The 67,500-nt window shown below is 35.4% G+C and overlaps 4 protein-coding genes across 5 annotated transcripts; all 4 read right to left on the bottom strand.

Moving 5' to 3' along the window:
- Nucleotides 1–2,145: 2,145 nt before the first annotated feature.
- On the bottom strand, nucleotides 2,146–9,491 carry LOC128247321 (uncharacterized). The gene is made up of 5 exons (XM_089349215.1): nucleotides 9,377–9,491; nucleotides 7,353–7,700; nucleotides 6,305–6,417; nucleotides 4,206–5,776; nucleotides 2,146–3,248 (listed from the first exon to the last, which is right to left on the bottom strand). The coding sequence occupies exons 2-5, from the start codon at nucleotides 7,689–7,691 to the stop codon at nucleotides 3,037–3,039; spliced, it is 2,235 nt and encodes a 744-aa protein (XP_089205341.1). The 5' UTR covers nucleotides 7,692–7,700; nucleotides 9,377–9,491; the 3' UTR covers nucleotides 2,146–3,036.
- Nucleotides 9,492–17,775: 8,284 nt separating this feature from the next.
- On the bottom strand, nucleotides 17,776–24,753 carry LOC106883990 (uncharacterized). The gene is made up of 5 exons (XM_089349214.1): nucleotides 24,619–24,753; nucleotides 23,637–23,984; nucleotides 22,778–22,890; nucleotides 20,357–21,888; nucleotides 17,776–19,327 (listed from the first exon to the last, which is right to left on the bottom strand). Exons 2-5 carry the CDS (start codon nucleotides 23,973–23,975, stop codon nucleotides 19,131–19,133), a joined length of 2,181 nt encoding a protein of 726 aa, XP_089205340.1. The 5' UTR covers nucleotides 23,976–23,984; nucleotides 24,619–24,753; the 3' UTR covers nucleotides 17,776–19,130.
- Nucleotides 24,754–41,576: 16,823 nt separating this feature from the next.
- LOC106883992 (uncharacterized) lies at nucleotides 41,577–55,485 on the bottom strand. Of its 2 annotated transcripts, none has more exons than XM_089349213.1 (5): nucleotides 55,265–55,485; nucleotides 46,339–46,688; nucleotides 45,294–45,406; nucleotides 43,337–44,871; nucleotides 41,577–42,119 (listed from the first exon to the last, which is right to left on the bottom strand). In XM_089349213.1, exons 2-5 carry the CDS (start codon nucleotides 46,684–46,686, stop codon nucleotides 41,926–41,928), a joined length of 2,190 nt encoding a protein of 729 aa, XP_089205339.1. In that variant the 5' UTR covers nucleotides 46,687–46,688; nucleotides 55,265–55,485; the 3' UTR covers nucleotides 41,577–41,925. The 2 variants fall into 2 exon arrangements, with proteins under 2 accessions (XP_089205339.1, XP_014790641.2); XM_014935155.3 differs by lacking the exon at nucleotides 55,265–55,485 and adding an exon at nucleotides 53,298–53,493.
- LOC149136588 (protein CFDP2-like) lies at nucleotides 48,914–49,630 on the bottom strand. The gene has a single exon (XM_089348380.1). It carries the CDS (start codon nucleotides 49,628–49,630, stop codon nucleotides 48,914–48,916), a length of 717 nt encoding a protein of 238 aa, XP_089204506.1.
- Nucleotides 55,486–67,500: the final 12,015 nt, after the last annotated feature.

Here is a 67,500-nt window from a genome sequence, read left to right as displayed (position 1 = left end):
TGTGACTGTTTATTTTTAAATTGACATTGTAGGGTAGCTGTGAGAGCCCATATCTGGCCGATTTGAACATAAATCACGTAAAAAATTAAGGCAGATATTGGCAGTTTAAATGCTGAAGAGTTAAGAAGGTGTTGAGTACAGGTATGTTAGCCTGAATAGTTGAGATTATTCATAGACGGTGATGTATCTGTATGATACAACTCTTGTTAAGTTTTTTGTTAAGCTTTAAAACTGAGATGATGGGATCAAGTTTTCATATTCTGGGGTTGTTGGAGATGCTCTTCTTGAAAACGTGTAAGAATTGTAGTTTGTTGCATTACATAACAGTCTTGTACTGCTTATTAGTTGTATGTATGTATGTATGTATGTATGTATGTATGTATGTATGTATGTATGTGTGTATGTATGTATGTATGTATGTGTAATGTACACACACACACACACACACAATTATTTCACGAGAACGTGAAATAATTGTTTTTGGAACGGTGAATCTCGAAATAAAGCTATGAATAATAGCTTGTAAATATTGGGTTAAAAAAGCCTGGAGATAGAAATAATCAACGGCTGTCTGTGGAACTCGAACCTACATCTGTAAACACGAGACCGTTCCACAAATATGATATGTTTATTCGATAAGTGTACGATGCATCTAACTCTCACATCCACACATGGAATAGTAACTTGTATGTCATCTCCATCTTTTTTTTTGTTACTACAACAACTTCTCACATTCTCACTCGTCCATGGAGAATGGTCAACATCGATGACTTGTACATTTTATGTCTCTTCTGTTGCTACTACAAAGACGTCTTCTACTTTGAACTTACAGAATACATTTTCCATTTAAACTCAGCCACTTTACATGCTTGCTTTCGTTCCCTCATCCCTACTGCGTATTAAAAATACGTTTACTGGGTATGTGAGTCAGCGTCCTGGATCTTGCAGGCCCTCCCATAATCATAAGTTAATAACTTTGAGGCCAATAGGAAAAACCTAGATAGTGAGTGAAATCCGAGGGATGCTGTTTTCGAGAAAAGTGATAGCGTGCCACATACAGAGTTTTGGGAGGTGAGCAGAAAGAAATAAGAATGCTGAGAGATGGAAAGGCGAGTATATTAGTTTATTCCAGAGGTAGGCTGTATGTAGCTTGCTAGTTCAAAAGAGAAGAAGGTACAGAAGAAATGGGGAGAAGAAACCTTTTGCGAGTGAATCTTTATAAATCAATTGAAAGTCATTTTAGATATTGCCAGACCTTGCGTTAAGTAATCATTATTCACAATTTACTTTTTTCCTCAAATCGAGCATTAACCATATCCAAATTTGGATACTAGCCATATCCATATTTCCAAACCATGTCCAAACTTCCAAAATATAATGACCAGGGAAATTTAATTTATGGTGGATATATCTAAAAGAAGTATGTTTTAAAACCATTGTTTTAACGATTTTAGATCTGAATAATACTATTGCATTTGAAATGATTTCCCTTCTCTTTCTCACTGTCTGTCTAGTGAAAATGTTTCCTGGGTACTAACTGCTATTACAAAAAACAAAACAAAAAAAAAAGCCTAGTAAAAACAATAGATTTTTATTAATATCGTACGTCTATACCGCTTTTAAAAATATAATAATGAATATCTAGATTTCAGAATCACTGTTTTCCATAATTAAGGAATTCTGATTGAATAGAAGTTTATAATGTGTTTCTTTCCCTGTGGACATGATATCGTAAAAATCATTTGTTGTCTGTTGTGTTGCGCTTTCTAAGCAGCTGCATACCCGAGTGAGACTAGTATGCACCCTCGAGTTACTCATGCAATCATTTCAATTGCTCTTCGAGTTTTGCTACTGAGCTGGTTGCCTGAACAGTTTAACATCAATTCGGAATTTGTTGCAAGTTTTTTATGTGATGATTCAATTAGTAATATACAGTGCTTGTTATTGTTTAATCCCTGATCAGTTTGATCAAGACTGATATGGGATTAAATAAAGCCTTCTAGGCGCAATAACCACGTCGTTAACTATTAGGAATGTTATCCTATTCAGTAACTTCTCTTACACGCGAACAATAACATTTGTTACATCGGCGCAAAGTCTGCTTTATGAGTTTCGGTGAAATAAGTATAAACAACAAAGCAAATAATTCGTGAAATAAATAATTTATTATTTAACAAAAATCACATATGACATTTACAACAAAGGGATATCGTTTATAACAAGTACAATTATCATCGTTTGTAACATAAGGTTATATCGTTTAAATATATAGCTCTTATGGTCAATGAAAAAAAGGCCTGATGCCTCAATATTTCTGTGGTGGCGGTGGTGTGATATTTTTGGTAAATATGAAGATGCATCTTTAATGTCTTTCTCAAAGAAATGGATGAATTTTAAAGATATGCAGCTACATCGACAGAAAGAAAAATGGGTGAAATATGTATCGATGTAATGTTAATATAATTTTCGAAGATCAGCATCAGTGATCTTGTGTTACAGATCACAGCATTTCGTCATAAAAATAATGACAATTTAGAAATAAACTATGATCATCGTCGACATCAAGGAGAATTTCGGAATTTGGTTGATTAAACAGATATTTATGTACCACATGTGAGTATGCATATGTATGTATGTATGTATGTATGTATGTATGTATGTATGTATGTATGTATGTATGTATGTATGTATATGCATGTGTGTGTGTATATATATATATATATATATATATATATATAGACACATACAAAGTATGTGTGTATGTGTAATGCAGTCATTAACCTCACTTAAACCGGATGTGGTGACAGCTGGACATAAATATTAAATAATATATCATTTTGGGGTTATGGTGATTATAAGGCAGTTTAGCACAGCTAAACTAATGTATTTGTTGTTGGTTACTTTGTACAAAAACACAACTAATTTAAATAATAGACGGTAGGTTTAGTATAAATAAGACTAACAACATCTCTGATATTAACAGCAAATGTTGGATGTAAAAGTGACAATATTATTAAGGGTAATTTTGTGTGAAAACTATATCTTTGATAAGTATCTGTGGGAACAGTATCCTCGAACACACTGTTTCAGTTGGTGGTTGTATCTAAATCCAGAACCGCAATTTAAAACGAAATATTGTCCGTAAATACATATGGCATATCGGGAGCACATTTGCATGCAAGGTTTCTTTTCCATGTATGTACAGCTACATCTTGATGGGATTACACAAGTGTTATCGACTTTACAGACTGGAATGAAAAAAAAAAATGAAATGCAAAAATGTTATATCTTGTATGAATTTGTCAGATATAATTTAAGGAAACATTATAGAGTGATTTAATGGCACAAAAAAGATGGGTGAGTGGGGTATATTTTAGTATTTTTCCTAATATATATTAAAATGCACATGTAATACATTTTGAAGTGAGCCTATAGCCGAATAAACGATGTTTCAAATTTTAGCTTCATCATCCATAGTGAAGAATTCTTACAAACTAGTTTGGAAGGTTCATATAATATCATATGGAGCATAAATATATTAATCATTGGTTTTTTCGTGGATAATAGTATGCATTTCAAGCACGAAAATATTGAGGTCCATGAAACTAATTTCAGGAACTTCGTAAATAAGATTATAGGGATGTTGCAAATTAGAATGTGATAATGCTATGAATCAGAAACATATTATAGACAAGAAAAGTAGGGGAAACGTGTTCCTTAGTTTTGTTTTTAGGATATGCGTAACTGTAATATTTAGATGTTGGTTACATATTGATTTCTAGCATCGGCACACATTTTTCACTGCCATATTTGATTTAACATTTCCTCTTTTCTATGACTTTACCTTATAAATGAAACTTTGGACACGTGGCACAGGTCTTATTTTATCTGCACCGGAATGGTGAAACCAAAGTGGATCCAAATAGAATTTGAATTTAGAAAGTAAAGATACATTATTAAATACAAGACATTTAATCTCTCGTTCTACTGCCTCTACCTCTCAGCCACTTGGTTATTTGTTGAAATTATTGATGAAAAATACTTGGAAGGAAAATGGGAAGAGGTGTGGGCTCTTGTTGAGAAGAAAAAATAAGTGAATCAACAGATTTTGTAATAAATTATATAAAATCCTGTTTTTTATATGATACATATATATCGTAAACAGACATGCATTCATTAAAGGAGTGGATAAATGAAATACTTACAGATATTACTATCACCATTAGTTGTCGTTGTTTTCCACTCCCATCTTGTTGTTGGTTTTGTTGTTGTTCTCCATGCCCAACTTGTTGTTGGTGTAGTTGTAGTTGTAGTTGTTGGTGTAGTTGTAGTTGTTGGTGTTGGAGTGGTAGTAGTGGTAGTGGTAGTTGTAGTAGTCGTGGTTTGTGTACGTGTTGACTCTCTTGTCCAAGTTGATGGTGTCGTTGTAGATATATAGTTGCTGATGTTAAAAGGCCACAGGCTATCATCACAATGGAATACGATTGGTATATTCTCGTGTCTTATTTTCGGTCGTATCTGGTTTTTATAATCCCACACTCTCATGTAAGCTTCTGCCAGAGTTTTGCCGTAGAAATGAGCATCATTGTGAGTTAAGTTCAACAAACCTATACATTCTGTGTACCTCGGTGGATTTGAACCCGGCACTAAGCAAGAAGGACGACATATTCTTCCACATTGTTCTGAGACTGTCATAAATACCAGACTGCTGTTTATTGCAGGTCTTTTGATACCAATGTAGGCTATATCCGATGATACAGCTAATCTACGATCAACTATCACCATTTCTTCATAGTTACCAAAATAATTGATGCCACTGGCTTGCACACTGAGTCTTCCTGCGGGACCACAACACTTTTTACTTCGGCAAGTAGAGTTACCAGACGAGATATTTTGGGGTATATTATTGTCGTATAGATCAGTTAGTAAATCTGGTATGCCATTTTTGATCGGGAAATTTCCAAATTTCATCGTTTCGAAAGGTCGTTCGTAAATTATTTCAACTGGAATAAATGCCCATTCTTGTAGATCACATTTACGGTTAATACAAAACATATTCTGATAGGGAATAAGAGCATTGCAGCCAACTGATTCTCTAGTTTTCGTCTGATATCTTCCATTGTGGCAAGTTAGATACGGAGAAGGAAGAAACTTTGAATTTTCGTAACATGGCATATCCAGTATAGTGTAGTCATATAAAGGAACGTATTTATAAGATTGAGCTTCTTTTAATGCTTCTCTGATTGTTATATTCTTCAGAACAATTTTTTGATCGGGAGCATAAACTGGTAAACCATACTTTATAGGATAATCTGTTGCAGGATCGACATTGTGCTTCTTTTGGTTCTCATTGAAACGATTCATAAGAAGATCTATATAGCTGTGGATTAGCCAGAAAACTGGATCCATAGGAGAAGTTTCTGGTTGACCTAAATGACCTCCAATAAAATTGTGCATAGAATTGTGGTGAAATTCCAAATTGTATTTACCAATCGCATTTGGTTCGGTGATATCTGCAAGTCTCCATCGGCTCAAAATATTATTTATGTCTTCAGTAGTTGGTAAGTTACTAATAAAACCACCATTCCTCATCAGGGGACCAGCTGGTGTGCTCCAGTTAGCAAACGGACCACAATCGACAATTCCATTAATATTTCCCAAGAATTTATCCGTCCAGATAATGGAATCTCGAGGATCATCAAGAGAGCTGTCAAGTGTTGGATCCCAATACGGAATTGTTATTCCTGGCACCTTTTTATTAAGAGCTTCTTCCATTCTGAGGAAATAAAAAAAGAAAAATTATACAATAAATAAAGTGAAAATGATGAGGATGCTGCTGCTGCTGCTGATGATGATGATGGTGATGATGATGGTGGTGGTGGTGGTGGTGGTGGTGGTGGTGGTGATGATGATGATGATGATGATGGTGGTGGTGGTGGTGGTGTAAGATGAAGAAAAAGCTCTGTGATTGACATAATCTAGAAACTTAATTTGAAGTCTTCCGGGCTCTTTGGGTCTCTAAACACTAGAAGTTAATCCTAAATCTGTGAAGACGCGTGGCTTAGTCGTTAGGGTGTTGGACTCATGTCCTATTGTACTTACATACGTGCATGCATGCATACATACATACATATATAAATACATACAAATATGTGTGTGCGTGTGTGTGCGTGTGTACATATATAAACATATATATTATCGATCTAGGATTTATGAAGTATTAAAATATTCGAAGAATACAGTATAAAAACAAATATAAATAATGTTAAAAAAATAATTCTTACATCTAGAAGAAAATACTTACATGTTAAGGTAGATTCTGTGCCAAGCTAAGAAAGAAGGGCCAGCGTGAGCGTTTATAACCGTGGGACCAGAATGGAGGAAGGCGATCGCATCGTAGACGTTTGGTGCCAAACTCTAAATAAAAAAAGTGACCATTATTAGTAATTTTAAAGTTACACACAAACACACTTCAGCTACAAAATCCTTTTCTACTCTAGGCAGAAGGCCCAATTTTTTGGGGGAGGAGGCCAATCGATTAGATCGACTCCAGTACGTAACTGGTACTTAATTTATCGACCCCGAATGACGAAAGGCAAAGTCGACCACGGCGGAATTTGAACTCAGAACGTAAAGATATACGAAATACCGCTAAGCATTTCGCCCGGCGTGCTAACGTTTTGCCAGCTCGCCGCCTTATTTTAGCTACAATATCCTTTTCTTCTCTAGGCACAAGGCCCGAAATTTGGGGAGAGGGGAAAGTCGATTAGATTGACCCCAGTACGCAACTGGTGCTTAATTTATCGACCCCGAGAGGATGAAAGGGAGGGAAAGTCGACCTCGGCGGAATTTGAACTCTGAACGTAAAGACAGACGAAATACCTATTTCGTTATTGCCCACAAGGGGCTAAACATAGAGGGAACAAACAAGAACAGACGAACGGATTAAGTCGATTACATCTACCCCAGTGCGTAACTGGTACTTAATTTATCGACCCCGAAAGGATGAAAGGCAAAGTCGACATCGGCGGAATTTGAACTCAGAACGTAACGGTAGACGAAATACCGCTAAGCATTTCGCCCGGCGTGCTAACGATTCTGCCAGCTCGCCGCCTTACTTTAGCTACAATATCGTCGGCTGTAACAACAATTAAACTCTATAACTGATTACCATTTTATTATAAATGTTGCACTTTACTTAGGTTACCAACACCATTGGGACAAGGCTTGAGGTCACACACTCTCGAATTTCATGTGTAAGAAAATTAATAAATATGCTGAATTTGTAATAAAGTACAGTAAAAATTGTTGATTAAATTTGCTAGTTAACTGATATCAACTAAAGAACTTACCGTATCTTGTTTTAATAGATTAATGGCTTGATGGAAATCATGTCTCTCTTTTGTAGTGAGCATTCTATATTCCTTTCTGGCCCGCTTTGACGTAAGAGGCTTTGGTAGATTTCCCATATTATTATAGTCATGAATATTTGGAATATGGTTAACCCAACCTCCAAAACGTTGCCGAACATAAGGGTTGTTATCTAAACAGTATTTCTGCCACACCTGCCTCTTGTTCGATTCAAAAACATTGTCTTGGAAATTCTTGTAACATTTTGTGAATGACTTTATTATGCTAAAATCATCTGCACAAACAACGGACAGCGTTAAAATTAAGGTTAAATACTTCATTATGGTTTTCTGCAAATAGAAATTAGAAATATAAATAGATACACACACACACATTTCTTTTGAGATTTAACGTTTTGGAATTATGAAAGGAACCAGACTAAGCCTTGAAAAAAGGAAATTTACTCTAAAGTGCGACTGGAAGTTTTTAAAACTCAATCCAATATGCAAAGACAGTTTAGTAGAGAGTTTCAAACGTGATGTACCGTCCCTCGAATTAGAGATAAGTCTGAAGCAGATAAAACTGCTCAGAATGTCCACAAGAAACGTTCCGGAAGACAGCGGACATTGATGAACCACACAAAGCACGATAGGGTACTCAAAATGTATTGTTAGAGTTCAATAGAAATTTCGAAAACGAGCATTCATCGCATTTTGAAGCGCTGTCATTGGAAAAGTTACACTCTATGCTCTCATTGAAGACGATTCGGGCCGAAAAGTGTTGTTTTGTGAGTGACACTTGCCAAGATGTGTAGAAGATGAACACTTTCCTACAAAATTGTCCTGAGTGATGATGTTACATTTAAATTAATTGGCGTAATTAATTAAGTGTCACGACTGCACCTACTGCGGATCTGAGAATCTACATTTTACAGAAAAGCATTTTATAGAAAAGCATGTTATTTATAGAAAAGCATGTTAATTTATGACATGACCTGTCATTAAAAGCATTAATTTGACCTTTTTTGTTTTATGGTACTGTGAGTGGTCCAATTTACTTGAACTTGCTGCCACAATTTGTCATGCTAAGCATTCAGAAGTATTTTGAAAGTGTGAAATTCCATTTCCAGTAAGATGGCGGGTATCCCCACACTAACAGTAATGTAAGGACCTATCTTGATGCGATTTTGCCAGGGAGGTGGTTTAGACGAAGAGGTTCAGAAGAAAGCTTTCACCGGACCTCGTAGCACTGGAATTTATTTTATTGGGATACTTAAAAGATAATGGTTATGGTACAAGATCAACAACAATCAAGGAACTGAGAGTGTTTAATGTTTCTTGATGTTTGCGATTCCATAGCCTTGCGTTGTCAACTGTGTCTCAACCAGAATAGTCAACAATTTGAAAACATGCACACATAAAACTATTAAATTCTGCTTGTAAATTTTAGGCATATATATATATATAAAGAGAGAGAGAGAGAGAGAGAGAGAGATAGAGAGAGAGAGATAGATAGATAGATAGAGAGAGAGAGAGAGAGAGAGAGAGAGAGAGACGATGTAACGAAACAAGGAAATTGCAGATGTTCAGTCAATGGACTGGCTATTCGTATACTGTCAGCACTGGTCAACTGTTAGATGTCTCAAAAAGAAGTAAATCGTTAAGTTCGACTTAACGCAAAGAATGTGAAATCTAATGCTCTGGGATCTTGACTATCCACGAAGAATAGAGAAAGATAATCACTCCATTGTAAAATTTAGATGTAAGTCGTTTGCTATTTCAATTTCTCTTGAGGCTCTAGAAAAGTCACGTAGGTACCATGTTTCAAACTAGAGTTCTCCGTTCATAGCGGTTCACTTCACTGCAGTTTGTAAATTGTGATTTTGATTAATGAAAATTATAAGCTTCCAGGTAAAACAAGAAAAGAAACAATAAAAAAAGCAAAAAGCGAAATGATCTTTATCCCCCACCCCCCGAAAAAAAAATCAATTTAAAGGAAATATAACTAGAAACTGTTCTTCACTCACCTCTGATTAATTTGTTTCAAGTCAAACTTCGTTTCTCGAATGAAGTTTCTGTAAAAACCAATGGTATTTATATGGAACTCGATTTTACCTTTCCTTTAGTCTTTCTTCTTATTTATTAATTTATTTATTGCTTATTTTATTATAAATTGCAAATTAGCTTTGCTTTTGAAACGTGCGAATCACGTGAATAAGTTTAGGAAGAAGCAAATTTCAAAACAATAGTTCTTTTTTTAGACAGAAGCCATAAGTTTGACATAGTTTATGAGCCAAATGTGGATTTCTCGCTTTTGTTTTGTTTTTCTCACGCTATTTATGTATTTCCTTTGAGTTATTTTTTCCTGTTGTATTTTCTAACTTTAGCTTTTCCACACGTGTATCTTGTGTTTTGCCTCATGACTGAAATTGCATTGTCTATCCACCTGGCCAAACACGTGCTACTTTATTGCGACACTGATCATCTTAATTTGTCCAGAGTGTGCTAACAATATTAGTAAGGGATTATATGGGGACCACGAATATTTCCGAAAGCCGAAAAAGGTGCAGCGGCAACATGCTTAGGAGAAAGTCACCGACACCTTAACTTAATTATTAGATATAAAAATCAACTTCTGCCAACTTCTCAGATGCAACTATGAACTTTAACCTCTAGTTAGTACAAATCCTTTATAAATCTACAACAAATCTTTGTATACACACCTAGAATCCAACATTCCATCGCGTTATAAAGCAAATAACTAGAGAAATAAGCATTCTCTTCTCCGATGAAACAATTTTCCTCAGAGCCGAATACATTTACAATCTAGCACAGGCCCTCAAAAATACAATGCCATATAACTTATCCAATGCACACACACACACACACACACACACACACACACACACACACACACACACACACACACACACACACACCTAGAAGAGTAATATGATGAACATTAAAACCTGCGTGTAAAAACAATTTTTCGTGTTAATGAACAGACACTTCCACAGTGACAACAAATATAATTTATTCACCAGATTAATGTAAAGCCCATTTAATACACAACCTCTTCATTCTGATGCATAACCATAGATTCCTTCAATACAATGTAAACAGAATTAACCAAAGAATAACAGCAATTATCGAAATAGTGAGCCATGTCCCTTGGGAGACTAATGCACGAGTAACTGTCTTATAACAAGCCACTGCAATTGAAAAACAACGGCGAAACTGTATTCTTATATCGGCTCAATAGAGAACTCAATTAAAAGCCAACCATATCAACACAGGAACTCTTTCAAACAAGTCACAAAGAAAACACTACATTGCTTTTGCTGAACATCTGACAAAAAGAAAAATATGTTGTATGTACGAGTACTATGTAGACTTCAGTTATACAGAAACATTGTATAAACAGGGAAGATGGGTCTGTTGATCACATTTCGTCGTTCGCCCGACTACATAAGACTACTGAATCAAGCCTGACTCGGCGTCACACACAAAAAAGTAATTACCCCTCTCTCAAAGTATCTCAGACCACACCCACTCTCCAACAAGAGTCTCACAACAACGTCTCTCTCTCACACACACTAACATCTCACTGCTTAAATCCCTCAAGGAGAACACTGCCATTACTTGCTCATCAAATCCCTATCCACACCTTTTATCATGCTTCTTTTTCTAACGTTCACTGATTATTATTTGAAAACCGCCTAATGAATTGAACCCCCAGACGTCATACCTATTCAATCCTCATGTCAACTAAGCCTATTAAGATCTTTTAACTATTCCAGTGGCCAGAGTAAACAGCAGAACAAGTTGCATTTCCAACATCACAGTTGGATAATAAATAATAGTTTCAAATTTTGGCATAAGGTCAGCAATGTCAAAGGGGAGGGTAAGTCGATTGCATCGACCCTAGTATTCAATTAGTACTTATTTTGTCGACCTCGAAAGGATGAAAAGCAAAGTTGACCTCGGCCAAAATGCTTAACGACATTTCGTCCGTCTTCATGTTCTGAGTTCAAATTCTGCCGAGGTCGACTTTGCCTTTCATCGATTCTAGGTACACACACACACACACACACACACACACACACACACACACACACACACACATGCTGATTGCTTCATCCTCACAGATGATTGCTATCTTTCTGAGTGTCTTCGTTGTCAATAGCATTTCTGATCCTGTCCATGACCTCTCAGATGGTTATTCAGTCCCGCTGTAGATCTGCATGATTTGAAGAATAGATAACAGACGAAAGAAATTATAAGTTCTGCTGGATTGATTGAGTCAGTTTGTGAGATAATATCTCTATAAAGAGCCGTATGTCTTTTCTAACCTGATATCGACTTACAAAACTTTCCACACACTACACACATCGAATCACCCGGTCAAGGAAGAAAGACGTTTTATACAGTTGTAACATACAGTTGATCTTACATGGAACTTGATATTGTTGACATATCCAGCTTTAGAAAGGAGTATAGAGCTACTTGTTTCACACCTCCAGCGCGTTAGGTTATCATGGAGGTTCTGGTGAAAACCTTTTAGAAGCCAACGCTTGAGCTTGTCGTGATCAAAGCAACTCTCTTCAAAAGTTTCACAACGTTCTTTTATACGTTTCCTTCACTCAGCTCCTTCCAAAGATAGCTCTTCTCAGTTGCTTTTTATGCAGTCTTTTTCGTGGTTTGTTCAGAGGACGCTTTCTAGCGCACAGCTCACAAAAGAACAATTGCATTGGAATCCTAGTATATTCCATACGCACAACGTAGCCTTCCCAATACATCCAAATAAATATGATGAGTGACTGGGTGCTTGTGCATCCAACCTTTGCAAGTGTTTCTGTGTGAGGTGTTTTACTTTGCCACTTGATGTTAAATATGTTACTCAAACATTTCTGACAAAAACACTCAAGCACCATAAGATGCCTACGGTGTGCTGTCCGTGTTTCAGAAGAGTACAATAGAGTCGTTGGCACACTAGCCTTGTATATGTATGTATGTATGTATGTATGTATGTATGTATGTATGTATGTATGTATGTATGTATGTGTGTGTAAGGTCACACTAAGTGCTATTGGTAACATGTACCCCTGTCGCATGTTCGATCCATCGCCGACTAAACCGGTAACCCTACCACGTCTGCTTGGCAAGGAGGGTGGTTTTTCTTTGGTAATCCTGCCGGGTGAAACAAAACTTGTCAAAGGACGGATGAACTCAGTAGAGTCAATGGCCTTTGAAGAGATGGGCATTTTGGCCGGCGTGCTAACAATTCTGCCAGCTTGACTCCTTAGTTGGATAATAAAAAATAAAAAGAACATATCTAGTTGCAAAAAAGAACATCTCCAATAAATAAACTAGGCGTGTAGATACATAGTTCAGAGAAAAATATTTTAGAGAAGTCATCCACATTCAAAATATCAAACGCGCGCGCACGCACACACACACACACACACACACACACACACAGAGAGGCATCTCTCTAGACAAAGAAATTCCGAAATTACATCCACCTCATTATAAAGACGGAGGTCTTGCACTTGTTTGTTTCTAGACCACCTGGATTTGTGAGTCTTGTGTTGTTGCAAGATGTTGATTTTTAATCTCAGCACGGCCTTAGACGACAGCCGTTATTTTTAACATACAGGATAGAATAATTTGTCTGTGACGGTCATAATCGTCTACGGGTTCATAATTCTTTTTTTGAAATGATTATCTATATCTACATTTATGAGAGTATGTAAAAATTCACATTCTCTATACAGTTAACGAAATTCTTATGACGTCAGCAACATCCAATTCTCCCTGGGAAGAATAAAGTTTCTAAAATGGAGATAGACATTCGAAGATTTACTTTGGTCCAATAATAGAACGTCTGTCATGTGTACAGGAAATGTGGATCCAAGTCCTTCAGACAGCCTTCGACTTTTCTATCTGATAGGAGTTATTCAGTGCAATATTTACGTGCTGTTATTCATAACTTTGTGTATGCCTCGAGATGTATTATTCTATGTACACATACACACACGCACGTACTCTCTCTCTCTTTCTCGCACACGCACGCACACACACACACACACACACACACACACACACACACACACACACACACACACACACACACACACATGACAGAAGTAAATATACACCCTTATAATCATTAAAATTTATTTAAATCTGAAATTATACATTCAAATTATTTGTCAATTATTATAATGTGAATATCTAATATTTAGTAGATATGCCCTTTGTAGTTTTTAGTGCAAGGATTCTATAAGGCATGCTACTGATCAGATAACGAATATTCTCTTGGGGAATTTCTTGTCAAGTTTCATGTAGTAATCTCAAAAGGTCTGGCTTTGAGAATGCTTTCTTGTTCTTTTTATGAAGTGTCCTGTCTATTATGTTCCAGAGGTGTTCATTGAGGTTCCTCTCTGGTGACTGGCTTGGTCATGGAGGTTTTTTAATGCCGTTCTTTTCCAACTAATCTTGGGTCTTTTTAGCCATGTGACAAGGAGCCCCATCTTCCATAAATAATCTTCTTTAATCATTTCACCATTGGAAAAGATTGGAAGGAGTCCTTTCTGCAACATGGACATATATTTATCAGAGTTTGTGTTTCCATCACACTCAACCAGCTCTAATTGACCATTGCTCCAAATTCCTCCCTAGTCCATCACAAAATAGCTGCCTTGTTTCAATGTTGGCAGCAATCTTTTCATGTCGAATTTTTATCACACAGTCTCCAGACCCACACTCGACCACTGTCAGAAAATAAAGCAAATATGGACTCATCAGAGAATATGATAGTGCCTCAAAATGCTAGTGGCTACTCTATCATCTCACTGGCCCAATCTTTTCTCCACTTTATATTGGCTTGGCTGGTTGAAGAAGGAGCTTTCTTCTTGCTGTTCTGCCATAGTAGCCAAGTTTGTGGTAATACCTGACAGCTGTTCTGGGGCTGACATCAACTTGTTCTGCTATGTCAGTAACTGCTAGAAGGGGAGCTGTGAGTTTTGAATAAATATGGTGTTCAGAATGAATAACAATAATAATAAATTTTTTAAAAATTAGAATATATGAAAATAGTGTTTTCTTGGAGTATCTAAATGCTATGGTAACTATTCATTTCACCAACTGTTGTTGAAATACTGACAATTGCTGATTAGCCACAGAGTAAGTCGTAGTTGTTCACGTCACGAGCAGGTTGTATATAATTCGCCAAGAAACGGGGGCAAGAACAAAGTGGAAATTTTTTATATTACCGTGAATAAACAACTGTTTTCTTGGAGAAAGATAGTGAAAAATACATTTGTAGTGTTGTGCGTACGTGTATAGGTGAAATACACGTTGAGGCGCTTAAATATATGCTCGGAGACAGACACATGAGAACTTAGGCAGTACAATTTCAGGTGGAATTCTGCTTTAAGCACGCCATATAACCCCTCATAACTTTTTTATTTTTTGGAATTTTCAGAGAAGTTTTGCGAATTTGTTTTCTACACATGAGGTATCATATCATTATGCAAAAAAAGAAAGTTGTTTTGGTGTGTGATTGAAGGGCTGATAACCTCCTCTTATCCTAGCCTTACCATGTTCGACACTTTATTATAATTTTTTTTTAATGAAATAATTATGCAAAACTTAAAAGATAGATAATATTCTGTCATAAAATCATTGTTCTAAACACTACTCTGACACGCTGGAATTTCTTCTGGTATAGTGTTGAATTGACTTCCAATTTTTTATTTGAATTATTTGTCAGTAGAAAGGTTAATGTATTAGAAAATCTACTTATATGTTGTGAATTCACTTCCACTGCAAAGTGTTGCTGTATTTCTATATTGAGCTTAAATATGTATGTATGTATGTATGTATGTATGTATGTATGTATGTATGTATGTATGTATGTATGTATGTAGTATGTATGTATGTATGTATGTATGTGTGTGTGTGTGTGTGTGTGTGTGCGTATGTATGTATGTATGTATGTATGTATGTATGTATGTATGTATCTTGAAACCCTCTTTCATAAATTAAGATTTTCATAAAGCCAGATCTAATGATGATTTTCTCTTCTATGTCACTTACTGGTTAGTGAGATAGGATCGCCCTTTCTCGAAAAAATTGGTAAAAACTTTATTGTTACACTTAACAAAAGCAAAGTGTATACTACGAATCTCCTCAATGAACTACTTGCCTATCTTCTCCATCTATTTCTCTTGTCATGAACCAGAAGCTTCTTGAGAGATTCCATCACACTCTATCAACTCCGGTCTTCCCAAAGTTCAGGCTTATCATCTTCCTATGCATCAATAATGTACATAACAACGCCTTCAATGCAGATGATCAAACAACTAGAATAATCAAACTCGCTACAAATATTTAGCACTACTATCACTGAAGATCTTTTCTGGTGATATCATATTCTCAACATAGAAAAAGCTGCCTGCTAAATACTCTTATTCACTTTTGGGGTCAGAAAATATATCAGCCCTATACAAAACTCACAGGAAATTCATATGGAAGCAGCTTCATTCCATTAGGATGAGCTGTTACTACACATTCAGATATTGTAGATTGCATCTCTTAAAAAGCCATTTGACTGAGTGACATGGTGTCATTCACCGACACACCTCAACTGGCTCACAACCTTGCTGTCGTCTCTCTCAACATTTTATTTTTAACAATACTAAAGTGACCTCTGCTCGTCTGAGCTGGCTGGTCACGTGACACCTCCAGTTGAGCCTACTGAACATACTCGTCTCTCTTTTCATGACTAATACTAAGTGATCTTTCAGTCTTTCATCCCCAGAATGTTTTCCGTCTGGAATTCCTTCTCTGCTAATATTTTCTCTGTAGCCGTTAACTTGTAGCTGTTTATGAAGATCATCAACCTTGTCGATCTCACTAATTTCGGTGAGCCAATGAATGTTATGAGTCAAGCCTTTTCTATCATACTAAACTGCATACACAAACTGCTATGTCCGCTAATTTCGTAGATCAAATCCATAAGATGGCTGTTTAGCTAATTGGAAACAATTCACGACCAAGATTCCAAAATCACTAGATCACAGACACACCGTTTCTTCTCATTGCCTCTTCTTCATCTACTACAACATCTTCTGCTTTGAATTAATCAGCTGTGTATCTCCTTCGTTCACGTTCAACCTGTCTTTTTCTCGTTATCTTTGCTACATTTCACCTCCCGAATTTCACACCAAACATTTTAATCAGTCCTTCCTTATCAGAACTGCAGAAGAACGTATACATAATAGCTTCACTAGCTAAAAGTAACAATTAAATATCTCTCTCGCACAGCAATTCCACTGTCTCATTCTGTAAAACCGTCTGAAGAAAAGTTGGAGTTGAGAATTAGACGTGGTTGAGGATTAGACGGGGCTAAACAACAGTCCAAAGGAATGGAATTGAATTCTCTCTCCAGTGTAGATAATTTCAGGATATCGATCTCACCAATTTGGGAGCATCTGCAAAAACGCTTTGGGCACATCACCTTTTCATCTGAGCAGCTAACAAAAATATCCTTCTCATAGCTATCAGGAGGAAAAAGCAACAAATAACAGTGAAACAAACTTTTTTATTATTTTCTTTTGTCTTTGGCCAGTGAATGCTGTTTCTTATTGGCTTCTATCTAGAAACCGAAGGAAATGACTACTATTCTCTTCAAACTTTGCATTTGTGACTTGGGACATCAATGTTTTGAAATTGACCTGTTTTCCATTATATTTCTGATGGATTCGGTGCTGAGTTGCCGAAGCAGAAATATCGTTATAGCAAATATTCTGCTCAATACCACAGATTTGCTTGACTTTAATCACTTGAGCTTGTTCCTTGGTGGCTGACAATATATGCATCGCTGATCATGAGCAGGAGTTGTGGGGGAGCATCATAGCCATGTGTTGCGAGGAATTCTTAGGGGTTTGAATAAATGTAACAAAAGTAATGTTTGAAGAAAATAGCCATTTTTCATATTTTCTATGGGTAAGCAAAGATGAAATAACAGTTGCTACTCAAGGACAAAAATGGTGTTACAGTGTAATATGAAAATGTAAGTTGTAAAAAACTGGCATTCTATCTAAAGTAAGATTGATCTCACATCTACTTTCTACCGCCAATCTACCAAAACACATTGGCACACTGGTTTTCAAACTCCTAAATATTTAATCGGCATTTGCATTTACACTGAAGCTTCTATCACTTCCAAGAGGGTTTCAACACTGAGAATTCAATGCATATTTTCTTCTGCCCTTTTTGCATACGAATAACATAATTTTGTTACGCAGCATAACCCTCCTTCCCTAAATATACTGGAGAAAAGCTCATTGAATGAAATTGACTCCAGTACATAACTGATACTTTTTCGAAGAAGTAGATATAAACAATAACACAAACATTTTGTTTAATAAATAATTTTATTATTCAATATCATGGCATATAATTTTTATAACGCATAGGTACATTGTTTATATGAAGGTTATATCGCTTATAATATAGAGGTATATTTTTTATAACAAAAGTGAGTATGCACATACATTTAAAAATATTTTTGCATAAATACGTATGTATTAGTATAAATATAGTTATGTTTGTGTGTTAGCATGTGTGTGTGTGTGTGTGTGTGTGTGTTGTATACATGTACTTGAAAGTTCAGTTGATTAGTAGATTAATATTTTCGCTGATTTTTCAGAATAATAATTAATATGGATATAAACGCGGTGCTCGAATCCCGCAGGCAATGCTACAGCATTAACGTTTATATTATGTACACGCACACACTCATACATGCACACACACATACACATACACTCTGTAAAAGAGGAGGAGAAGGTGTAAATAACATCGGTTGCGGGAATCGAACACACATACATAGATACACACGCATATATATACATATACATACCAGCATATGTATACATACATTCATACGTACATGCATACATACATATATACATATGTACATCTATGTATATATATATATACATATATATATATAGATAGATATATACGCATATACATACACATATGTACACACATATACATGTTCATTTACTCATGCATATTCATATATATTCATTATATATACATACATATAATATATATATATATATATATATATATATATATATATATGTATATACATATACATATATATATATATATAATATATATATATGCATACATACATATATATAATATATACATATATATAATATACATATATATAACATATATATATAATATATATATATGCTTATATATATATGCATACATACACATATATATATACACGTATATATACATAATTTACATACATACATGCATGCATACATACATACATACATACATACATACATACATACATACATAAATGCATATATACACGTACAGGTGTACACAGACTTTATAGATATGTACATATGTATGCATACATGTATAGACACAAACGTTGATTCAATGATTAACTCTTACTCCGGATTTGGCAGCAACTGACCGTGAATATTAAATAATTTAGTATCATGTGTGAATAAGTGATTATGAGAGCGTTTAGCCACTCAGCAGAACCAAGGTCCATCTTGATAAATTTTTATGTATTGCTTATGATTTATGTATTGCTTATAAATCGCACTGAACCGAATCGATGAATTGCAGAGGAGTTCAGTATAAAAGTACACAAGAAACCGTTGATTTTTAACAGCAAATGTTGAATGTTGAAGTGGTTATTAAGTATGATGTTATAGCGTTTGCTTACTATCTGTGTACGCAGTATCCACGGACGCATCTTTGCAGTTGTTTGTCGAATCTAAAACCGTAACCACATTTCACAACATGATAATAACCTCCAAAACATACAGCATATTTAGAGCACATTTGCATACAAGGTTGTTTTTCGAAGAATTTACAGCTACATCCCGATGGCACTATACAGGAATCATCAACTTTGCAGACTGGAAAGAGAGAAAAGAGAGAGAAAGTGAAATTAGTCACGTTATATCTAGTATTGTATTTTTTCAGGAATTTATTACGTATATTGCTAAGAAATATCATGAAGTGAACGCAAGGCACAAACAAGAAAAGTGAGAGTGGGGTGTACATTTGGTTGTTCTTAATACATATGAAAATGTTTATTGCAGAACAGTTAGAAAGACGGGCGAACTGCTTAGCAGCATTTCGTCCGTCTATACTTTCAGACGAAAACTAGACTTTGCCTTTTATCCTTTTGAAGTGGTTTAAATATTTTTTTCTTTTCGATAAAATAAATATCATTGGAACACTGGGGTCGATGTAATCGACTTATCCACTCCCCCGAAATTGCTGGCCTTGAGTCAAAATTTCAAATTACTTTATTTCAAAATGAATCCCTAAAGGAGTAAACGACGTTTCACGCTTTGGATTATTATAGTTTCATAATCCATAGTGCAAAATTCTCGAATAAACCAGATTGCAAAGATCACATAAAGCATTAATATATATATATATATATATATATATATATATATATATATATATATATATATATATGGGAGAATATACAAAAAATAACAACAGACGAGGACAGGTGGTGTAAATAACAAAAGTATATATTAGTATGACGCTCGGGAATACGGAAAGTCTTTGACGTTTCGAGCTACGCTCTTCAACAGAAAGAATACGGAGACAAGGAGAAAAACACGGAGAAAAAAAATTGAATAGTGTTCAGTCAACGGTCAATCATAATAATGTATATATATATATATATATATATATAAAATGATCGTTTCTACTATGGAAACAAGGCTTTAAATTGTGTAGAAAAAGACTAATCATTAACATCGACCCCAGATTAAAGGCAAAGTCGACTATGGCTTCTCTTGTTGAGTAGAAAAAATAAGTGACCCTACTGATCTAGTAATAAGTTATAGGTACTTCTGCTTTTTATAATATAATCCGTACAAAGACATGTGTTTACTAAAGGAGTGGATAAATGAAATACTTACAGACATTACTATTTCTACTAGTTGTTGTTGTTGTTGGTGCTGTAGTTGTTGTTGGTGTTGTAGTTGTTGTTGTAGTTGTTGGTGTAGTTGTAGTTGTTGGAGTTGTAGTAGTGGTAGTGGTAGTAGTAGTAGTAGTAGTAGTTGTGGTACGTGTTGACGCTGTTGTCCAAATTGATGGTGTTGTTGTTGTATAGTTGGTGGTGCTAAATGGCCACAGGCTGTCATCACAATGGAATACGATTGGTATATTCTCGTGTTTTAGTTTCGGTCGTATCTGGTTTTTATAATCCCACACTCTCATGTAAGCTTCTGCCAGAGTTTTGCCGTAGAAATGAGCATCATTGTGAGTTAAGTTCAACAAACCTATACATTCTGTGTACCTCGGTGGATTTGAACCCGGCACTAAGCAAGAAGGACGACATATTCTTCCACATTGTTCTGAGACTGTCATAAATACCAGACTGCTGTTTATTGCAGGTCTTTTGATACCAATGTAGGCTATATCCGATGATACAGCTAATCTACGATCAACTATCACCATTTCTTCATAGTTACCAAAATAATTGATGCCACTGGCTTGCACACTGAGTCTTCCTGCGGGACCACAACACTTTTTAATTCGGCAAGTAGAGTTACCAGACGAGATATTTTGGGGTATATTATTGTCGTATAGATCAGTTAGTAAATCTGGCATGCCATTTTTGATCGGGAAATTTCCAAATTTCATCGTTTCGAAAGGTCGTTCGTAAATTATTTCAACTGGAATAAATGCCCATTCTTGTAGATCACATTTACGGTTAATACAAAACATATTCTGATAGGGAATAAGAGCATTGCAACCAACTGATTTTCTAGTTTTCGTCTGATATCTTCCATTGTGGCAAGTTAGATACGGAGAAGGTTGGACCGGTGAATTTCCGTTACATGGTGTCTCGAGTATAGCGAAGTCATATGAAGAAATGTAATTATAAGATTGAGCTTCTTTTAATGCTTCTCTGATTGTTATATTCTTCAGGCCAATACTTTGATCGGGAGCATAAACTGGTAAACCATACTTTATAGGATAATCTGTTGCAGGATCGACATTATGTTTCTTTTGGTTCTCATTGAAACGATTCATAAGAAGATCCATATAGCTGTGGATTAGCCAGAAAACTGGATCCATAGGAGAAGTTTCTGGTTGACCTAAATGACCTCCAATAAAATTGTGCATAGAATTGTGGTGAAATTCCAAATTGTATTTACCAATCGCATTTGGTTCGGTGATATCAGCAAGTCTCCATCGGCTCAGAATATTATTTATGTCTTCAGTAGTTGGTAAGTTACTAATAAAACCACCATTCCTCATCAGGGGACCAGCTGGTGTGCTCCAGTTAGCAAACGGACCACAATTGACAATTCCATTAATATTTCCCAAGAATTTATCCGTCCAGATAATGGAATCTCGAGGATCATCAAGAGAGCTGTCAAGTGTTGGATCCCAATACGGAATTGTTACTCCTGATACCTTTTCATTAAGAGCTTCTTCCATTCTGAGGAAATAAATTAAGAAGAAAAATTATACAATAAATAAAGCGATGAGGATGATGATGATGCTACAAGGACAACGACTACGACGACGGTGATGATGATAAATATTTTGCGGAATAGAATATCGGAGTGTTTCTAATATCAGTAATGAAATGCTTTAAATAATATGATAGCATTGAGGAAAACAGTAAAATATTTCTATGATATCACTGAAATAAATTGTCAAATATAAAGGAATAACGAACATGATTATTTAGGAAGTGACCACTAGAGTTTTGTACTACATACATGAGAAACATTGTCGGTATCCAAATTAGAGTGGCTAATCCGGCAGATGATAAATTAGAATGTAGGGAACAATAACACACAAATCACTTGTTGACCTGTCATTGCTGAGTAACCGGAATATCAAAGATGCAATACTCACATACAAATGCTCTTATCTACCTATATACGAACATATGTTAACAAAGCCATTTGCACACAGACACACAGCCACAGACACACAGCCACAAACACACAGCCACAGACACACACACACACACACACACACACACACACACACACACACACACACACACACACACACACACACACACTCTTTCTCTCTCTCTCTCTCTCTCTCTCTCTCTCGCTCACGCACACACTTTTGGATACATGTATATTCAATTAAGTACAAATCTGATTAATAAACTCATGTAACTTGCCTCCAAATACAGTTCAATTCACTCAGATCTATTAATATTACAAGTATACTTATACTTGTCTTGCAAGAATTACGAAAGATTTATTAGTAAAGTATCGTATTAAATAATGTTAAGATATTAGAGTAGAAAGAAAAGTAGAAAATGTCGAAAATAATAAATCTCACATGTAAGAGAAAATACTTACATGTTAAGGTAGATTCTGTGCCAAACTAGAAAAGAAGGGCCAGAGTGAGCATTTCTAACCGTGGGACCAGTATGGAGGAAGGCGATCGCATCGTAGACATTTGGAGTCATACTCTAAATAAAAAAATAAAAAAACAGTGGACATCATTAGTTAGCGTAAAGTTACATACATACTTACATACATACATACATACATACATATATTCGTACGTACGTACGTACATGCGTACATGCTTCATAATCTACAAGATCGTCTACTGTAACAACGATAATGTAATTAACTCTTAAACAGTGGGAAAACTTGCATGAATGTGTGTGCCAAATGAGAAGAAAAAAGACAAAAATGATTAATTTTGTTGAGGGTAATTTTTAGGCTTATTTTCACTTAAATAAATACAAAAATTATAACAATTGTTAGACTCGCGCACAATAAAATTTACAATCTCATTATTGAAAAGTTCCGTAAAATATTCACTTTCATTTGATAGTGGCCGTTTCTATGTAAAATTTTTGAAACATCAGTAAAATATCCGATGTTCTCTAATGAAACATCAATTGATGATATTTACCGTTTAAGGTTTAAACTTTATAATTAATTGCTACTTATTATAAATGTTCCACTTTACTTTGGTTTTCAACACCACTGGGACAATCCATGAACATCATACACTCTCGAATTTTATGTGTATATGCGTAAGAATTAATCAACTCGTTGACGTTTTGTAACAAAGTACTGTAAAAGTTTTTCATTAAATTTATTAATTTACTGACATCGAATAAAGACGTCTCTGTTAATGACCTGTTGAAAAAAAAAAAAAAGAATTAAATGATATGAACAAATTTTCGATATGAAAACTTACCGTATCTTGTTTCAACAGATTAATGGCGCGATGAAAATCGTCTCTTTCTTTGGTAGTGAGCATTCTATATTCTTTTCTAATTCCCCTTTGTACTAGAGCATTTGGAATTCCTCCATTATTACTAAAATTCTTTATGTCTGGATAATAGTCACTCCATTTATTTAAACGGGGGTTATTGAATAAAATTTTATCCACACAATATTTCTGTGAAGTTAGCCTTTTGTCCGTAGCAAAATTATTCTTTGAATAATCACCAAAGCATTTTGTAATTTCATTTAAAAACTGGAAACATTCCACACAAACAACTGGCAATATTAGAATTAACACCAAGTACTTCATTTTGTTTTTCTGTAAATAAAATTAAAGTATGAATAAATGAATATTGTAAACTAATATAAATACATTTATTGACAACCATTACAACATGTACAATATTTATGTAACAATTATGCACAAGTGATACTGGATAAGCTATGATTTAATGTAGGTATAACTACAAGTTTTGAACTTTAAACCACGCTGCGAAAAGTATGTATGTATAAGGCGAGTCGTTTCAGCTTCGGTTAGACTGTCTTGTAGTATTAGTTTTGGATGTCTACGCTCTGAAGTCAACTTAGCCTTTCTTCCATTCGGAGTCAATACTAGAGTGAAATCCTTATTTCTCTGTCTCTTTCTTTTTCACGGTATGTATTGTAGAGAGAATGACATACTCTGTGTACAGAGAATAAACCACGGTCTGTTGGTGTATTTAGAATGACACATATTGTAGCTGTATAGGAAGCCAATAGAGTTGCTGCACAATGACCACTGTATTGTGCTACCGAAAATGACAGTGTATTGCAAAGGAGAGAGTGACACAGTGTTGCTGTACAGAGTGTGACATACTGCACTGCTGCATCGAGAATAAGTCAAACATAGAAGGACATGTGATCAACTTTCAGACAAAAAAAATGTAAGTTAAACGGAACTTTTCTTCACTCACCTTTGGTTAATTTGTTCGAAGCGAATTTAGTTTCTCGAATGATAGTTGAGGAACTGCACAAGCGGTATTTATAGGGAACCTGACTACATATCTCTCGTGGTTTTCTTCATATTTATTTATTTATCTATTATTTCATTGTTAGTTATAAAATTCCTTTGCCTTTGTCATTTGCGAATCACGTGAATACATTTAGGAAGAAGAGAAATCAAACAATAGTCTTTTTCAATAAACCTATATCTATTAACCAAGAAAACTAGACAAAGTTTACGAGTCGACTGCCGACTTCCGACTCTTGTGTTTTAATTTTCTCACGATGAATTTTTCTCGTTTGTTTCTTATTGTATTTTGTGTGACATTATTTTTTAATATATGCTTCTTTTTTTTACACATGTATCCAGTGTATTGCTGTGTGACTGCAATTGTATTGTATAACCACATTGCCAAACACGTGTGCTATGCTGTTGGGAGAATTGATAATCTAGGGCTATTTCTTACTTTTACATTGCGGAAGTAGACAAAAATGACATTCCTTAGGAATTTGACATAAAATTCTTGGTTTCAAAACTTGGGCAGGGAATTCAGCTTAAGGTATAGAGAGACAAGATTAAATACCATAAATTCAGTGTTCTACAGTTTCTGCTCTTCCACAGCCCAACTTACTAATTCATCGCCACCAAAAGGATGAAAGATAAAGTCGACCTCGGCGGAGTTTGAATTCAGATTGTAAAGACAGACAAAGTGCCGCTAAGCATTTTGCCGGGCATGCTAAAGAGTCTGTCTGCCATCTCACCACCTTAATGATGATAATAGTAATTGCGTGGCCCTTTGACCCACGAATAGTCAAGAAGGAAGGCGAAAAAATAGATGAATACAACCTTCTTAAGTACAAAATATCCGGGCTATGGAAGATGAAGGTGAAGCTAGTAGCAATTATTGTTGGGTCCTTGGGGACAGAATCAGAAAGCATCAAGAGGAACATTAAAGAGATTGGAATAGTGTGCCCAGTAGAACTGTTACAAAAGATTTGCCTCCTTAGCACGGCCAGATTAACCAGGAAAGTATTAGATAGCTGAAAAGTACAAATAGCATGGTACCGTAGGCTGCAGGTAGCAAGCCCGCTACACACGCATGACTCCAGGAGTTCCAACAAAGCTTGTGATTAAAATAATAATAATAATAATAATAATAATAATAATAATAATAATAATAATAATAATAATAATAATAAATTAATGATAATAACTACTATAACAGCAACAACAACAACAACAACAACAACAATAATGATGATGAGGAGGAGGGAGGAGGAGGGAGGAGGAGGGAGGAGGAGGGAGGAGGATAAACGAATTTCTACCTCAACAATTTTTTCGATCACAGCTGCAAGAGAGAATATAAAGAAATTTGGAACTTTCAGAGCAACCGCCGTTGAATTTGTTTATTGATTAGGGTTTTCTTGCTGAAAAGCTATGTAAAATGTAGAGAAGTGGTTCACTTTAGAGAAAGGAGAATATTTTCCCTTAAAAGTCTATGTAAAATCATTTTTTTCCTTACCACCAGAATCAGGATTACAATTAGGGTGTGTATGTGTGTGTGTGTGTGTGTTTCCCCCACTGCGCTTGACAACCAGTGTTTGTTTGCTTATGCTCACGTAACTTAGCGGTTCGTCTAAAGGATCAAAAGCAGAAACACCAGACCTAAACGCAAATAAGTATTAGGATCGATCTGTTCAAGGTGCTTCATCAGCATAGCCGCATTCCAATGACTGAAACAAGTAAAAAATAAAAAATACAATTTTATTTAATTTAAAATGAAATAAAAACTAATACACTGGGTTATAGTAGATTATCTACCCATTTTTATTCTGTGTTTAAATCTAACTTTCATCCTCAAGACTCAATGAAGTAAAATATCAAACAAATAATTGAGTCAATCATAACTATTTTCCTCTTCTCTAATTTTCTTGTCTTGTTTCTATGTAAGAAATCGTTATTTAGGGTAGCAAGCTTGAATAATCGTTAGTATCAGAAAAAGTACCGCAAATTATTTCTTACATCTCGCCATCACAAATAATAGGGATTTCTTACATTGTATCAAGGCGAGAAATTTGAAAAGAGCAAAGTCGGTCTGATCGATTATGGTACTCAACTGGTACATGTTTTTATCGAGTCTAGAGGATGATATGTAGAAGGTATAGGGAACGTATAGGCAATGGTGACTCTTCGCTGGTTTTACCACCGTCTAATGTCCTATCATAGTAGTAACATCTTCATCAACAACAATTACAATAAGAACAGTTAATAATTATTATTACTTTTAATACAGGTACAGAGGGGGAAATTTGGGGGAGAAAGAACAGTCGATTAAATCGATCTCAGTACTGGAGTTGTACTTTATTTTATCAACCCCTCAAAGCTGAAAAGTAAAGTTGACCCCATGAACGGCTGAAAATAAGTTCTGCAAAGTAATTTATCTATAACTCCAAAGATTCTACAATCCAAAAGAAGTATGGACAAGGTTAGTTATAGTTGCCCACACCCACCAATATAAGGTCGATCATTTTCAACCACAATATGAATAACAGCAATAAGAAGATCCTGTAATCGTAGATCTCCGGTTAGTTGTCGCGTGAATAATAGGTACCTGGAAAAAGAATTAGTGTATAAAGCCAACATCACGGATTTGAACGGAACAACAAAAGCTTATATCAGAATGACGGGAAACACCTTGATATATGTAGCATTTGGCTTCGTTCAGAGATAAAACCGAAAGACATACATCATCTTCATTCAATAGTTATGGATACTTAAAGAGAGAAGCGTTAGCAACTCCCATTAAATCCAGGGGCCAGCAAATACAGGGGGCAGAGCAACAAATGCGAGCTCTGCATTACCGAAAAAAATATCATAACCTAAATATCATAACATCAACAGTGAATCTTTTAAATACTGGGAAGGAAATTTTCTCTCCCTGCATGTACAAGCAACTTCGAAATTTCAAGCATGACTTTCACTCACTTTACTACCTTTCCAACATGGATAACTTCTCCGAGCATTGATTATATGCATTATATGAACAGTGTGCATAAGAAACATTTGCCCTCATAAAATTATGCTGCATTACGCAGATATATACGCATTGCACATATTCATGACGTCATATGATTCACAGGAAAATACATATAGACACAACCTTATGAATTCATAGCCCCATGACCAAGTTTCGCGTAAAAATCTGGGAAACAACTCCACAATTACGTGCTCATTCTCAAACACGAACAAAATTCATTATGCAGGTATATATATATGTGTATATATATATATATATATATATATATATATATATATATATATATATATATATATATATATATATATATATATATATATTTATATACATACATGCATATATATATATATATATATATATATATATATACATATATACATACATACATACATACATACATACATACATACATACATACATACATACATATATATATATATATATATATATATATATATATATATATATATATATATATATACATACACTTACATTACACACATATATATATATATATATACGTAATGTGTGACAATTATTCGGTTGCCATAATAAGACTCCGAGTTTCGGATGTCGGGGCGGAAACCTGGAGCATTTTTTGATTGCCTCGATTATTGACGAGATGCAGAGCAGGTTTCCGCCCCGACATCCGAAACTCGGTGTCTTATTATAGCAACCGAATAACTGTCACATATATTACAGATAAATTCCTCTATTTACATGATATCGAGGTCCTTTTCATTCTTTTGTTGTCTTACTATTACTATTAACACACACACACACACACACACACACACACACACACACACACACACACACACACACATGTGAGTGTGTGAGTGTGAGTGTCTGTATACCTCTTTATGTGCACATATTTTGTATGGACGTGCATGTGTACATACGTGTGTATTTATATTTATAAATTTAGACGTCCAAGAGCGTTCTCGCATAAAATGATTAAGGAATTAATCCAAAGTGGTGACAACAATTACGATTTCTGCATAAGTTACCTACCATAATCTGTATATTTATTTATCCCGAAATCTCGTACAGTCACGTGGAAATTCAGGTATTCTCATCTAAAATAGAGATGAGTGCCAACGTTCCATAAAGCAGGCTCGATAATTATGGAGAAATTCCTCTTTACATGTGGTAGCCTTGTTAATACACAAATAAATAATATTTATTCACCAATGTGGTGTTAGCACTCATTCTCAAGTTCGACATCAGCGCGTGTGTATGTTTGTGTGTTTGTGTATGTATACATACACACACACATATATATGTATGTATGTATGCATGTATGTATGTATGTATGTATGTATATGCATGTATGTTTGCATATATACTTACATATATGCACACAGATATGTAGTTATCATGTCATCAAACTGCAGCAATGCTGAGGCAATGCCTTGAAGAGTTTAGACGCACAAATTGACTTCAGCACCTATTTTTAAAGCCCGGCACTCATTCTATCGGCCAATCTTGCGAACAGCTAAGTTACGTGGAAATTTTCTTGTTTATTGTTCCCTCACCTGTCTCTCTTTTGTTTTTTGTTTTTTGTACAATTTTGAACCAGGTTATTAGTCTCGCAATGCCTTGGCGAAATATATATACTCTTTTACTCTTTTACTATTTTGCTCTTTTACTTGTTGCAGTCATTTGACTGTGGCCATGCTAGGCACTGCCGTTTAGTCGAGCTAATCGACCCCAGGACTTATTCTTTGTAAGCCTAGTACTTATTCTATCGGTCTCTTTAGCCGAACCGCTAAGTTACAGGGACGTAAACACACCAGCATCGGTTGTCAAGCGATGTTGGGGGGACAAACACAGACACACAAACATATACACACACACATATATATATACATATATACGACGGGCTTCTTTCAGTTTCCGTCTACCAAATCCACTCACAAGGCTTTGGTCGGCCCGAGGCTATAATAGAAGACACTTGCCGAAGGTGCCACGCAGTGGGACTGAACCTGAAACCATGTGGTTGGTAAGCAAGCTACTTACCACACAGCCACTCCTACGCCTATATATATATATATATATATATAACGTGAGAGAGTTAGGGGTTGGGGGTGCAACCCACTAAGGGATAGTATCTATCCAGTATACTGCTATATATATATATATATATATATATATATATATATATATATATATATGTGTGTGTGTGTGTGTGTGTGTGTGTGTGTGTGTGTGTGTGTATGTATGTATGTATGTATGTATGTATATGACAAGCTTGTTTCAGTTCCTGTCAACCATATCCACCTAAAAGTCTTTGGTTGGGGGCTGTCCATGGTACTGTGCATTGGGTCTGGGACCCAATGTATACAGGGTGGCGATCATAAAAAACAACTGCAAAATATATGAATTTCAAATGATTGAAAAATCAAAATATTGAATGCTTGGAAAACAGAAAACTCAGAATAACATAGTTCTATATTATTATTTACATTTAACGGATATTTGTCCTCATCTTGTTTATTGTTAACACGTTTCGGCTGATATACCCTCCAGTCTTTATCAGGTGTCTTGGGGGAAATTTCGAACCTGGGTTCCTAAGGTATTTTTCAATGTTGTTGTTGTTGTTGTTATTATTATTATTATTATTATTATTATTATTATTATTATTATTATTATTACTATCATCATCATCATCATCATCATCATTATTATTATTATTTAGGATAACAGCCTTAAAAGAACGAAAATTCAGCAGAAAAATAAGAAAAAGCGTTCATGTTGATCATGCGGTGGTATGTTTATAAACCTAGTAACATAGCAATGTTTTACTTTCTACAGATGAGTATTCAAATTTCTCGTCTCATACATAACAAACTGACTCAACTGTAAATGGCGTTTATTTCACGAAACTCTTGTGCATAATTACAGTTTCATGCGATTGGGTTTCACGCTATCTACAATTTCATATTCACCTGACATTGCTTTTCAATTCATGCTTTACTGTGCAACTCTCCACTGCATGTAGCTCACATTTTCATGGTATTGCTACTCACCGACTTTCACTTACTTGCATTATCTTGAATTTCATTGGCTTTTAGCTGTCTGTTCTTTACATGAACGTTTTTGCTTTGTTTGAGCATTCATATCTATTATTAAACTTTCCTTCTGGGATCGAACAACATTGCAACACACTTACATACATGCGCTCCATGGGACACAATTATCCTTCTACTTGTGCTTTTAGCGGTTGTTTCCAAGACTGTGTTAACACTAAGATTCAGTCTCAACACCGCTTCACCTTCATTCACGTGGTTTAGGCCATGATCCATTTTGGCACGAAAGCTTGCAAGCCCATGCAACCAAACTCACTATTTCTACCAAGTCAGGTGTTAATGTACTGGACAATGTTTGTGAAAATAATTTCGTTAAAAAGTTTGTTTATAAGTTGTTAGTAGTTTTGTAGGCTTGCAGAGAACTAAAATGTAGGGTCCTTTTAGAAGAGAACTAAAATGTAATCTTCCCTGTTGTGTTACTGCTAGAAAATAGGAGGCGACTGGACAAAGTTTTTTTCTTTTGACTCACTACATATTTCTGTTTTGCCAGCGAATGTAAATAGTATTCTTTCTTTTCAGCTTACAAACGTTTTCACAAAGCTGACATTGTTATGCTTAATATTCAAATCTATTTTTGAATATTTACTCACGTGTATGTCCAGCTGTTATCGACAAAATCTCACACATGTACATTACATACTCTATTATACAACAGTTCAGATTCTCTTACGAGGTACTTGTGGTGTATACGCTGGGCTTGTATCACATCCTGTTGTTGAGACACACCTTCAAACTACACGTGTGCCCTCGTTTCGTTCGTTGATTTATGATCTTTGTGTGTGTGTGTGTGTGTGTGTGTGTGTGTGTGTGTGTGTGTGTGTGTGTGTGTGTGTGTGTGTGTGTGTGTGCGTGTGGTGTGTGCGTGTGGTGTGTGTGTACTTGGTGCGTGTGTGTCACATAAAACCTAACAAAGATTTGATCAACTAATCTTTCGAATCATTCAGTGTCGACCTTGGTATATTCTACGAGGGTTTCTTTTTTCTTTAATAGCTTGTTTTCTGTGGTCGCAACAATTTTTGTTTCATGTGTGTCTTCCAACGAATCAGAAAAAATCAGTTCGACTTTTCGTCACCTTTCTCTCACAATTCCTTCTTCTAATTTTAAGTAGATATTAAGACAAAAGAAAGTCATTTTGGGATCACTTCCTACTTTTCGACAGACTCAGCGACAGGGAAGATCATTCATCGCAACATGCAGATATTATGATCGGCCATTGTCATGCAAACATAAAATACTACTAACAACTTATAAACAAACACTTTAACGAAAATATTTTCACATATATATCAAAAATATTTTGACACACATTGTCAAGCACATTAACACCTGAATCGAAAGATATTTAAAATGGAGTCCGGGGGACGAAATTAGTAACCGGGGTAAAATGAGTCATTTCTGATTTGTTATTTTTTTCCCTACCTATTTGAAATCATTACATTGCAAGTATTGCATCATCCTCAGGAGTAAAAATTGATTAGCATTGTTGTTGAAGTTGAGAGAGGTGACAGGTTCTTATTTTTCAAGAAATCTTTCCTCAACTTTGACCTAATTGTATTTGAAGTACCTAATAAAGTATCTGGAAAAGTTTTGATGATTAACAATCAATATTCTTTTCTCGGTTGGATTTCAAGTCGATTTTTTTCCGCACTAGAGTGTAATTTGGTAATATTTCAATTTTCAAACAATGATGTCTAAACTGGGGCAAAATAAGCAATGATTAATTTCAATAATTTCTTCTCTTTAACTGCATGATGCGTAAATATATCGGGAAGAGAATTACTCCAGCAGATCATAGAGAAGCTACAGAGAATATTTTATGTTGAGTTTATTTTATTTAGTCGAGTTTCGTTAATTTCATATCACGTTCCATTTTCCTATGATCCTCTTTCATTTGAGTTAAATATTAAAATTTTTTTTTGGAATTTCAGATCTTTCTGGTGTCTAAGGAAGGATATTGATGTGTATGAATCTTTTCTCAAATGTAATTCTTGCAAATTTACCATATCTTGGCTTACTCATTTTGCCCCAGCTAAATTTGTCTTTTACATGTTCAAAGAGAACAGCGATAATTTTCTGAAATAGTACACAGATTATGCTATAATGTTTTAAATGCATTTAGAGGAAATCATTTGCTTAGCTGATACATTTACTTAGGTTGCACACAGTCATGAAAAATATATTTCTTCTCAAAGTCAAAAGTGCAGTAAAAACTGGTGATTGTGCTCCACTCATTATGCTTTATGTTAGGTTTTAAATAAATATTTTTCATGCACAGCAAATATATTGTGTACATCTATTTACACACCCTTTACATTCATTGCTAACTCCGATTTCAAATAATGTACAGCATTCCGCCAAGCATAAAACCACATACACATACACACACATACACACGTATGTATCTCTCTCTATGTATGTATGTATGTATGTATGTATGTATGTATGTATGTATGTATGTATGCATGTAAGTATGTATGTATGTATGTATGCATGTATGTATGTATGTATATATATATATATGTATGTGTATATATATATGTATGTGTGTGTGTATATATATATATATATATATATATATATTTATTTATTCAAAATTGAATATGGCACTTAAGTTTAGGCACCATGATATAGTATGGTATTATCCAAACAATTCCCAAAACAAGGTGATCAAAAATCAAAAAAAGCAACACGAATTTGCAAGGTTATTGCAGTACGCACGTTTCATGTAACTCCATATATTTAAGTAATGCGAGCATTACATTAGATGTAAAATGCAGGGTAATCTTCAGCTGCACAAGGATACAGAAAATTTCCTGAAATTTCATTTCAGCAGAATGGACATATTACTGTTGTGACAACATTTAAACAATCTAAGTGAAAGAAGAATACAAAAAAAAAAAAAAAAAACATCTTGACATAGCCAAAGCTAGCAGGTTAGTAATTAATTCTAGGCAGAATTTTAACTGTCCCTGACTTTATTTGTTTTTTTTATATAGTGATTTAAAGCTTAAAGGGGCAACCAGCCTTTCTACTTATAAGGAAAGGGAAGGGGTAAACATTATACATGGATATGGTTATAAAGATTCCTCTGGTCATAGTGGCAACACAATTTTAGGTTGTTTTTTTTTACTACTATCAGACCAATTCATAATGTAGTAGGGGAAATTTAACATTAAGCATCTAGGTCAATACTAATACATTATTCTGATTTAAGAAAAAATCCTGTTGACCTAGATGCTTAATGTTAAATTTCCCCTACTACATTAGGAATTGGTCTGATAGTAGTGAAAAAAACCCAACCTAAAATTGTTAAATCCAACCTAAAAGTTAAATCAAATCTCACCTGCAACACGGAAGACCTGATCTATGTAATCACATGCAATAGTTGCCAGCATAATTACGTAGGTCAGACGGGCGGATCGTTACGCAACAGAATGACGACCCATCGCCAACAAATCCGAGGCAAAAACACCAGGAAAATTCCTTTAAACAGTCACATAGCAGGGATGGACTTACTATACTTCAAAATATTTCCCCTCTTCAAGTGCTCAGATTCTTTCAATCAACAACAAAGACTAAATAAAGAAAGGAAATTTATTAACAAGTATAAACCATAATTAAATATAGACCCAACCACTACCAACCAATAAATAAGAGCAGACACTTAAAAACAATTTTATATATATTAGTTTGTCAAGAAAGTTCTTGCAGTTTTTAACCTTTAAATTCAGAGGTACATATCTCGGCTCAAACAAAACTTTATTAATCGAAATAAACACCATCAGAATCAACACACTTTTGCCAATGCGAAACAAGTTTATTTATGCCAGTAGCGTAAAAATTCCTGCGTTCTTGTGTCGATGAAGTCGTTGAAGTCGTGTTTGGCATCGTCTTGGTTTTTGAAGCATTTCTCATGTAGGAAGCTGTCGAAATGCTTGAAAAAGTGGTAGTCGGTAGGCGAGAGGTCTGGTGAGTATGACGGATGAGGCAGAGTTTCGTGGCCCAATTCGTTCAACTTCTGCAGGGTCAGTTGTGCTACGTGCGGCCGAGCGTTGTCGTGGAGAAGTATTTGGTCCTTTTCTATTGACCAATGCTGGTTGTTGTTGGAGTTTCTTATACATTTCATCCATTTGCTGACAGTACTTCTCCGCCGTAATGGTTTCGCCTGGATCCAAAAAGCTGTGAAGGATGAGACTGGCCGCAGACCACCAAACAGTCACCATGACCTTCTTTTGGTGCAACTTTGGCTTCGGGAAGTGCCGTGGAGCTTCGTCGGTGTCCAACCACTGTGCTGAGCGTCACCGGTTGTTGTAAAGAATCCACTTTTCATCGCAAGTCACAATCCGGTCGAAATTCATGTTGCATAAAAGAAGGGAAGACGACACTTCAAAACGGTGTTTTTTTTTTTTTTGTCGTTCAATTCGTGCGGCACCCATTTCTCAAGCATTTTTGTTTTTCCAATCTCTTTCAAGTGGTTGGAAATTGTCGTATACATTACGTCTAATTCAGAAGCAAGCTCTCGAACAGTTGTGTGTGGATTGGCTTCCACTAAGGCTCTTAGTTGATCGTTGTCAAAATCCGATAGCCAACCACTACGCTTATCATCTTCAAGACTCGTCACCGCTACGAAATTTATTGAACAACCATTGTGCTGTACATTCATTAGTGGTTCCTGGGCCAAACGCATCGTTGTTATCGCGAGCTGTTTCAGTAGCTTTTCGGCCTAGCTTGAACTTGAATAAGAAAATTGTGCGAATTAGCTTTTTGTCCATATATTCAACGTTCCGGAAAAAATGGCCTAATTATTGAAAAAGAAAAACAGTAACACGATTAGATAGAGCGAAAAACGGGCTTTAAATGATATATAAAGTCAAAGTAATTTAACGAAAATTAATTTGAAAATACATAATTTAAAACCAAACTTTAAAATTCCGCAAGAACTTTCTTGACAACCTAATATTATTGCTTTGAAAAATACTGCGCATCAATTCTTAAATCTTTTTTCCAATGTATTTATATGCTTGCATACACACAAACACACAAACATACAGACGTATACAAAAAAGAATACATCGCAAAAACACACACACACAAACACACAAACAAACACACATACATACACACACATACACACACATACACACAAAAGATACATCACAAAAGCACACCCACACACACACATACACTGACACACACATACATACATGATTGTACACACACACACAAACATATGTACACATACACACACACACGCAAAAGAAAACATCGCAAACACATACACACACACACATAAAAACACACACATATACACTCACACACACATACAAAAGAATACATCACAAACACGCACACAACTCAAACACATACACACATAAACACACACATACCCACACCCGCACACAAAGGAAAACATCGCAATAAAACGCACTTACACAAAGACACACAAACATACACACACACACAGCTGGTAACCACACACATACAAACAGGTGGAGACACTCAAAACAATACATCTCACCCAAAGGAAAATTCCAATTCTTTCTTCAAGACATTAATTAGAACATACACACCCACCAACACATCTGATCACATTCCAAACATATTGAAAAGACATTCACCCCCACCCCCCACACACAGGTGGACATAAAACTCATTCAATAAATGCTTTTAAGCCGCTCCCTTGACAGGAACCCATAAAGATTTCTTTTAGACAAATGACAACTACACTCATCTCTTACTCTCTAACACTTTGAACTCTATACCAAACTATACTTAAAGAAGACTATATTTAAAGAATCTCCAGACATGTTTGTGATCTCCAGACAGGAGACAAACTGTTTTTACTTTCATTTTTTATAAACTTCTACTGATATTTGATAAGATTAGATTCATCATCAAAACCGGTAATATTTTCTTTGTATAATTTTTCAAATCATTTTATTAAATTCTTTATTGAATTGAAATGTCTTAGATTTACTTCTGTGTTATTTCCAACCACTTTTTATGTTTTCCACATATTTTTAACTCATAATTTTGCCAAGTGGTGTATACTGAATCTCCAGTATTTTTGCTCCTTTTATATCATTATATTTCTACTATATATATATATATATTACTCTTTTACTTGCTTCAGTCATTTGACTGCGGCCATGCTGGAGCACCGCCTTTAGTCGAGCAAATCGACCCCAGGACTTATTCTTTGGAAGCCTAGCACATTAAATGTCCACTTTAGTGGTCAACGTTATATATAAAAATATACTTTAATCCCCTGAGATCGCAGATATTATTTCTGAATTTCTCTGATTCTTTAAATGTGCTAGCTTCCTGATAATAAATCGATATTAATTAATATATGATTTTTACCCTATGTTTTAATTTGATTAACCATAACCAAGTTCTCAAAGTGGATATATGCGACGCAGTAACTATTTTCTGCAGACATATTCCCGGAATTAGCGCGCCAAAACGAAGACTTTTGAATTTTAGCATTAAGTTGTAATTAACAGAACCATATACGCGTTCACCTATGGCGGTGGGCAACTTTGTATAGGGTTCTGAGAATTATGATTCCATTACAGATCACGCTGAAGAGAAACAGACATTCGGTAAGAGTGTTAATTTCGAAACTAGTTCGTGTTTTAATAATGCTTTATTTCGGTAATTTTCAATGTCTTGCCCACTTACGCTTTGGTATTACGCTGAATTTCGTTTTGAGAACAATTTAGGTCTTAGTAGACACAAGATGTGGTCTATTTCTAGCACATTAAATGTCCACTTTAGTGGTCAACGTTAGATATATATATATATATATATATATATATATATATATATATATATATATATATATAAATGACTTGTCCTTGGTTTCTTTGTATCGTCTGTCTGGATGTTTTGTTGTCCCTTTTTTGTATCACCTAACTGTCTGTAGGTTTTGTGTTCTTGTCCCATTTTTGTATTTTATATATGTATATATATATATATGTATAATTTTTTTTTTCCTTTTTCTCCGATATTTCATGTTTGCCCTTTCTGATACAAGCCCCTTTTCAAAGTGAAGGATAACATATTTTACTGATTTCATCCATCTAAAAAATGTAAATGAATGGAACAACATATCCCGTTCAATCACGTCTTATAAATCACTGGAAGCATGATTTCATTTATTTGGATGTATATTACTGACAAGCAAAATTTTTAACTTCTAAGAATTTCACGCAGTCGCATGAAACTATTTATGCACAAGAGTTTCGTGAAATAAACACCATTTACAGTTGAGTCAGTTTGTTATGTATGAGACGAGAACTTTGAGAGAATACTCATCTGTAGAAAGTAAAGCGTTGCTGTGTTACTAGGTTTATAAACATACTACCACATGTTCAACATGAACGCTTTTTCTTATTTTTCTGCTGAATTTTTGTTCTTTTAAGGTTATGCTATTCTGAGCTTTCTGTTTTCCAAGCTCTCAATATTCTGATTTTTCAATTATTTGAAATTCATATATTTTGCAGTTGTTTTTATGATCGCCATTGTTCGCCATTGGATCTCACAGTCCCATTGCACAGCACCATGGACATAGCCCCGAACCAAAGACTTTTGAGTGGATTTCGTTGACAGAAACTGAAAGAAGCTTGTCATATATATACATACATGCATGCACATACACACACATACATACATACATACATACATACATACATATATACATACATACACACACATATATATATATATATATATATATATATATATATATATATATATATATATATATATATATATATATATATATATATATATATATACATATACATACATACATATATATATATATATATATATATATTCAGATGCCGGGGTGGGAACCCACGCCGCTATATATATATATATATATATATATATATATATATATATATATATATATATATATATATATATATATAAGGAGAATTCACAAAAAAAAGCAAAAGATGAAGACAGGTGGTGTAGACAACAAACAGATGTATTGGTTTAACGCTCGGGAAGTGAAAAATTCTTTAACGTTTCGCGCCTACACTCTTCTACAGAAAGGAACACAGAAAGAAACAAGGAGAGAAAATAAAGAATGTGTAGTGGCTAGCGATCTATCATGACGAATGCCGGACAGAAGGGTGACACAGGAACTGCTAGGAAGAAGGGGAGATAATAAAGTAGTGGCGACCCCAAAACGCAGGTGCGCGTGCGTGTGCGTGTGTATAAGAGAGTATGTATTGCGTGTGGGTGAGGGCAAGTGACCTTGACGTGTGCGTGTGTATGTATAGGTGTGTGGATGTGTGGCTGAGAGGTGGTCAGTGGTGGTGTGATGTGATGTGGTGTTGTGTGGCATGGTGGTGTATGGTGTAGTGGTGTGGTGTGATGGTGTTGGGAGGTGGGGAAAGCAAGGGTGGGGTGTGGGTAGGGCTGAGGGTGGAAGTAGATGTGGGGTATGTGGGGATGGGTGTAAAGGATTGGGTGGGGTGGGATGGGATGGATAGGGAAGATGGGATTGGATTGTGTAGGGGTGTGGTGGGAAAGGTGACGATGAAGGAGGAAGGGAGAAGGTGCATGTGTGTTTATGCATGTGTGTATGTGCGTATGTATGCCTATATATTGTATATGTACATGTATGTGTTTGTGTGTATCTGTGTGTCCGTGTCCGATATTTTCAACTGAGACGTTACAACTATATCTGATTCTTCAAGTGCTTCAATTCTGTATACTAGCAAACTACCCATCTACGATGGAGACAGCCTCTGTATCGTGAATGGTTATGTGGACCATTCCTAACGAAAGCCAGAGCTTCTGTTGACCTCTACATAAAAAGTATTAAGAAAAAATTGTTATTTAGATATACTTTTATTTTAGTTGTTTACACTATTTTACGCTTGTTTATACTCTTATACATTCGAAGTTGACAAATTTCCTTATTTAAATTATGAATCATATTCCTTTCGATAATATCAATATGATTACAAAACTTCTCTGTTGACGATATTTTCTGTTTGGTCGACACTAATTTTCAAATTACTGGAGTCCGTTGGTCTACTCATGGCGACATGTATAAACATCGGAGTGGGTAAAAATACACCTACACGAGCTAAAGTCTGGCCCTGTGCCCTGTTTGCTGTGAATGCGCGAGCAGAATCTTTACGGTTGCAAAAAATCAAACTAGGGCTTACCTCCCACTGTTCTATGCGAATAATGTCTGGATGTTCCGGCACCATGGGTTATTTTGATTAACAAAACTGAGATGTAAACAACAACTGTTTCAAATCCTGCTCGGGACTGACACACTTCAATAACCACTAAATAATCACGCACACTATATACTGACACGCACTTTTTCCGTTTTATTTTCGCTATTAACCAACCTCGCTATCGGTGAATTTTTAATAAAAATGCGAAAGTGGTTTATCAATTCAAAAATCGATAGTCACGAAACAATCGTACTTTCTGATTTTTTAATGCTAAAAACATTCTTGACGAACGTCTTTGTAATCCTGAGAAATGGTGATTCATTAATGCAAAACTCAATATCCACTAAATAATCATACTTTTTCACATCTTTTCGCTAAAACCCTTTTGATTATCTCCTTCGAAATCCTGAAAAACATCTTTACCATTGGTCCAGCCGTTTGACCGTGAAGAGGGAACAGACAGACAGACGGACATAACGTCCATTATAGTAAGATGTACATATATTTACTATATTGTTGACATTCGTCAATCGTTTCGCCATTGTGTTGATGTGCCATTTTCTATCATTAATAAAACTGCCGGCATTTTTGACGACACTGGTATGCTTGTATATTAATATACAATCATCACATTAATATACTAGAATATTCATAGACTGTATTATTAGTACTATAGCAATATTTTGATGAGAACTTCTGCACCTTCCGTGACAAGTTGCAAGCAAGAAAATTTGTTAATTCTCGTTTTTTATTAAATTTTTTTTTTTTGTATAAAATTGTCTTTAGATTTGATTGGTTAAAAACAAACCTCTTCCCTTTGTTATAGGCAAAATATGAAGACGAGTTAGTAGCAGAATATGCAATTTTCAACCTTGACATATGATGTTTCAAAGGATAATCGACTAAAATGGATGCATTCTACATTTCCATGGGAGAATTTGGGCTCAGCGTTGAAAGCAGAAATGGTGGAAAGCCGATCTAGAAGATTTGTTGTAAAATCATTTATCAGTTGCGACTCAATCGACTATATCCCACTCAAAATATATGTAACTTTTTGTTAATCTACTTCAGCACCACATTTCCTTACATCATCACCTTTTTACTCAACTGATTGTATTTATCTTTCTCTCCCTCCTCTTCGTATCGATGCTGCTTTACTATATCGAAATATTTTCATTAAGTACAAGTATTATTGACTCATATTTTACCATCTACGAAAATAGGGAGAAAAAAATGGTTATCAATTTTAGCGCTTTTGGAACTTTGATATTGAGACACAAAAATACTTCAATACATTTAATACGGTGTTTTACAATATTTTAAAGTTATTGTCTTCATTGCATATAATATCGATCTTTATCAATGAAATGGACAGATTATAATACATCGGTCATATGTTTATGACAACTAAATATTTTGTCCCTTTAATCCTGATTAGCTTAGTAATTTCCGAAATGGGCGATGTACACTATGAGGTAATTAGAATTAAAAAAAAAAATATATAGATTATCGTCACCTTAATTTAATTCTAAATAGCTTTCACCATTTTCGCAACTTCCGTATAAGAAAATAAAAGATTCAAAGGAAATTTTATGAGTTTATTGTGATTTTATTTTGAAATAGGATTTTTCATAAAAAAAGTTATTGTGATAAATAAATAGATAATTGGAAAATAATAACCAAATCAGAAACTTCTTCAATGGGCATCTGTTGAAAGCTACAAACCGAATCCCATAGAATTATCTTTCTCAACATTCAGTAATCTATACATTTCTGTCTTCTACACCATCATCCATCCTTTCGTCTGTTCAGCTCTATATGAATCCATGTAACGCTGTTGGAGAATGTCCTGCGCCAAACATTACCATGCAAAAATCAGTCGTAGAGGAAAATCCGACTTCTGTAGTTTCGTTGGGAATATTGCAGTAGCCTTACATTTAATATGGACAACGTCCAGAAATACATCTTCTTAAACTCGGCTCAAACCTTCTACCGTAGCCACACGAAGACACTGTATAAATGCCCTGTATGCACAAAGCGTAATGGGAACACTTTTGTAAGCAAGGCTGTTTGTCCATCGATATACAGTTACATCCTTTGGCAATGACACATTCCTGGTTTATGTAGCATTCTGCAATATAGAAGCAAAAATATTAGGAGAAAAGACAAACTTAGTAACATATCTATAGTATTTATGATTCATTACAGAGTAAAATGTCTTGGTGTCTGTTCGGCGGGTTGTGAGCTGCATGACATAAGTGGTTTAACAAACCTACCAACAGTGGGCGATTATAGACTGGATACTGTCTTCGTAGTCATGTTTATCGCATATGAAGTTCCGAATGACCCTAAGTACATTCCCTCTTTTTTAGTACTTATAGACTCCAGGAAAAATGTTCAGAGTTTGTCGGGGCGTGTTGTATGTGACCAGTGCTTCATTGTGCTCATGATCAGAACAATTATCTTTTAGCAGCTAAATGTATATAATTAGGTAGGCTTTACACACACACACACACACACAGAGGTAGGCAGGCAGTTTCGGAGAAGGGGGTTAAGTAAATTACATCAACCCCAGTGCTCAACTGGTGCTTATTTTGTCGACCTCAAAAGGATGAAAGGCAAAATCGGCTTCGGCAGAATTTGAACTGCGAACGTAAAGACGGACGAAATACTGCTAAGTATTTTGCCCTGGGTCTCTCTTTATTCTTTTACTCCTTTACTTGTTTCAGTCATTTGACTGTGGCAATGCTGGAGCACCGCCTTTAGTCGAGCAAATCGACCTCAGGACTTATTCTTTGTAAGCCTAGTACTTATTCTATCGGTTCCTGTTGCCGAACGGCTAAGTTACGGGGACGTAAACACACCAGCATCGGTTGTCAAGCGATGTTGGTGGGGACAAACAGAGACTCACAAACATATACACACACACATACATATATACGACGGGCTTCTTTCAGTTTTCGTCTACCAAATCCACTCACAAGGCTTTGGTCGGCCCGAGGCTATAGTAGAAGACACTTGCCCAAGATGCCACGCAGTGGGACTGAACCCGGAACCATGTGGTTGGTATTCAGTGGTAATGACATGTAATTGTCGAATATTTTCCTGTCTTGAACTTCATGAAAATATTGGTTTCTGTAAATCCGATAAGATTACGCCTGTCTTCATTTGAGAGGAAGCAACATAGTCTAAAGCTATCACTGTATATATTAGGCTATTATCAACACCACTCACAAAAAAGCAACACTTACAAAGACACAAGGGCTAATAAGATTTGCACTAGCTTAATCACAACCAAGTAACAAGAGATAAAAATTAAAGACAATAACAAAGTCCATTATTACTTACTTCTTGGCCAATATACATGTGTTGTTGTAGATGCAGTAGTAGCAGATGGTGTTGTGGTTGGTGGTGTTGTAGTCAGTTTGGCAGTTGTTTGTATACGTGTTGACGTTGTCGTTGATGATGCTGTGGTTGTTGTTGTCGATGTAGTAGTCGTTGCCCTTGTTGACGGTGATGTTGTGGTTGTTGTTGTATTGGTGTTGTTGTTAAATGGCCACCGGCTGTCATCACAAAGGAACACTATTGGAATATTTTCATGTCTTACTTTCGGTCGTATCTGGTTTTTATAATCCCACACTTTCATGTAAGCTTCTGCGAGTGTTTTACTGTAGAAAGTAGCGTTGTTACGTGTTATGTTGAATAGGCCCAAACATGGTGTGTATCTCGATGGATTTGAACCCGGCACTAAACAAGAAGGACGACATATTCTTCCACATTGTTCTGAAGCTGTGATAAAAATCACACTGTGGTTTTTCTCGGGGTTTCTTATACCGACATAGGTTATATCCGATGATACAGCTAATCTACGGTCAACTATCACCATTTCTTGATAGGTTCCAAAATAATTTATACCCATGGTATGAACGTTGAGTCTACCTGCGGGACTACAGCACTTACTGTTTTGACAATTATTTTCAGTAGAGTTACGGGACGAGGAATTTAGGGGTTGATTATCATCGTACAGATCATTCAGTAAATTCGGAAGCCCATGATTCACCGGGAAATTTCCAAATTTCATCGTGTCGAAAGGTCGTTCGTAAATAATTTCGACCGGAATAAATGCCCATTCATCTACATCGCATCTACGGTTAACACAAAACGTATTCTGATAGGGGATGACGGTACTGCAACCTGGTGATTTTCTAGATTTTGACTCGCATCTACCATTATTGCAGGTTAAATATGGAGAATTACATAAATTTGGATTGAGAGTACAGTTTCCTAGGTAAGTATAGTCATATTTGTAAAAAAAAGGGTAAGAACTAGTATTTTTTAATGCTTCTGCAACGGTTAAATTCATAAGACCAATACTTTGATTAGGGGCATAAACATTTAAACCATAATCCGAAGGATAATCTGTTGCAGGATTAACGTTGTGTTGCCTTTGGTTTTCATTGAAACGCGTGTAAACAAGTTCTATGTAACTGTGGACTAGCCAGAACATTGGGTCCATGGGCGATGATGGTATCATACTCATGTGACCTCCAATAGCAACATGCATAGAATTATGCATGAATTCCAAGTTATATTGTTCTTGCGCATTAGGTTCAGAGATCTCTTCAAGTTTCGTTCGAGTGAGAACATCTTCAATGTTACTACGTGTCGGTAACCTTCTACTGAAACCTCCGTTCCTTATCAGAATACCAGCTGGTGTTTTCCAATTAGCAAACGGCCCTTTAGTGACGAAACCATTGATAGTTCCCATTAACTCATCTGACCACATAGTGGAATCTCGAGGATTAGAAAGAGAACTGTCAAGAGTTGGATCCCAAAATGGAATTGTTACACCTGGCACTTTTTCACGAAGTGCATCTTCCATCCTAAAATAAAAAATGTAAACTCAATTTAATACGTAGAAAATATATATCAATGCTTATTTACATTTATCGCCCAATATTTAATCGAGCGAGTAACTATATTTCTTAGAAAATGTTCGAGTACTGGACTTGATATAATTTTTGTATACTGATGTCTCTTGGCAAGCAAGGATCAACGGTTGAGATTCTCGAATTCTGAGATTTCTAGCTCGGAGCGGTCGAATTTGTTTCGATTAAATATATACAACTAGGTGGTATAGCTCATTTCAACCTATCCGTCCATTGTTTGCTTCAAAATATAAATTATGTGCACTGCATAATGTCCTCAGATGTAATACTCTTAAACTAAATAATAGTAAACATTTCTTTCTAAAGTATTTCGTGAAGTGGAAGAAATTAGGGTAATATTTGAATCCATTGCTTACATTTTCAAATAGATTCTGTGCCAGAGAAGAAATGAAGGTCCACCATGGGCATTTCTTGCAGTTTCACCAGTGTGCAGGAAGACGATCGCATCGTATACATTTGGTGACATACTCTGTAAGTGAAACAGTAAGAAAAATCACAATGATTGGGGCGCAACTAACGTTTGTTGAGGTTTATTCGAAATTACATATGATGTATTTTTGTAGTTACTTTGATTTTGATATTTTACCTTCACATCAACTATTTTTGTGGATGTGGTGCTGATGAAAGAGCAATAACTCTTGAAATATTTTTCAACCCTTTCGGAGTCGAGGAAATGAAGTAATTGGATGGTAACAAACAATCCCCTTTCTTTGAAATTATTGGACTTGTGCCTTAATCAGAAACCAAGGGCGATGAACTGGTAGAATTGGCAGCGTGTCGAACAAAGTGCATTTCTTCCACCGCTTCATATTATGAGTTCAAATACTTTGCCTTTCATCTTTTTGGAGTCGATGAAATAAAGTAAAGTCAGGTACTGGTTTCAATGTAACAGACGACCCCCTACTCTTAAAAGAAAGATGACCGTGAGTCAAAGTTTGGAACAATTATAAAACCGGCGAACTAAGAGAAACATCAGTGCGTCGCACAAAATGCAGCGACATTTCTGCCGGCTCTAAGTTCTGATTCTAAATGCCACCGAGGTCGACTTTGTCTTTAATCCTTTCGGAGTCGATAAAATAAGTACCAGTTGAACACTGGGGTCGATATAATCGAATTTCCCCTTCCCTTACAATTGCCGTCCTTGTGCCTGTAGTAGAACAAATTATTCAATATCTCTATATATTTTGTTTATGCGATTACCACAAAGAAATTCTATAGCACTATTTTGACTTTATCACACAGCTGAACAAATTGTCCTATAATGACCGAAGGTAATAGTGAAAATTTCCAAGCAGAAGGCACACTACAGTGTAATTGTGCCAATAAAATGCACGCTTGAGTAACGCCCGTTAAGTCTACTTCTCTCCCAACGATGTTCGTATACGCACAAAATATTCTTACCGTATCTTGTTTTAAAAGATGAATACTACGATGGAAATCATTTCTTTCTCTTTCACTGAGCAACCTATATTCTTTCCTTACTCTTTTTGGTGTATCTATAGCTCCTTTACTTCCTGCAAACGGTGATTGAGAATATACAGTGTTTGAAGAATTTGATGTCCAATTTAAACACGGCTTAGTGATTTGCAATTTATAAATGCAATAGTTCAACCGACTGATACTTTGCTTATTTTCAGGGTTGCTGGAACCGGTCAATTTATCATAACAATTTTGAACAAATTCTGCCGAATCTGAACTCACATAGACAGCACTCAGCAATATGAGGAATGCTAAATACAAGCTATTCATATCTGAAAATCGATAAGAAAGGGAATACGTTATGAAATTATATATGTATATATACGTATGTATGTATGTATGTATGTATGTATGTATGTATGTATGTATGTATGTATGTATGTATGTATATACACACACGCACACATATATATAATATAAATAATATATATATATATATATATATATATATATATATATATATATATATATATATGTGCGTGTGTGTGCATATAAGGGTACAGGAAGTCACTAACAGTAAACAACATGAAATGCGAAAACAAATGAGTTAAATACGCAAACAACGAGAGAAAAAAATGGAAGACAGAGCAAGTAACACAAAAAAACGACCCTTCATCAATTGTCGGCTGTCTCTCTACTCCTCATTTCGAGCATTCAGCGACAATATGAGTCTTCGAAGACAGTTGCTCCCATAAATAACAAAATAAAATTTTGGATTTATGGAGAGTCAAAGTTGGGAACAAAAACAAGACAACGGAGTTATACAAGGAAACCGAACAAATCTTTTTTCAAATTTTATAGACCCACACAGAGGATTCTTTGCAGTTCTTATTTTGAGAATTTCGGTATTGCAAACTAAAGAACCCTTGACTGCATCAGCGTATTATGAATTATATAATTGCTGCTGTTTCTAACGTCTAGGTGAACTTGGTTGATGGAATTTAAGTGTCTTGTTACTGCTGTTGATAGTATAAAGACTATCGATTCTTCAATAATCCATCTTCTCAATCAATTGCTTGATATTCAATCATTCATTAAATACGTTGAAAATGACGAAATTACAAATGAAATCTCAAATTTTTTTAAAAAGTCATATCACAGATATAAACAAAACACATGAGAGACAAGAATTCATTATGAAAATAGCTCTAACAATGAAGGAAAACTATTTTCTTGTTGATCGAACTGACCTACGATACATGGGTAGATAATGGTGTCATTTAGTGCAATCGACATATCTGTTGTTCCAAATATATCATAACTGAAGACTATTCTATATACTGTAACATTTTATTGTAGAAATTAACTGTTAAAACGAGTATTTTGCATTCTCTTCAGTGTGCAGCCTTCGATTGTATATCTCGAGGTTCTGATGCTGAACACAACAGAGGAGATGAACACCAATATATATACATTTCTTACACCAATATTTATATACTTTTGTTTGGGGTATTTTTGAAGCGTTATGGCTAGTGGTTTGTGGATGCAATCTATGTGCAGCTCTTGATGATGTGAAGTGAGAAATTTTGATGGCATACTCTACCCACCATGTTGTCGTGAAGTGAGCGGGTCAGGGCAATGAAATCCTCCGGACATCAAAACCGAACAAGGACGGCCCACATTGCAGAACGGGGACATTGCAGAACGGGGCTTTCTTTAGATCCCACAACATTGCAAGCTGTTGTTGTTCTTGACACTTCTCATAAAGCTGGCAGGTACAAAAGATCATGTCGATTGTGCCTAGAGAGGGTCGAAAGCCATACTGGGACTCAGGGAGGACGTCTTCCGCGAGGATGAGGAGGCGATTGAGCAGGATACAAGCGAAGATCTTGCTTGCAATACTCATGAGTGAGACGCCCCAACAGTTGTTGCAATCCTCTCGGTCTCACTTATTGTAGATGATGATAGTTGCATCGCGTAAGTCGTTTGGGAGGGTCTTGTCTTTGCAGATCTTGAAGATAGGGGGCCATCAGATGATTTCTCAGCCCCGGACCTCCGTGCGTGAAATATTCAAATGGGATGTTGTCTGATCTTGGAGCTTGGCCCGGCTTCATGCGCTCGAACACCTTGTTGAACTCATGGGGCGAGGCCGGCAGGGACATCCATTGGTGGATGGGAAGCTGTGGGGTGTTTCGGAGGAGACCATCATGAGTGCGTGAATAGTCGTTAAGTAGGATCTCGAAATGGGACTTCCAGCGATTGAGGAATCCCTGGGTGTCGGTTATCGTAGAGCCAGCTGCTGATGACCTTGTGGGGCCGAAGATCTCCTTGGTTGCGGCATAAAAGCGGCGCAAGTCTTGTTGGTCTCCATAGTTTTGCATCTCCTCTACTTTCCTCTGCCACCAGGTGTTCTGAGCTTCTCTAATTCCCGCTGGCATTCCGCTGATGCTTGCTGGTGCTTTCGCTTGTTCTCCGCAGTGACATGGTTCTCGAAGGCGATGCGCGTCCGGAGTTTGGCTTCGATAAGACGGGAGACGGTTTCATCAATCTTTTCAAATCAGCCTTGGTTCTTCTTCTGGGCAAAGCCGATTGTCTCCTCGGCGGCAGCGGTCAGGGCTTCACGAAGGCTGGTCCAGCGATCCTCAATGGAGGTCGGCTCTGGGAGGTCCATCAGGTGTCTCTGAATCGATTCCCTGAAGTCTTGGGATGCCTGTGAGTTTTGGAGTTTGGTGCAGTCAAAGCGTCGGCAAGGGATGTTTGCTGAGACTTGCTTTAGTGAACGGCGGATCTTGATGTCAACGCGAGAAATAAGAAGGCGGTGATCCGTCCAGCAGCCATCTGCACCAGGCATGGTGCGGGTGATGCGTACATCTCGTCTGTCGCTGGATCTCGTCAGAACGTAGTCGAGGATGCGCCAGTATTTAGACCGTGGGAGTTTCCAGGTCGTCTTTTGTCGGGTAAGGAGACGAAATAGGGAGTTGGTGATGACGAGTTCGTACTCGGCGCAAAGGCCTAGGAGGAGCTGATCATTGGCATTGCATTTCCCAATGCCGTGATGACCAAGAATGTCGTTCCACAAACAATAGTCACTGCCGATTCTGCCATTAAAGTCCTCCAACACGACGAGTTTGTCATGCGCGGGGACTGTCTGGATGGTGCGGTCCAGCAGGTTGTAGAACGAAGCCTTGACGTCGCCTTCAGATGTGAGGATAGAGGCGTACACAGAGATCAGCGTAATGAATCTGTCTCGAATGAGCGGGATCCGAACAATCATCAGGCACTCGCTGACAGCAGTTGGGACGAGTCTCTGTTGGTCTACGAGTTTCCTTTTGATGGCAAGGCCAGCTCCGTGGATGTGTGGTTCGTTAGGATTCTTCCTTTTCCAAAAAAAATGGTGTATTTGGAGCCAGCTTCTCTGATGCTGCCTTCTCCGGGAAGCCTAATCTCGTTCAAGGCTGCCACGTAGATGTTGAAGCGGGCAAGTTCCTTGCAGACGAGGGCTGTACGTCGCTCCGGATGACTAACGTCACTCTTGTCTTGGAGAGTGATGTTCCAGGCACTGAAAGTGAGAGGTTGTGAAACAAAGGATTTAGTAGTCGATAATGGATGAATAGAAATAGTGTTCCGACCGCTGAGTGGGAGGTCCGCCAGTCGCAGTATGTTGGCCAGATCGAGTTGCCGTGCCCGATGTTTACCCCTCCTTTTCTAGGTCTCTCCCTTGAGGGGTGGGCTGCAGTAATCCTAAAGAGGTCAGCTACTGAACACTAATGTCGCAGCTATTCATTGGAGAGCGACTATCTAAGATTCGCCGCCAATATGTGGTCACGGACGAGAGGTTTCCAGCTTTCCAGACCTGCATCCGGCGCCCGCGATACCATCGGCATTGGGCTGCTTCATTTTTGAGACTCAAAGAGTAGAAAGACGAAGCCAGTGGCTGAGTAAATTGTTTGAGGTGATCGCGGCTGCGTGACGGCCACGCGTACGCACTTGGGCAGGAATTTCTCCACTGTGGCTCAAGAATTGAGACGTGCAGCTTTGTTGAGGCTGGTTGCAGCGAGCTGCCGGAGTCTATCCGCCTTTGTCACGCCTGCCAGCCAGGCGTTGCCCTCTTCCGCCGGAGTCAATCCTTGGCGGCTTGAGATTACCCTCCTCTGCTTGCTTCGCTGTTGGGGTCTTGATGTTGGTGTTTGGTCGTGTTTAGTCTGTGACTTCATCCTCGACCATGCCGCCATGGATAGCCCTACAAGAAGTCTAAGACTCCAGACGGCATCGGTCTCGGAACCATTGGAGCTCACAAGCTCTTCCACCTCGGTAAGGGACGACCATCGGAAGAGACTTCTCACATCTTGGGAGTATTCTTTCGAAGACACCCAGCTATGAAAAGGATGTGGAGAACCGGATCAGCACGGCCCACTCCGCCTTCCGTATATATATATATATATATATATATATATATATATATACAAGAATAAGGGCAGAGAATCGTCAATTAATAATAGAATTAATAATTAACAATTTTGCCAAGTAGTTCAGTATGAAAAAAAACCTTTATCGGTAAAACTATTTATCATTATAAATATACAGGGATTAGCAATTGAGTTGCTTCTCCAACATACTGAAAATTTAGAAATAGCAGTCAAAGAACTACTGATTCCAAACTACAAATTTTTCTCTAAAGTGGATGGCGATATTTAGAGACACTTTCAAATTTATCAGAATATTTGGGCTGAAGATTGGAATAGTGAAATTTCCATTCACTTAACCATGAAACGATTCGTATCCAATTAACTAAAGGCTTGGTTTGTTTACGCTTTTCCCTCCGGTTTTTTGTTCTATGTGTGCCATAAATATCGCCATCCACTTTAGAGAAAAATTTGTAGTTTGGAATCAGTAGTTCTTTGACTGCTATTTCTAAATTTTCAGTATGTTGGAGAAGCAACTCAATTGCTAATCCCTGTATATTTATAATGATATATATATATATATATATATATATATATATATATATATATATATATATATATATATATATATATATATATATATATACATACACACAAGGGGTTGTTGAAAAGTTGCTGGCTTTTAGAGAAAGAAAATACAGGAAGATCAGTTAATTATGATTTTCTTCAACATATTCTCCCTCAGATTCACACACTTATTGCAAGTCTTTAAATTTTTCTAAGGCCTATAAAAGACCTCGGAAGTTTGGGCCTCCAACCAGGCCTTTCGCGATATCCTTAAAGCCAGGAACTTTTCAGCACTTCTTCGTGTGTGTGTGTGTATATATATATATATATATATATACATACAAACATGTATACAGAAGCATATATATATATATATATATATATATATATATATATATATATATATATATATATATATATATATATATATATATTTAATTATATGTATTTATTCTATCCTACTAAATAATAATTCTGATAGAATAAATGGGTTAATAGAAACCAAGGTAGCAAAGATCACAAAATAACTGTGGTGTAATTCCTGTTGGTGAGGCAGAAACTCCTTGATATTTTGGGTATTTGAGTATATTTAAAAATTTAAGGAATGGAGAAAACGCATGTTATAACTGCATACGTAAGACATTATGTCTTACGTTTAAGATGATTCCCATACATTTCCCTGAGGAGAAGTTTACATTTTTAACATCGCCGATTCCTATGGATCACATAAATTGTAATTCTTCGAAACATATGTCGGAATAAAGTATGCAGTTATAACATGCGTTTTCTCCATTCCTTAAATTTATATATATATATATATATATATATATATATATATATATATATATATATCGGAAAGTCTGTGCAAAATGGGTATCTCGGTAGTTGGTACCCGGTTTGAATAAGAAAATGGTAGAATTCTGCCGTGATCTGGTGGAAGCGTTTGAATCCAATGAAGACACATTCTTTAGCCGATCTCTTGACAATGGATAAATGAGTCGAAAACGGAGATGCAGCCCATAGAATGGAACAACACCTCTTCTCTATGGCTTAAGTAGTTTAAGTGCAAGGGATCGGCTCAGAAAGTCATGTGCTCTATATTTCAGGATGAAAAGAACATACTACTCTTTGATTTTCTAGAACGTGTCTGTACCGTGAACAGCAAACGGTACACTGTGACACTTATAAAGTGGAAGAACCCGAAAAAGTGTCTGAAAACGAGTCACGTTCGCCAAGGCAATGGTGCCATCAGAAACATCGTTGACAACAAATCAGGCCATGAGCAATTTAGGCAGGTCAATGACCGCTACCCACTGTACGACTCAGATCTGGCGTCCTCCGACTTCCATCTGTTCCATTCGATGAAGGACAGTCTCCGAGGACAACAATTTGATGACACAGATGTTGTGACTATGGCTGTAAAGAAGTGGATACAACTGTGATATTTGGAAACCTATGTCAGTTTATAACAATATTTTGCACTCTTTTGCATTACTTTCGGTAGAGCGCTCATATTTTTGTTTGGTATCGTTAGTACTATTTTATGTGGTGTGTTTCAGAGCGGAAAGCAATAAAACTGAGTGATGTTCACGCATTTATTGGTAGTATTTACTTTATCCATACAACCTGTACAAACTTATTTTTAAGTAAACAAATTGGTAATTATTTTTCATTGTGTAAAGAAAGCTATTGACATAGAAAATTTGATCTAACGCAGTATATTACAGGTATTTATTTTATCGATCTTAGTGTAAAAAGTAACCAAGGATTACCTGGGGATAACTTGAAGCCTGAAAAATCAAAGAATTGAGTTGGATAAACAAAGCTTTCTAAGCGGATCTCTAACTTATTTTCAAACGGCGCAACTATTTCCTAATAACTTAACGGTTTTAAGACATATATGGAGTTAATAAGTTAAACTTTCAGTAATACTGCTGCTCCGAGATGGCATAACACAAATAAATCACTTACCGTTATCTGTTTCTCCACACTTCAAGAATAATTTAGCTTAACAAACTGATATGTAGCTGTGTTGGTTACGGTATATATATAGAAAAAGTGTGATGGGAGAGAAGGGAATATTAGCTATTGCATTTAACTTATAACATTTTTTTTAATATGAAGAAAATTAAAGCGACTTCCTACTCTCTTGTTTTATCAAAGCTATTTCACATTTTATGATTATTCACAATTCATATTCTCATTTCATTTCTGCACGTGATACACCACGTGCAATAATTTTATATTTTGCAATGTCGCCGATCATGAAAGTCTAGATTTTATTTGGGAAATGCTTTGTAATAAGACTTTGAACCATAAAACATTACTTATTACAGCTGCAGTACGTTGCTTTTTATAACTACAACACATTTCTTTTCGTACATCCATTACCGTATTTATATTTTTATCTGCCTTCTTTTGTTTGTTTCAGTTATTTGACTGCGGCCATGCTGAGGCACTACCTTCAAAGGTTTCGTCGAACAAATCAACTCCAGTACTTTTTTATTTTTAAAGTTTGGTGCTTATTCTATCGATCTGTTTTGCCGAACCACTAATGTACAGGAACATAAACACACCAACACCATATATATATATATATATATATATATATATATATATATATATATGCGCAACGGGTTTCTTTCGGTTTCCGTCTATCGAATTCGCTCACAAGGCTTTGGACGGTCCGAGGCTACAGTGGATCCCAATGTGCAATGCAGTGCGACTGAACCCGTGTTTGCGTGCATGTGTTTGAGTGTGTATTATAGACAGATGATCAGTACGCCTAAAATTAATACGTACTACTGAAGTTAATTACTACTTCATCAGACACAACATTTTACTTTTATAGTATGTTAAATCTGTTTTCATCATTGTCATAATTTTGAAATTAAAATGATCTAAAAGAATAGGTAATTTTACTTCCTCTGTATAACTAACACTATTTAGAAATGCATGAATCGATCACAAAAGTTGACAGCTTACATTTCTAAAAATCCGCAGTTTACTAATTACATATTTCATAACTACATAGTAGTTAGTTATGGGGGTTATATATCATCATAGAAGTCATTAGACGTCTCGGCTATAACTCATCTTTAACAGCCAGAATTGCTAAACAAAAGTCTCTAAAACAAGGTAAAACAGAAACAGCATAAAAGAGGACTTCAGTTAAATGCCGAACCTTCCTTAAGGCTGGAAGAAACAGATAAAAATTAAAACAATTATATATAGTGAGCAAAAAGTGTGACTGCGTGGTAAAAAGTTTGCTTCCCAGCCACATGGTTCCGGGTTCAATCCCACTGCGTGGCACCTGGCCATGTGTATTCTGCTATAGCCTCGGGCCAACCAAAACCTTGGTAGGCGGAAACTGAAAGAGGCTAGTCGCATATGTATGTATGTATGTATGTATGTATGTATGTATGTATGTATATATGTATGTATGTATATATGTACGTATGTATGTATGTATGTATGTATGTATGTATGTATGTATGTATATATTTAGACATACACACACACACATATATAGGGCCGGCCTTAGGAGGTGTAGGGACCCAGTAGGGTGAGGTGAGGTGAGGGGGAAAATTTCCGAGGTTTCACCCTACCCGACTCCCCTCCGATTTCTGTGGAAAAAATTATTTGCAGCATATTAGGAGATTAGATTAGTTGATAGCACAAAAAAAAGAGAAAAAAAGCATCATTTCCCACCAAAATTAAATTGGGTCTTAAACTATAAATTTACCAAAAATTTTCACCATCAGTAAGCGAAACTACATTTAAACTACACTTTTAAAAAATATTCTGGCATAAATTGGAAAGAAATTTAACAAAATCCTAAAGAAACCTTTATCTGTTGCATGATGTTACGCTCAAAGAGATATACATAAAAAGCAAATTAATAATTAGAATTTTTCAGAAGCTGGTTATATACTTGCCTTATATTTTTTCTATAACCTCTGTTGTAGAATACAGTCCTGTCTGCCTGTTTCTTAGCTGTATGGTTCTGGGTTTAGCACCACTGTGTGACACCAAATGTCCCCTACTATAGTCCCGTGTGCGTCGTGTGTGTGTTTGTGTGTGTGCGTGTGTGTGTGCATGTGTGTGTGTGTGTGTGTGTGTGTGTGTGTGGCTGTGTTTGTGTTTGTCCAAAGACCTGAATGGGAGTCATTGCAAAGAGATTTTCTCTTTTAAACACGAGACAAGAAATTTTACCTCCCCTCCCCATCTCTCTCTAAATACAAAGGCTTCAACCAAACCACTATGAAAAATAATTGAACTTTTCACCTTTGTTTAACCATGTCTCTTTCACAGAAATTTCTGTGGCTAAAATATTGAGCACATTTGTAGCCATTTGCTTTTATCATTTTTGTTTTATTTTTTGCTTTCATTAACATATATATATCTTTTGATACCATTTGACTGCGGCCATGCTGGAGCAGCACCTTTAGTTGAACAAATCGACCCCACGACTTATTCTTTGAAAGCCTAGTACTTATTCTATTGGTTCTTTTGCCAGCCTCGGTTGTCAAGCGATGGTGGGGAGGGAGGGACAAACACAGGCACAAACATACACACATAGACACAGACACACACACACACACATTTCTGTCTACCAAATCCACTCACAAGGCTTTGGTCGGCTCAGTGGGACTGAACCTGGAACCATGTGGTTAGTATGCAAGCTACTTACCACACAACCATATATATATATATATATATATATATATATATATATATATATATATATATATATATATATATATATATATATATATATATATATATATATATATATATATATATATATATATATATATATATATATATATATATATATATATATATATATATATATATATATATATATATATATATATATATATATATATATATATGTTTCCCTAGATAGTTCTCCATTGGCTGCAATATATATATATATGTATATATATATATATATATGTATATATATATATATATATATGTATATATATATATATATATATATATATATGTATATATATATGTATATATATATATATATATATGTATATATATATATATATGTATATATATATATATATATGTATATATATATATGTATATATATATATATATATATATGTATATATATACATGCACATATATATATATATATGTATATATATATATGTATATATATATATGTATATATATATATGTATATATATATATATGTATATATATATGTATATATATATATATATATATATATATATATATATATATATATGTGTATATATATATATATTTATATACATATGTATATACATATATATATATGTATATACATATATATATATATATATATATATATATATATATATGTATATATATATATATATATATATATATATATATATATATATATATATATATATACATATATATATATATATATATATATATATATATATATATATATATATATATATATATATATATATGTATATATATATATATATATATATATATATATGTATATATATATATATATATATATATATATGTATATATATATATGTATATATATGTATATATATATATATATATATATATATATATATATATATATATATATATATATATATATATATATATATATATATATATATATATATATATATATATATATATATATATATATATATACGCACACATACAAACATACGCACACATCTATAGAAACAATTTATCATACACTTAAGCAACCAGATGCATACTCTCTCACACAAACGAATATGTTATCCAAACATTGCCCACAAACACTCCCAAACATTCACATATACACATGGATTTGGTAGACGGAAAATATGTATATGTGTGTGTGTGTGTGTGTGTGTGTGTGTGTATGTGTGTGTGTGTGTGTGTGTGTGTGTGTGTGTGCGTGCGTGCGTGTGTGTAAGCAAGGCTGACCCAAGCAATTTTGGATGAATGGGTTTATCTCTTGGTATCTTGTGTCTCTAAAGTGTAGAAAGTATGTTTTCTTTAAGGAACATTTTTATGTTGATTTTTTTAAAAACTTCCAGGACGCATGATGTGGCCTCCTTGTGCGCGGGGCCCGATTGGAGACACACAAACATACAGACACAGACACAGACACACAGACACACACATCAACTCCGCGTTTCGAAACGCGGAGTAGATGAAACAGGAACAACTGAAGAAGGGAAATATTCTCTATGTTGCATGTCTCGCTTCTCTGTTTTTTTCGTTGTTCGAAAAAAAGTTCGTTTTCTTTGTTTTCGTTTCTCATTGTGCTTAACGTTTTTGGATATCCTGTACCCATATATGCATGTATGTATACATATAGATGTAGGTATGTACATATATGTATGGAAATATACATATATTTATATATAATTTATATCATATATATATATATATACACGCCCGTGTGTGTGGTCTGAAAATGTATACTTAAAGCAGACACTTTCAGTCGGCCATACACGCACTAAATAATTTCTACCATAAGCACAAGGCCTGAAATTTGTGGGGGAAGGGACAAGTCGTTTACATCGACCCCAGAGTTTCACTGGTACTTAATTTATCGACCCCGAAAGGATGAAAAGCAAAGTCGACCTCGGTGGAATTTGAATTTGGAGCGTTGCGATGGGCGAAATACCGCTAAGCATTTCTATGATCTGCCAGCTCGCCGCCTTAATAATAATAATAATAATAATAATAATAATAATAATAATAATAATAATAATAATAATAATAATAATAACCAGCAGATGACAACGTTTCCCTAAAAGAAATGGAAAAACTTTCAAAATACAAAGACCTGGAAATAGAGGTAACTCGAATGTGGAATCTAAAAACAGAAACATTTCCTATCATAGTAGGTGCCTTAGGTATAATAAAAAAATATTCAGACAAATACATAACAAAAACACCAGGACTTACAAATATATATAACATACAGAAAATTGCACTACTGGGCACTGCACACATTCTACGCAAAACACTTTCAATACAGTAACCATAAGAGCATCACAGCAAACCACAGCACATACCCAAGGCACACAGAGCTGCTCTCGGTAGTGAAGTGAAAGCACGCTATAAAAATAAAACTACTTAATAATAATAATAATAACAATAATAATAATAAGCATGGAATTTGGCATAGATAAGTGAGCAATATTAGTCATGAAAAGGGGACAAATAGTCAACAGCGAAGGCATCCAGTTACCAGATGGCCAGGCATTAAAATCATTGAAAGAAGGAGAGAGTTATAAGTATTTAGGAGGTTTAGAATTTGACAGAGTACTAACTATAGAAATGAAAGCGAAAATTGAGAAGGAGTACATCAGAAGGGTGAGGAAGCTAATGAAGTCAAAGTTAAATGGTCCGAATCTAGTGAAGGCTGTAAATACTTTGGTGGTGTCATTACTTAGATATTCAGTAGCTTTTGCAGATTGGACAAAAACTGAATTAGCAAAGCTAGACAGAAGAACTAGGAAGGAATTCAATATGAATATAGGACTCCACCCAAGGGCAAGAGTAGCAAAATTATACTTAACTAGAAAGGAAGGCGGAGGAGGGTTAATATCAGTAGAAGACTGCGTGGAGTTAGCTAGAGTAGATATAGACTCATATGTAGGTAATAGTGAAGAAATTTTGGATCTTTTTTAAAACAGGGGCCACATTTTTCATTAACGAAACACTTTGAAACTTGGAACACTGGTAGAATGTGTCATATAAAACATCCTTTTCTTTTAGTCTTCTTAAAAAAAAAAAGAAATCCCTAAGTTATTCCATGTTAAAATTGTCGTATTTCTGTAATTTCAACCAATCACTGACGTCCATTCAGCCGATATACATTAAGTGCCGACTACATAAACAAACGATTCTGAAACAATTCTATCGGTGATAGGGTTAGGGTTAGGGTTAGGGTTAGGGTAAAACAGCAAATTTAAAAAGAAAAAAGCAAATAAAACGAAGAAAAAAAAATGAAAAAAGCAAATAAAACGAAGCTATGGCTTAATCAGCCAAAGGAGTAAATGTAAACAACTGAATACTTGTCAGTGATTGGTTGAAATTATCGAAATAAGACAATTTTTTACATGAAATAAATTCGAATACAAAAATATTTTTCTGTTCTATAACACAAAATAGATAAGTATACGAAGTTTGAAAGTCTTTCGGTACCAAAAACACTACGTAAAACATTAATGAAAAATGTGGCCCCCGTTTTAAAAAAGATCCGAATTTTTTTTTAAAAGCTGCTAGAGTCACTACAAGACATAGGGAAACCAAAAATCCAAACGAAATTAAAAACCAGAAAAAAGAACAGAAATTATCTGAAATTATTGCAGGAGAAGACAATACATGGTAAATTCCCATAGATAGTTGCAGCAAATAGTAGTAGTGAGACATGGACATGGTTGCAGAAAGGAAAGTTGAAGAGAGAGGCAGGATGTTTGTTAGTAGCTGCACAAGATCAAGTATTAAGGACTAATTGGATAAAAACCATGATAGACAAAAACCAAGTAGATTTCCAATGTAGGTTATGCAAATCAAAAGACGAAAGCGTTATTCATATAGTAAGTGAATGTAGCATGTTGGCACAGAAATATACAAGAAAAGACATGACAACCTAGGGAGAGTAATCCGCTGGGAGTTATGTAAAAATCTAGGATTTGAACAAACTAATAAATGGTATGAACATGAACCTAATAAAGCATTTGAAATTAAGAAATACAAGATGATATGGGGCTTTAACATTCAGACTGATAGTGCAATAGAAGCTAGAAGGTTAGTAGTAGTAGTAGTAGTAGTAGTAGTAGTAGTAGTAGTAGTAGTAGATAAAGAGAATAGAAAGTGCCAGATAATTGATTTTACAGTTACAAATGATGCAGAAATCAATATGAGAGGTATAGAAAAAATAGCAAAGTACCAGGACCTAACCTTTGAATTACAGAGATTATGGAAAGTGCGGGTGAAATATATCCCAGTAGTTATAGGTGCATTGGGAACTATCCATAAAGATTTGAACAGATAAATGGAGGAAATAGGCATAAAACCCAGTTTAGTAGAGCTCCAGAAAATAATGTTATTAAGGACAGCTAGGACACTTAGGAGGGTTCTTGGCATCTATGGTTACTTGTTGTAGCCAGATGTTAGGATTTGTTATTTTCCAACAGTCTAATCTATTGTGTATAACAACAACAACAACAACAATAATAATAAATACCCTGATGCTGTACCCGACAGCGGCTCTCGTGGTTTGTCATCTTAACTGATTGAAAGTGTTATCATGTACATTGTTTTGTCTTGGTATAAAAGATGGGCTACAGCAAATATTCTGCTCAATACCACAGATTTGCGTGTCAGTTGTTTGACCTTAACCAGTTGAACATGTCCCTTAGTGGCTGACGATATGTGCATCTCTGATCATGAGCAGAAGTAGTGGGGGAGCATCATAGCCATGTGTTGAGAGGAGTTCTTTGGGGTTTGAATAATTCACCTTTGGAAACATGGGTGTTTTGCTCAACATCCTTAAACAAACCTTATTCAGGGACCTTTTGAGCGGGATGGGATACTCAACCTGAAGAAACTCTAACTGGGCTCCACTTGTAAGGTCATGCGCTGTTAATCTTGATATGAGATCACCATGTCGCGCACATATGGTTGTGATGCATGTGCCTGGTGTACCCTTATCAGACTGGTAGTCATGATGGCTATACTGGGCTTCGTATATTTTATCCCAGTGTCACTTTGATGGCATGCACTGCTCACTCACTCAATAATAATAAAATAATGATGATAATAATAATAATAATAATCCTTTCTACAATAAGCACAAAGCCTGAATTTTGTGGGGAAGGGACTAGTCGATTACATCGACCCAAGTGTTTCACTGGTACTTAATTTATCGATCTCGAAGGATGAAAGGCAAAGTCGACCTCGGTGGAATTTGAACTCAGAACGTAAAGACGGACAAAATGCCGCTAAAATTTTGCATGGCGTGTTATCAAATCTGCCAGCTCGTCGCCTTTAATAATAATAATAATAATAATAATAATAATAATAATAATAATAATAATAATAATAATAATAATAATAATAATAATAATAATAATAATAATAATGATGATAATAATAATAAATGCCCTGATGCAGTGGCTCTCATGGGATGCAGCAAATATTCTGCTCAATACCACAAATTTGCTTGTCAGTTGTTTGACCTTAACCAGTTGAGCATGTCCCTTAGTGGTTGACGATATGTGCATCTCTGATCACGAGCAGAAGTAGTGGGGGAGCATCATAGCCATGTGTTGAGAGGAATTCTTTGGGGTTTGGATAATTCACCTCTGGAAACATAGGTGTTTCCTTCAACATCCTTAAACAACCCTTATTCACGGACCTTTTGAGTGGGATAGGCTACTCGACCTGAAGAAAATTCTAACTGGGCCCCACCTTGATATGAGATCACCACGTCGCGCACATATGGTTGTGATGCTTGTGCCTGGTGTATCCTTATCAGACAGGTAGTCATGATGGCTATACTGGGCTTCGTATATTTTACCCTAGTGTCACTTTGATGGCACGCACTGCTCTCTCACTCAATAATAATGACGACGACGACGACGACGACGACGACGATGATGATGATGATAGCAGCAGTAAGAATAAGGAATTAAACGCAAGGGTGCAATGTAGTGATGTGATAAGTGAAGGGAAAGTTACTAGCGATAAAGTTTTAGGGAAAGCCGTAAAGGGATGATAATGTTAAATATAATGAAATTGACGTAGGCAATTGTTGTTTGGGAAGCATTCCATTGGAACCTATGTATGTGGAAAGGTACGCACATCAAAGCATATATTAGTAGCCCTTTAATCCATACGTTGAGCTGTGGAAGGAGGAGAATAAATGAAAAATAACAAAATTAAGATTGATAAAAAATGAAATGAAAAGGGAAAAACAATACAGAGAGTTCTTTGGAAGAGGTGGGCTAATAAATAAGATAAAACAAAATGAAATATCAAAATGCTGAAGTATTAAGTAAACAAACTGCTAACCCGTTAGTTAATTAGTAAGCTAGTTAATTGAAATTCCTGTATCTAAAATTTGAGAATTAATACTATTAATATTTGAATGGTGGAAATGAAGAAAACGAGGGATTGATTGGAGGCGAGTATAATGTGCTATAGTGATATAAAATCCTAAGTATCGGATGTAAGTTTATGATGTAACCAACCTATCAAGTTATGAGAAAAAGACTGCCTCCACTGCTATTATAAAACGCATTTAACTTATGCTGAAAGAAATGTTACATAGCGGTACGTTTAGGCTGTGGATGATGACGGGTCGTTAGTTTAATGAGGGTTGAAGTGAAACGAAAAGGAAAAGAAATAAGATAATGTATGGGTGTAACTTAAGGGTAGATGAAAGAGATCGCGACAATACTGTAACAATGGATACGTGTGAAAATGTGAGATAAAAACTTGGGGAGAAACAATTACGATAACCAATTTAAGTGGACCAGAGTGAGTAATAAGAAAAAAAAAAGGTATGAAGGCGGGGATTCAGTTATGTTACTTAGAAAACCGTAAAAGCAGAACCTTATATTCCATGTAGTCGGAAGTGAACGAAGTCATTTAAAAGAGTAGTTGTTAAGAGAAAATACATGTCGAAATGAAATTTAGAAATAAAACTCACAAACAAAGTATTGTAGATTAAGGGTGAAGAAGCCATAAAATTTTGTGTGAAAGAACAAAAACTTAAAAGAAGAAAAAAAGTATAGTAATGAGTAAGTAAAAGAGTGAAGCCGTCAAAGCAATTGGACAATCTATTCTCGAATATTGAGAATGGTACCATACAGTTAAAGATAATTTTATAATGTTTATGTGTGTCGGTTAAAATTAAAGACTAATGACCTGTAAATTGTTCTTATTTGAAAGGTTCTTAGAAAAATTTTTCAAGGGTTGTGAAGAGCACTTTGCTAAATCTCCAGGTGAAGGGTGGATTTTATACTAGTATAGAAAGGCTGGACATGTGCACCGACTCAGCTCAGATGGCAAATATAACAGTTCAAAAGGAATTTAGAATATGGCAACGAAAACAGTTAGAGGAGCATACATAATATAATAATAACATAATATAAGCTTGTATATAAATATACATACATACATACATACATACATACATACATACATACATGCCACAGTTTGAGATCTATATGGAAATCGGACCTTCGTAAAGACCTGAAATTTCGTCTCTTCGTTGCTGCAGTGGAGTTGTGCTGTTGTACAGGTCTGAGACTTAGACACTGACCAAGCAACTCATTCAGATGGTAGATGGGTGCTACACAGGAATGCTGAGGATGGCTTAGGACATTAATCAGTATACACTGAGGATGAAGAACTCAGAGCTGTACGAGAGCCTCCCAATAGTTAGCTCAAAGATAACACAGAAGAGACTGAGGTTAGCTGGATATGTCCACCGTCATTCAGTTGATACTGCACTCAGTGCATATATATATATATATATATATATATATATATATATATATATATATATATATATATATATATATATATATATATACACACATATAGTTGGTTTCTTTTGAGGGTTGCTTTTCTTCGCATTCGGTACTAAAATGTGTTTATTTGGGAAGTCTGTTGTGTGGCATTATTCTGTAGAAATGCCCTTATATAAATATACACATATATTACATGGAAAAATGCGAGCATGAAAAGTAATATTCTATAGATTATAAACCTGGAAAAGTACAGGACAAGTTATTACTTCTAGTAAAGTAAAGAATAAGAGACTTTTTACTTAAAATATTGCAGCAAAGAATGCCAGTTCTTCTAATTTATCATTCTTTACAGTTCTCGTCTTTTAAATTTATTGTGCAAATCTGTTCAGCTAATTTGCAAGTTTGTCTAATTAGTCACTTTTTCTGTATTTAAGATAGTAAATTAGCCAAATTCTACTTAAATAAGTGTTATTTGTAAACTCTAATAAACTAAGTTTTAATATTCAAATTTTAATTTTAGCAGCAATATTTTTAGTAAAAAATTTCTTATTCTTTATACTTTTCCAGGTTTATAATCTTAAGAATATTACTTTTCATGTTCGCATTTTTCCATGTAATCCATGATTTTTCCAGGCATTTCTGTTATAAGATAATTAATAATGTGTCAATTAATAATTTAAGATTTTACCTTATAAAATACTGAAAGATAATATTTCAATTTTTCCATGTAAGTGATGATAATATTTCAATTTTTTCATGTTTAATATAAATATGTTGTGATTGAATTATTTGATATTACTCATCCACACCAAGTTAATGGCAGGGACTTTTACCATGTTGTTGGTTGCACCATGGCTCATCAAAAGTTACAAACAACAAGACCCTAAAACCATCAGTTACCAGGCTCACCTTAAGTAATCTAATTTTGCAATATTAGGTCACAGGAATTCATTCATCGAAAAAATTTCCAATGATTCTGGGATTGGTGGAGGGAACCCCCACCTCATTTTTTCCGAACCAAAATATGGGATTTGCAGCATATTAGGAGGTCAGGGTACTTGATTCCTCGCAAAAAATCCAACTTTTTTTTTCTTAGTGAAAATCGTGCGGGTGTTAATTTAGAAATTTACTGTAATGTTGTTGTTATTTAGCATCAAACCAACCCTAATTCTGCAAACCTATCAGCAAAGACATTCCAGTCTTCAGCAAACCATCTTTTTAGGGATAATCTAGGACATTACATTCAATGGGAGTGTGATTAAGGCAGGGGGATACTTTGGCTGCTACTTTTAGCGTGTCGAGCGATCAGGTAGAGGCTCTTTCATTGGTTAGATTGCGTGATGAGATTTTTTTACACATATATGTAATATGTATATATATCATCGGCAGAAGTTAGAGAGTAAGTCAAAAGCTGTGTGTATTGGCACTTATCAAACACGAATTTGTTCATTGTCACTTTGTAACTTCTGACGAAATAACTTCTAAAATACAAAATTTTGTCAAAAATGTTAAGAGTAAACCCTGTTCTACGTGACACATTCTACCAGTATCCGAAGTTTCGAAGTGCTTAGTTAAAAAATTAATTAAATAATCTGTACGTCAAATTGAATAGATCCGAAATGGATAAAAGGCAATGGCGAAATTTGAACTCAAAGCGTAAGGACAGACGAAATACTGCGAAGCATTCCGCCCGGAGTGATAACGCTTTCGCCAGCTCACCGATTTAGCAATTATGCATTCATTTTAGAAATATAATCTTATTGTTTGGAGCGTTACTTTTTACTTCCTCACTTACTGACATTAAATTTCGTGAGGTTTTACCTCATAACTCTTTTTCTACTAATTTTTGTTCAATGCGACTAACGATTCTGAATTCCTCATGAATTTTTCTATCATTTAAGTTTAAGAAAAGTATACTTTTATTTGAAAATTAAGAAAATTTATGTTAATTGAAGATGAATATCTGCCTTACTGCCCACCTTGAGGTCTGACATATTTTGATGTAAGATTTTTTCTACTGAACCAAATCTCAAATTATTTCAAAGTGTAGCTGAGGACGTGTTCTCTTTAAAACTAGTAACAGTTTACAATTTATTTGAGAACTGAATTAGTGGTGAAGCTTGGAATCTGCTGCGATTAACGAATTGGTGGACTTAAGAATATATTGAACCACTACCGTAGCTGTATATATATATATATATATATATATATATATATATATATATATATATATATATATATATATATATATATATATATATATATATATATAAAAGATAATAAGAGTGAAAAAACTACAGAAGGCTTGTGTTACATGGTTAAAGTATATATTTAAATTATGTCAGAAAAATGTTATAAAAATGTTATAAAATCTTTTTGGTATATAAACATTGTATTTTGAGAAATAACCGGTTTCGTGTTGTCTTTTCAAATTTCTCTGTTTCATTGTGTCGTGTTCGCTCCAGTCTGAGAAAGAAGAGTTCTAGATAGAGGGAGGTAATTAGAGATTTCTTCCGGTATAGGGGAGATAATCGAAATCTAGGAGGTGGTAGAATTTGATTAATTTACCATGGTTTTGTTCTATATTTTCCCCCCCTTTTTATCTCAGTGGGGTGATGAATTTCCTTATTTAAATGTGTGAGCAATGGTTAAGTTTGGGTTTGTATTTTTGAATGAAAAAGGTTTCCTTATTTAATCTAATCTGTGTTGGTGTTTTAATGACACATTGATAAAAAAGGAAAGATTATAAATTGTGGTAGCATTTGTTTTGCGCATTTCTCAATATGATCACTAAAAGGTATCATTCGGTATTCTGGGTATGCAATCTGCTGGCGGTGCAGAGTGCATCTACGTCTGAGCGATAATCCTGTGGACCCTATGTAGTTCTCGTGGCAGCCCGAGCATCTTATTACATAAATAAGATTTTCTGAGGCACAAGTAAAGTTAGATTTAACTTTGAATTTGTGTCCCTCTTTGAAGAGGAATTCTGAACCTTCTAGAATGTTTGGGCATGTTGCACAATTTGGTCGACCACATTTGTTTACTTTCGCATCTGTTGTTTCGGAAAATAATTTTGCCTTTGTGAGGATCTTTTTCAGTGATTTTGGTTGTTTGTGGCTTTTGATGATTTTGTGTGTGTGTAAAATTTCCTTTAATTTGGGGTCCTTATGTAGCATTGGTATGTTTTGGGTGATGATGGTGAAGGCTTCTTTGTTTCTGGGGTTGTATGTGGATATGTACGGCAGTATTTTCGGGGAATGTGTGTTGCTGTGTTTAACTTTTCTTAAGTTTTCTATGTTAATTTGTGATGCACGTCTGATTCCATCCTCTATGAGTTGAACTGGGTAGTGTCTGTCAATTAGTGTGTTTTTGAGTTCTTGTAGTCTGTAGTCTCTAGTATTTTCTTCTGACACTATTGTGCATATCCTTCTTGCAAGGTTGAAGGGGATGTTTGTCTTGGTGTGTCTTGGGTGGCATGAATCAAATAGTAGATATTGTTTGGCGTCTGTGGTTTTGTAAAATACGTCCGTTTCTATTTTTAGGTTTATTTTTTTAATTAGTATATCCAAGAATGGGAGCTCCTTTTGGTTGTACTCCATTGTGAACTGTATGTTTGGGTTGACACTGTTCAATAGACTTTT

Source organism: Octopus bimaculoides, chromosome 3 (assembly GCF_046866305.1).
Source record: "Octopus bimaculoides isolate indiv1 chromosome 3, ASM4686630v1, whole genome shotgun sequence".
Classification (NCBI taxonomy): Eukaryota; Metazoa; Mollusca; class Cephalopoda; order Octopoda; family Octopodidae; genus Octopus; species Octopus bimaculoides.
This window is presented reverse-complemented; position numbering and strand designations above follow the sequence as displayed.

What these genes read in the sequence shown, in the direction of transcription:
- LOC128247321 (XM_089349215.1), bottom strand. Translation starts at nt 7,691, where the DNA reads ATGAAGTATTTAACCTTAATTTTAACGCTGTCCGTTGTTTGTGCAGAT. An exon ending in CACAGAATCTACCTTAACAT is followed by an intron (nt 5,777 to 6,304) that starts GTAAGTATTTTC and finishes TTATTTCCTCAG; the next exon opens with AATGGAAGAAGCTCTTAATA. An exon ending in TAATGGTGATAGTAATATCT is followed by an intron (nt 3,249 to 4,205) that starts GTAAGTATTTCA and finishes TTTTCATTCCAG; the next exon opens with TCTGTAAAGTCGATAACACT.
- LOC106883990 (XM_089349214.1), bottom strand. Translation starts at nt 23,975, where the DNA reads ATGAAGTACTTGGTGTTAATTCTAATATTGCCAGTTGTTTGTGTGGAA. An exon ending in ATCTGTTGAAACAAGATACG is followed by an intron (nt 22,891 to 23,636) that starts GTAAGTTTTCAT and finishes TTTTTTATTTAG; the next exon opens with AGTATGACTCCAAATGTCTA. An exon ending in TAGTAGAAATAGTAATGTCT is followed by an intron (nt 19,328 to 20,356) that starts GTAAGTATTTCA and finishes CTCTCTTTCCAG; the next exon opens with TCTGCAAAGTTGATGATTCC.
- LOC106883992 (XM_089349213.1), bottom strand. Translation starts at nt 46,686, where the DNA reads ATGAATAGCTTGTATTTAGCATTCCTCATATTGCTGAGTGCTGTCTAT. An exon ending in ATCTTTTAAAACAAGATACG is followed by an intron (nt 45,407 to 46,338) that starts GTAAGAATATTT and finishes TTTCACTTACAG; the next exon opens with AGTATGTCACCAAATGTATA. An exon ending in CACAGAATCTATTTGAAAAT is followed by an intron (nt 44,872 to 45,293) that starts GTAAGCAATGGA and finishes TTTTTATTTTAG; the next exon opens with GATGGAAGATGCACTTCGTG.
- LOC149136588 (XM_089348380.1), bottom strand. Translation starts at nt 49,630, where the DNA reads ATGATTGTTCGGATCCCGCTCATTCGAGACAGATTCATTACGCTGATC.